Source organism: Poecile atricapillus, chromosome 7 (assembly GCF_030490865.1).
Source record: "Poecile atricapillus isolate bPoeAtr1 chromosome 7, bPoeAtr1.hap1, whole genome shotgun sequence".
In the NCBI taxonomy this organism is placed as follows: domain Eukaryota; kingdom Metazoa; phylum Chordata; class Aves; order Passeriformes; family Paridae; genus Poecile; species Poecile atricapillus.
Genome location: NC_081255.1, coordinates 33,484,962 through 33,554,460, shown reverse-complemented (window position 1 = coordinate 33,554,460; position 69,499 = coordinate 33,484,962). Strand labels below are relative to the sequence as shown.

Sequence of the window (69,499 nt, the reverse complement as noted above, 5' to 3'; positions counted from 1 at the left end):
TCAGTGGGGCAGGGTTGGGCACTCAGTGGGGCAGGGTTGGGACACTCAGTGGGGCAGGGTTGGGCACTCACTGGGGCAGGGTTGGGACACTCAGTGGGGCAGGGTTGGGCACTCAGTGGGGCAGGGTTGGGACACTCAGTGGGGCAGGGTTGGGCACTCAGTGGGGCAGGGTTGGGACACTCAGTGGGGCAGGGTTGGGGCACTCAGTGGGGCAGGGTTGGGGCACTCAGTGGGGCAGGGTTGGGCACTCACTGGGGCACATTTGGAGACTCAGTGGGGCAGGGCCACCTTCCACAGCCCAATTACATTTGCACTAATTACCCTGGAGGTTTCTGACAGAGAAGAGATGCAGAAAAGCAGAGTTAAATTATTCTCCTGTCACAAGTCTGCCCAGGGGAGCAGGAACATCCTGTTTGCACTATTATGAGATAATAAAGGCATTAAACAGGACATAATTATGGCCTCGTTAGTTATGGCCCTACACATTTATTGGAGGGTTAAATCTCTCTGTTCAGACCACAGACTCGACCTGGCCTAAGAATCCCCCTGGAATGACAAAGTTTTCCCTTTCAGTAATGTCTAAGAGTTAATAAAATCCACGGGTAAGGGAACGAGCACAATTCCTGCCGGGATCTCGGCGCCAGGGCCGTGGGACACGGCTGGGACAGGGGGACACTTTTCTTCTGGCCACATGTGACAGAATCCAGGGATGCTTTGGGTGGAAGGGACCTCTCAGAGCTTCACCTGCAGTCACTCCCCTGCCATGGCATCTCTCAAATGTTATTTATGTCCTGCTCTGGCTTTTTTAAATAGAGGATGAAAACTTCCCTCCCTTCCTCCTCATTTGTTACAGGCATTAAGTTAAACATGGCTTCCTCTTAAACTCGACCTAATCCAATTAATATTAATATTGCTCTGAGCCAGGCTGATCTCATTAGTGTCGATATTTAATATCTTTTCTGCGAGTTGTGCTGAAAATGAGCTTCTTGTTCTTCAGCGGGTCTGGAGAGGAGGAACAGCGTTTTCTTCCAGCTCGGGAATGCGGGAATAAAGAACGGCCTGGGGCAGGGAGTGCGGGATCCAGCGGCTCCTCTGCTCCCGGCAGAGCTCCGGGAGCTGCGGGGCCCCGGGCACGGGAAGTTCTCGGGAAGTAACTCCGACCTGGGAGCCTCAGCCAAAGAGGGAATTACGGGGAACCACCGGGATAAAGCGCATCCCTCTCGGGGCATTCCCAGCACTCCATCCCGCGGAGAGAGGAGCGCACTGGGGACCCGACTGCGCCACCGGCCCTGGGGGCTCTCCTGCCGCTCCTCCTGCTCCGCAGGGATGCTCCGGGCACGGCTCATTAGCGGGGACACGGCTCATTAACAGAGCGCTCATTAACACGCCAAAAGTCGGGGATTCCTTTGATTCGGGATTCCTGCAGGCTGCTGTCCCCGGAGCACCAAGGGCTCGGCAGGAGCTGAAAAAGGAGTTTTAGCCCTGCTTGCTGCCATCCCCTTCCCCTTCCGCTTCCCTTCCCTCCCCGGGCTCAGGGGGACGGATCCCAGGCAGCGCCCGCACCCCAGCTCAGCAGAAGGAATCACTCCCGGGACGTGAGAAGGAGCAGCTGCCGAGCTCAGGGCCAGGGTTTGGAGCAGAATCACCCAGATTTTAACCCAGGTTGTAGCAATAGCAGCAAGGGAAACAGGATCCCTGTTCTTCAGAACAAAACTCCCTTTCTGTTTTGGCCCAGCAGCAAATAACTGGGACCCATAGAATGCCATAAAACCATAGGATGGTGTGGGTTGGGAAGGACTTTAAAGAACAAGCTGATCTTTCAGGTCCCTTTCTATCCAAACCACTCCATAAATTACAATTAATCCCCTTTCATGTGCGGAGCCCGTGGAGATGATGCAATGAAAACTGCCCAGCTGCAGCTCCAGGGCTCACTGTAGGATGGCTTCATCCTCCTCCTCCTCCTCCTCCTAAACCACAAAATGAATCTTTCCTTGCCATGACCTGCTGGTTTTAGGTCAGGCTGCTCTTGCTGCCCTCTGCCCCGTCCCAGTACATCCTGGCTGGTTCCAGAGCAGCTCTCGCAGGAGCAGCGCAGCTCCAGGCCGGCCCCAGCTCATCCGGGCAAAGCCATTTTCAGGTCATTAATGCTGAGCCTCAGCCCCCGGAGCAGGGGAGTGGGACCTGAGACCTGGGGATAATCCGGGTTTTGTTTGTGGCTTTTGATAAACGGCCCGGGTTGGATTGGGAGTGACCTCAGAACCCACCCAGAGCCACCCGTGCCATGGCAGGGACAGCTCCCACTGTCCCAGGCTGCTCCAAACCCATCCAGCCTGGCCTTGGGCACTGCCAGGGATCCAGGGACAGCCCCAGCTGCTCTGGGAATTCTATTCCAGGGCCTGCCCACCCTGCCAGGGAACAATTCCTGCCCACTATCCCATCCCGAATGGATCCCTGCCGTGTCCCAGGGCCAGCCCCAGCTCCTGGGTGTCACCTCACGCTCCCAGGGGCCACTCGGGCAGCTCGCCCGGGTCCCTGAGGTGCCAAAACAGAGCTGGCAGCGGTGGGATTCGAACCCACGCCCCCGCAGGGACTGGAGCCTTAATCCAGCGCCTTAGACCGCTCGGCCACACTACCCCAGCCCGGCATTCCTGGGATCGGGATCGGAGCCCGGGAATGGGATCGGGATCGGGAATGGGATCGGGATCGGAGCCCGGGATCGGGATCGGAGCCCGGGAATGGGATCGGGATCGGGAATGGGATCGGAGCCCGGGAATGGGATCGGAGCCCGGGAATGGGATCAGAGCTCGGGATCGGGATCGGAGCCCGGGAATCCTGGGATCGGGAATGGGATCAGAGCCCGGGAATGGGATCGGGATCGGAGCCCGGGAATGGGATCGGGATCGGGAATGGGATCGGGATCGGAGCCCAGGATCGGGATCGGAGCCCGGGAATGGGATCGGGATCGGGAATGGGATCGGAGCCCGGGAATGGGATCGGAGCCCGGGAATGGGATCAGAGCTCGGGATCGGGATCGGAGCCCGGGAATCCTGGGATCGGGAATGGGATCAGAGCCCGGGAATGGGATCGGGATCGGGAATGGGGATCGGAGCCCGGGAATGGGGTTGGAGCCCGGGTCGGGATCAGAATCCGGGAATGGGACTGGAGCCCGCGATCCGCACCCTGGGCACGGCCTGCGCTGCCCAGGAGCTCCCGGGAGGAGAGAGAGGAGCCCTGGCTGCAGCACTCCCAGAGCCCTTCCAGGGTGGAATTCCTGCTCTGCCACCTCCTCTCCTTCCCTTGCCAGCCTGGATTCAGTCCAGGATCCACCAGCTCCACCCGATCCTTCCACGCCTCCCCGCTCATCCCTCTTTTCTCGACAGCTGAGGGAGCCCCTGCATCCTGCTGGGAACGGGAGCCAGAATCCCGCTGGATTTGTGCCTTCCCTCCCGTGCCTGTGTCCCGGTGACCCACAGGGACCGGGGGCGCAGGGGGCAGTGGCTGTGTGGCCCACACAGATCCCAAAAGGACACTTTGGGATCAGGGAAGGTGCCAAAATCTGCAGGAAACCTCTTGCCAAGCGCTGGGAGCCAGACCCAGGGAAGTTCGGGAGTTACATAAATATTTTTCCTCCCCGGTTAAACACAGCCACTTTCTCCTTCCTCAGCACGGCGATAAAAGCCCATTTCAATAAACAGGGCTTCAAAGGGATGTTTGCATTTGGCTCCTCTTCCAGCCTTTTTCATTCACTGGAACAGCTCCTGGCTGCAGGAGAGACCCCCCGGCTCCCTCTGGAAACTTCTCCCAGATCCTGCCATTCCCAGACACGTTGTGATGTAAACGATAAAACAGCCATTGATAAAAAAGGAGGTGTCAGAATTCCTTGCTCCATGGGGTTTTTGATCCAATCCTTGGAGTCTCTGGCCCAGATCCCAGGATGGATCCCTGTCAGGGATCCCCCGCAGAGGTGATGAAATTCCAGCAGGAAATTGGTCATTTGAGGATAATAATTGGATTTTCATGAAGAGGACACTCACAAACTGCTGCAGATTTCTGAAAGTGGATTTCTTTCCAGCCAGCAGCTGCCAAATCATTCCCAAATTCCAGCTCCACGGAAGTTCTATGGCTCCATCTGGGGTCCCGTGGTCCTGGGGACCCTGATCTGCTGCAGGAGAGCTGGGGAAGTGCAGGACCTGAGGAAATTTTCACCTCATTGTGTGGCAGAGGTTGGGAAAGCTTCCCAACAAACATCCTGCAGGGCTGGGGCGGTTTGGAATGAAACCCCAAACCACTTTAATAAATCCAATGGGATTATTTCAATTAAAAAGTGATTACAGCAGCCCTTATTTTCTCATTAGGGCATTTAAGTAGCCCCTATTAAAAGATTAGAAGATACTGAGCCTTTGTAGGGCTCTCAAAAACACTGCTTGGAATATCCCTGATTAAAATTGTTGTGGTTTAAATACTTCTGCCTAAAGATTACATGGATAAAATTGGACATCCCAGTCCAGATTTGGGACAGCAGCTTTGAGAAGTCGAGACCTCTCCAGGGATCACCCATGGCCATGGAAGACCCACCTGGGTTTGTGGAAAATGTTTTTATTCCCCTGAAACAGAAGAAAAATCCCTTCAATATTCCCTGACCTGCTCATTCTTGTGTTCTCCAGCAAGCCCAGGCCAGGAGCTGCCAAGAGCAAATAATTCCCATTTCCATAGATCAGGAGATGAATCATGGCTGGTATTTTTAGCAGGTCATTAAGGGCTGGCAGGGATATTTGCAAACCGACTTGTGAGGGTTTGGATTGGTGTGAGCACAACCTCGGAGAGAAAACATCAACTGGGAGTCACAACAGAGGGGATGGTGGGACTGGGAATTGCATCTCCAGGTCTGAAAATGCCAGGGAGGGACGGGGTCTGTGGGAGCCTGGGCAGCACTCCACGGAAATGTGGGAGTACAAAAGATGGGATAAGGATTTGTCCCCAGCCCATGGATATTTACACACCCTGGGGAGGGGTGCTGCAGGCACTGGGAACAGCTGGGTAATGTGGGATAATGGAAAGGGATTTTTCCTGCTGTTTGTGAGCAGGGAAGTTCCTTGGCAGTTCAGAGGAGCATCTGGGCACCTCAGAGGAGCCGTGGAATGGGTTGGGAGGGACCTGAAATCCCATCCAGAACAACCCAGCCATGGCAGGGACAGCTCCCACTGCCCCAGGCTGCTCCAAACCCATCCAGCCTGGCCTTGGGCACTGCCAGGGATCCAGGGGCAGCCCCAGCTGCTCTGGGAATTCTATTCCAGGGCCTGCCCACCCTGCCAGGGATGATGGATTCCTTCCCAATCTCCCATCTCAATCTCTCCTCTTTAGTTCCAGACCATTCCCTCTTGTCCCATCTCCTTTTTCCCCTGTAGAATTCTCTCTCCTGGCACAGGGGAGGAGCTGCTCACCCATCAGTGGTGCAGAGACTCCCAGAATGAACATTTAATGAAGAAAAAATACTCCATGAATATTAATACTCATATTGAGTGGAGAATGAATATTCTCTTGTCTGTGCTATTGGGGGTACCACAGGCACCGTTCAGGGAGAAATGCAGGGAATAATCCCAGCTGGAAGGATCCCAGGGATCCCAGGGATCCCCTGGCCAGCGGGAGGGCAGCTCTCACCTCCCAACCACCCCGGGCAGCCCAGCTCTGGCACGGCCCAGGCTGCCAGGGCTGCACATTCCTTCCCAAATGTGGAGGGACTGCTTGGGAACGGGATAGCAGCGGGATCCTCAGCTGTGCTGCTGGCCTTTCCCTGGAAAACCCAAGGAACCCAAAGCATCAGCAGCACTTGTGTGGGGCAGCCCCTCCACTGGAACAGCCCCTCCATCTCAGCAGGGCCAGGGGCCAAAGGGGAGCTTTGGGATCCTCTTGGCACACAGTCCCTCACCTTTGGGAGAGTTTTGTACTTCTCATTTGGGATTTGATGGTGGAGCTGCTCCTGCTGTTGCTGTCCTGAGCCATCGTTAGGCAGCACAGCCCTTCTGTCCTCCATCATCATCCTCATCATCATCCATCATTACCCATCGTTATCAGTTACAGTCCATCATCATCATTATCCATCATCATCATTGTCCATCATCCATCATTATCCGTGATCCATCATCATCCATCGCTGTCCCTCACCCCTCCAGCCAGAGCCACCTGCTCCTGCAGTGCCAGCACGGGGAGGTGTCTCTGCCTGGGCCAGGGCCACCCGTGTCACCCCCAGGGCCACCCTGGCAGCAGGAAGGTGACCCTGGATCTGGGCTCTCCTCGGGAGCTGCTGTTGCTGGAGGGGAAAACCATCAGGAAAACGGGAACAGGCCCAGGGATCCTCACCTTGGAGGGAAGCAATGGATCACAGGGGACAGGAAAGCCCTGCCTGGCTGCCCATCCCCAGCTTCCAGCAGCTCCAAGGCACAGCTGGAAAAGGATCCTCACTCCCAGCCCGGGCTCAGCTCTGGCAGCAGCCCTGGAAGGGGAAATGCAGCTCCAGCTCCATCAGCTCCCACAGCACCTGTCAAATGAAGGGCTCTGCCTGGAGCCTCAAAGGCAGAAAGGCTCTGCAGCAGCCAGGGAAGGGAGCTCAGGGAACTGCAGGAGCTGGGATCGCACGAGAGGCACTTAATGTCTTCTCTGAGGGGGAAATTTGGTGCCACAGAGGAACACGGTGATAAAACGTGACTCAGGTGCCTGAATCCCTGAGAGGACACAGCTGGTGCCTCCTGATCTGCCACGAACAGAATTCCTTGCCAGGGTAACAGAGCTCATTCCTCACCAGGGAATGAACCAGCTCCAGCCCCCTGCACAAAATCAGGGAATGGTGGGATCAGCTCTTGGCTCTCCACACATCCCCTCAGAGCCCAGCACTTTCTTTGGAATTTCTTTGAGGAATGGATTGAATATGGAGTAAATTGAGTTGAACCTTTGCTGTAAATGCAGGCATTTGTTTCTTGGAGTCTCAGGGGAGCTTCCATTGATTATCCTGAGCCCTGTGGCCAGGCTGGAAAGGAATTTGTATCTGAGGGAAAAGGAGCAAGTCACAGACAGATGCAAGGTGGGTTTCTGATACAACAGGAGAAAGGAACTGAATTTAGGATTTGGGATCAGAAGTGAGCCGAGTTTGGCCAGCTGGAAAATGTCTCTGAACATTTCAGGCCCTCTGGGCAGGCTGGGACAGGGCCAGGCTGTTCCTGTGGGATGGCAGTGCCCAGCCTGGGCTCAATCCACTGCTGCTCACCATCCTCCCACCCCAAACCCAGCCCAGCTGCTCCTGCCAGCTCCCCTCCAGCCCAGCCCAGAGCCTGGGGCAGCAAAACTCCTCTTCTAGATTCCTCTTTTCTCCTGAGCAGCGCTGAGGCGGAGCCAAACCCCACAAATGCTCTCTGGTCCTTCACCTTCTGCTTTGCTCCATCGGGGGCTGGAGGGGAAGGAGGGCTCTGCTGGCACCAGCATGGGGGGAAGGAGAAGGCCTGGAACTCCTGGCAAGATCTCCCAGAGAATCCACGCTGGATGCAGGCAGCACTTCTGGGAATGCAGAGCTGTGGCTGCTGGCAAAGGCACGGCTCCAGCTGAAGCTCCTGGGCATTGCTGCCTGTGCCTCACGTGAGATTTGGTGTTAGGAACCAAAGTGAGTCCAGAAGAAACCTTTGGAAAAGGCAACAGCATGGACAAACACCTGGAAAAGGAGGAGAGCAGCACAGTTGTCCAAGTTCAGACATTTCTGGGAGGAAGGCAGGGAGCAGAGGCTGGGGGAGCTGGGGCTGCCCCTGGATCCCTGGCAGTGCCCAAGGCCACTGGACACTGGGGCTGGAGCAGCCTGGGACAGTGGGAGGTGTCCCTGCCATGGCAGGGCTGGGATGGCTGGGATTTAAGGTCCCTGGCTATTCCTGTCAGGGAAGGGAAGGGAAGGCGAGGGGAGCTCTCCCCCAGCACAGGCAGCGCAGAGCTCCCGGGGCAGGACACGCCCCGAGGGAAACACACCCTGAACCTGAGGAGAGCACAGCACATCCCAAAAGCAACCACAGAAACCCAAGGTCAACGAGCCAAATATCTGGGAACAAGCAGGAGCAGCTCCATGTGACAACCTGGGGCACTTCCCTCTTCAGCCAGGTGTTTGTTGTGCAATCTCAAATGGTGGCGTCCCGAGATTTTGAATACAAACTTCCCACTTTCTGATCCAAGATGCTGCAGAAATGAGTTGAGAGCTCTTTGCTTGCATGAAATCCCTCCCCAAAAGCAGCCCAGGGCTTTGACACGGAGCCTGGGAACGGAGCACACGGCTTGTGGCTGGAATGGCTCTGTTTCTGCTCTTCCCTGCGTGTCCAAGAGAGAGAATTCCTTTTACGTTCATCTGTCCTCATGGAAGCCTGGAAGAGGAAAAGAGATAAATGAATATAAATGATTAATATCATCTAAATATAATCCCTTCATTCTCAGAGCCTTTGTGACACGCTCCCTCGGGGAATATTCCCAACTGAAATGGAATTCTGCTCCACTCCTCACACATCTCCCATTGCTCTTGTGAAACACACGAGGCATTCAAAGTCAGGAGGAACAACCTTGGTGTCCTGGGGAGAACCCAACAGGCAGACAGGGAAATACTGGGAAAACCCAGCCTAAGGGTTCAACTTTCCTTCCCAAGCCCTGCAGCTGCTCTGGATCAAGATCCATCAGGGTGGGATGTGTGTGAAAATGGGGTTTGCAAGAGAAGGAGAAGGAGTTTTCAGTGGTGCTTAAAGGGTTAGAAATGATGGCTGAAAACTGGGGAGGAAACACCTTCCAGTTCCTGCCCTGCTCAGCATTGCAGGAGCCAGCTGGTGGAACACTGTGGGACAGGCTGGGATTGTTGGGCTGTGTGTGCAGGGCCAGCAGCTGGACTGGATGATCCCTGTGGATATTCCATGATTCTGTCAGGAATCTGCCAGGGTGGGAGCCACGGCTCCTACTCCATTCCCCAACATCCTTTAGCAAGACAGGAGAGAATCAATATTTCCCTACTGATTAGATGGTAAAAGGGAGATGATAAAAGGGAAGAATAAAAATTGCATTTGTCAGTCAGCTACTGCACACAGCAGCAGATAAAATAATTACAGAGCACTTCTGGGGCTCAGGCTCGTTCCAGTGATTCATGGGGATGCTGGGAAGCTGTGCTGGGACTGAAAGGGCATCTGGAGTTTGTGCCTTGGAGTCCACTCAATCCATCACTGGGTGGGCTGGGAGCTGGGATTGCCAGCCCTGCTCGGCCCTGCAGCAGCAGCACCCCCACATTCCCGTGCCCATGGCCAGTGGGACAGCGAGGGCACTGCCAAAGCTCCCAAAGTGGCCCCGGGCTGGGAACTGGGAGCTGGGCACTCCTGCATGCCCAGGGCCTCTCCCGCTGACACCGAGGAGCGCGGGGACAGAACTTTCCTGTAAATGAAAGCCGCGGTTTCTAAGAACTCTTCTGACTAATGTGGCTCAGCCTTGGCTGGAGAACACAAACCCTTCATCAAACACAGTGAGAAATGCCAGAGAAAGCTCAAATCCAGGGAATGTGAGGCTGGGAGGGAGCAGGCTGACCCCAGCACTCGGAACGCTGGGGCCGGGAGCCAGGCCCTGCCTCGGGCTTAGCTGGGCTGGATTCAAGGCTTAGTGCTGCTCCTGTTTCCCAGGGACAAAGGGATCCTGGGCCAGCACGAGGGATCTGGGCCTCAACATGGAAAAGGAATTCCTCTCAATCTGAATCCAATCTGCAACATCCAATCCAAGGAAAACCACACCCTTTGGGCTTCCAGGAGTTGGGAGATGGGAAATACAACCCAGATCTGGGAGCAGCCCAGAGCAGGGGCAGAGGGGTGAGTCCAGGGAAGTCATGAACCAGGAGATATTGAAAGATGCCAAAGGAATCTCTCCAGCTCAGAGAGATGGAATCAGGGAATGTTCCAAGCTGGACCCCACAGGAATCATCCAGTCCAAGCTCTGGCCCTGCACAGACACCCCAAGGATGCCCCCCTGTGCCTGAGCATTGTCCAAGCAGTGCCTGGGCTCGGGCAGCTCTGGGAATGTGAGAGAAACTCGGGATAATCAGGGTATGAGCAGCTGCCTTCTCCCACAAGCTCCCTAAAAAGAGCCCAGGAGCTGGCAGCTCCCAGCCCAGAGCCAGCCTCAGGCTGATATTCCATGTCAAGAAAATCCCACAACAACTCATTGAGAGTTTCCCTCTGGCAGAGCTCTCAGTGCTTTCCCCAAATGAATGGGATAAGGGAAATGCAGGGCAGCAGGAGGCTGAGGAAGCCCAGCAGCTTTTCCTATCATGGGAGACCTTCCTGTGACACAAACCAGACCCTGCTGCTCCCCACGGACCAAGCAGCAGCTCCAGGGCACAGCACGGGCCGGGCTTGCTGGAAAATCATCTGGACCTGAGAGAATCCCCATGGGTGGGCTCTGTGAGCTGAGCTGGTGGAACCAGGAGCCCACCCTCGGGAGGGACAAGGGAAAAAGGGGGAATGACTCCCAGTGCCAGAGGGCAGGGCTGGATGGGATCTTGGGATTGCAGGAATTGTTCCCTGGCAGGGTGGGCAGGCCCTGGAATAGAATTCCCAGAGCAGCTGGGGCTGTCCCTGGATCCCTGGCAGTGCCCAAGGCCAGGCTGGATGGGTTTGGAGCAGCCTGGGACAGTGGGAGCTGTCCCTGCCATGGCTGGGATGGGAATGGGGGGGAGTTGAGGTTTCTCCCGACCCAAACCAGTCTGGGATTCTCTGGAATGAGGAGGTTTGGGTGGGAACACCCCCACTCTGGTTCTGTCAGGATTTAATCCCTCGCTGCAATGAAGGTTATTGTGCCTGTGGCCAATACAGAATTGTCCTTCCTCTCTCCATCACCCCTCTCCCCTCAGCTCCATCCCCCCCCTCTCCCCTCAGCTGCGTCCCCCCTCTCCCCTCAGCTCCATCTCCCCCCTCTCCCCTCAGCTCCATCTCCCCCCTCTCCCCTCAGCTCCATCTCCCCCTCTCCCCTCAGCTCCAGCCCTCCTGCCTTCCCCCAGGAAAATTCCCACAGCTCCAGGGTCTCTCCATCCCGTGATTTTGAACACAAGGAGCATGTGCACATGGGAATATATGCAAGGAAAGGAAAAGAGTGTTTTAATTAAAATTATTCCAATCATTCCCACAGCACATCATTTTTTCAAATGACAAAGATTCATCTTTAGAAAGTTGTTATTTGCCAGGTGTTGGATTTCACTTCATTTTCAATGCTTCATAAAGAATCAAGAGAAGAAAAAAGCTCTTCAGGAAATTTCCAACTTAATTAAAATAAATCTGATCTCAATCAAGTTTTTGAGCTGAGCTGATGGGTGAGAAGAGAATGACCTGAGAGCAGCAGCACAAACCAGCCCTTGTGCCCCAAACCTGCAGCAGCAGGAGAAACACTGAGCTCTGCTGGCAAAGCAAAGGTAAAGCAAGAGAGGTTTGGTTTTCCGTGTCCTTGTCCACAGCCATGTCCAGTTCCAAGTTCCTTTTTGACCCCCAAGGTTTATTTAAACTGCAGGAAGAAAAGGGAGGGATCATTGTGCTCTGCCCCTCTATCAGCCACACATTTTTATTTTCCTTCCCATATATAAAAGTCACATTTTAGCATTAGATTTTGTTTTCATGCTGGCAAAGAGAAATATGTGGAGTTACTGATGATAATTTTCCCTCTCATAAGAAAACCCCAACATTCCCCCCAATAAAAAACAACCACACACAAAAAGAGAAAATACAGGAACAAACCTTTCCTACCCTCTCTGAAACTCCTCCCTGACAAACCTGAAACTCACCCTGAGCCCTGAGTGAGTCTCCCTCAGCCTGACCTGAGCAGGGAAATTCCCATCACTGCAACCCCTGGGACATCCCAGCTCCTCCTGAATCCATGGGGAACTGTGCCTGGGACATCCCAACTGCTCCTGAATCCATGGGAACTGTGCCTGGGACATCCCAACTGCTCCTGAATCCATGGGGAACTATGCCTGGGACATCCCAGCTCCTCCTGAATCCATGGGGAACTGTGCCTGGGACATCCCAACTGCTCCTCAATCCATGGGGAACTGCCTGGGACATCCCAACTGCTCCTCAATCCATGGGAACTGTGCCTGGGACATCCCAACTGCTCCTCCTGAATCCATGGGAACTGTGCCTGGGACATCCCAACTGCTCCTGAATCCATGGGAACTGTGCCTGGGACATCCCAACTGCTCCTCAATCCATGGGGAACTGCCTGGGACATCCCAACTGCTCCTCAATCCATGGGAACTGTGCCTGGGACATCCCAGCTCCTCCTGAATCCATGGGGAACTGTGCCTGGGCAGAGGGAAACTCTAAATCCACAGCCCAGGGTCCATCTGGGAGGAGCTGAAGGTTGGTTGGGGATTATTTCTGGAGGGGAACTCCTCACTCACCGCAGCCTCCAGGGCCTGGTCCAGGTCTTTGATCAAATCCTCCTCATCCTCCAGCCCCACTGAGAGGCGGATCAAGGTGTCAGTGATTCCCAGAGCTTTCCTTTCCTCCTCAGGCACTGAGGCGTGGGTCATGGTGGCCCTGCAGGGACAAAAACCATCATTTGTCTCAAGAATTTGGGAGTTTTATTGGCAGAAGCAGCCAGGCTGGTTCCCTGCCAGCACCCCTGCAATGGCAGCAGGATCTGACACCTCCTCTGTGCCACTCCTGTGACCCCACAGGTGCAAAGAGCTCCTGGCAGCACGTCCTGGAAATGATGGGAATGATCACAAGGCAGGGAACTGCATCTCCAGGGCACAAATGATTAATGAGAACTGGATACAGAAACATCTGGACCTGAGGAAGGAGAAAATCCTATTCCTCTTCCTTGCTGAGCTGTTTTTTATTCTACAGGAGCGCTGTAAGCTCTGCATGTGGGCAATGTGCAAGCTGCAGTATAAAATCTCCTGGTTTCCCTTCTGGTTTCTCAGATCCCTCCTCAAGCTGTCCCAATGACTCTGCAGGGTTTATTCTCTCCAGCTACAGAGGACACAGCAAGAAGGCATTTCCCCAAGTGCTCAGTCACTGGCACCAGCTCCTTTCAGCTGCTGCAGGGGTTCAGGATTTGCTGTTACCCTGAAGTCAGTAAGTGAAATGATTCAGCATTTCCATACACTCACTCATTTCCATGCACCTTTTCAAAAAGCAAATTGGCTTTGAGGAAAACCATGCAATCCCATGAAAATCCTGTTTTGAGCAGTTCAAAAGGCCCCCAGGAGGCCCTGCCAGGGAGCCAGAGGCAGCTGGGTGCACACAGTGACCGTGCCCTCTGTGGGAGCAGAGAGCAGGGCATTCCTCAATCCCAGCTGCTCCTGATCCCAGCACTCAGCAGCTCCTGGGATTGTCTTCATGGACACCAAGTGTGCTCAGCCCTGCAGGCACAATTCCTCTGTCTCTGCACTCCCACACAATTCCCTCCCTCTGGAACCCCCCGGCTTTGTGCTGCACAACAGCCCCGAGTTTCACTGCAGCCAAAACAGCTTTGGGGGCTGGAAAACCGTGGGGATGTTGTGGTGCTCTGCAGCTTTTGAGGCTCTGAGGATGGAAGGATGAACTCACGGATGCTCTGCCAGGCTCTCGTAGCTACCCAGACTAAAAGCCAGGGTAAACACCTGTGGGAGAAAGGGAAGGAGCTCATGGATTCACTGAAAGAGAGCTGATGGAATCAGGGAATATCCTGAGTTGCCCACAGGGATCATTGATCCAGCCCCTGGCCCTGCACAGACACCCCAACAATCCCACCCTGAGCATCCCTGGCAGCGCTGTCCAAACCCTCCTGGAGCTCCGGCAGCCCCGGGGCTGGGACCTCTTCAAGGACTTTGAGGGAAAAGGAAAGTTGAGGGACTCCTTTTCCCCAAGCTTTTCTATAATAACTTTTATATTCTAAAGTGTAATAGGTGTAATTAGGGAATAAAGTTCACATCTGGCAGGTAAGAGCCAAGACTGAAAACAGACTCATCCTGCCCCTGGGTCCCTGGGAGGGTTCTTGGATGGACCCAAGCAGGCACTCGCAGAGCCAGGGGCTCCCTCTCTGCCCCACGAGTCAGGGCTTTCCTCAGTGGCTCTCCCTCCCTCCTGAGGGCCCTTTGCAACAGCCCAGCAGAGCTGCCCAGGCTGCAGAAATCCCTTTGTCAGCAGCAGCTCCTGGGCTCAGCTGGCCATCCTCACCCTGGGAGCAAACAAACACTTCCAAGGGGCTGAGGTGTCCCTTTGTTCCCTCTCATTAACCCCCATGGACAAATTATCCATGGTTTGAGTGGGGCATACACACAGCACTTGGCAGGAAAAGCCACTTCCAGCCTCCCCTCAGCAGGGCATGTTCAGCTCCCTCTGAGGGTGATTTTATTCCTTTACCTTCAGGTTCTTGAGGAAGGCAACAGCATTTTCTTTTTCCCCTTTGATGTAGAAGCTGACCATGCCAGAAACACCAGTGCACTGCTTCAGCACCACAGAGTACTGGGGGTGGGAAGACAACCCTGGAATGGGGAGAGTTGGGAGAATTCCCAGTGAATTCCAGTCCAGAGCTGGGCACCCAGCCCCAGGAACGGGGCACCACAGATCCGACATCCCTGCCCTGGGATGCTCCCAGATCCCTGCCCTGGGATGCTCCCAGATCCCTGCCCTGGGATGCTCCCAGATCCCTGCCCACTCACCTGGGTAAATGACCTTCTCCACCCTGGGATGGGTTTCCAGGAACTTGGCCACAGCCAGGCCGTTGTGGAAGTGCAGCTTCATCCGGATGTGCAGAGTCTTGAGCCCCCGGTTACACATGTAACAGTCAAAGGGAGAGGGAACAGCTCCCAGGCCTGTGGGAACAGGAACAGAATTCCACAGCAATGTTGGTGTTTTGCATTCAGCAAAGCCAAACACACCCTCATCTCCAGCATTCCTGAGCTTAGAACAAGTGGGAAGACACCCGAGGCAATCTCTGTTCCTCATCTCCCACATTGGGGAGACAATTAATGAGGCCAATTAACGAGCTCAGGCCTCAAGGATTACATTTATTTGGCACAATGACATTCCCTGCTGAGGGCACAGCCCTGGAGAGGAATTTATTCCTGACAAGAGGGAGGAAAATTCCTGGAATCAACAGAGATCAGAAAATCCTGCATTAGGCACACCCTGATGGGTGAGTGAGTTTCAAACCCCCCAAACTGCAGCTGGGCACCTCAAGGGTTTCAGGATAGACCTCAGTGCTCCCCTGAAGTGCCTGGGAAGTGGAGACCAATGTCTCTCCTTTCATTGGAGTTTTTATTGGAGGATTTTTAATTGCACTTTACTCAGTTCTGCCCATTCAAGTCACATTCCCAGGCAGATTTCCCACTTGTGTGCATGCACACCCTCCCCAGCAGGAGCTGTGGATGTGAACAGGATTCCTGTCAGGAATTCCTTGTCTGGACTTACGGATCTGCAGGAATTTGAGCCTCTCATAGAGATCATCCCGGTTTACAGAGACCAGGCCCAAGAGAACATCGCTGTGCCCTACAAATGACAGGGGACAAGAATGGGATCAGCCACTCCAGCTGCTCCAGGCTCCTGCCACAAACCCCCAGGGACACCTCCCACCAGCCCAGGCTGCTCCAAGCCCTGCCCAGCCTGGCCTTGGACATTCCAGGCATCCAGGGGCAGCCACAGCTGCTCTGGGCACCTGTGCCAGGGTCTGCCCACCCTCCTGGCCAGGAATTCCTTCCCAATCTCCCATCTAACCCTGCCCTAAGGATGTGCTCAACTCTCAGACTCACCATTCATGTACTTGGTTGCAGAAGACATACAAATATCAGCCCCCAGGGACAAAGGACGCTGAGAGAAAAGGAAAATAACATCTGAACTCAAGTTTGGGTGCACTCAGGTTCATTCCCAGCCATTCAAAGGGCTGGGAGCTTACACAGGAAAAATAAGTGTTGGAACAAACACAGAAACCTGAGGATGACAAGAGAACATGTGCTAAAAGCAGCAGCACAGGGAGGCACCCTGAATTCAAGGTAAGCACAGGAAAATGGGATTTAAAAGCACTGCTCCAGCTCCCACAGGCTCCAGGGAGAGAAGAGAGTGAGCACATCCACAGACAGTGCACAGCTGGGAAAAACCAGTTCTATTGCTCAGCTGAGGCAGGGACAAATCATGGCATTCACCCAGAAAGTGCATTTCCATGGGAAATGAAGGACTCTACTGCAAAGCAAAAGAACTGCTTTGTTTTCCAGGTGTTGGAGAGCCTGCCCTGCAGGAGCTGAGGACAGGAGGAAAGGAGGTTCCCTTGGCAGCTCTCTCCCCTCAGCTCCCAGCTCTGCCCAGCAGCCCCTGAAGTGGCACAAACCAGGATGTGGATGGGCAAGAGCTGCTGAGCAGTGCTAGATTTTTAATCAATCACTAATTAAGGGACTTTGCACATGACATCAACACATTCTAAAGAGTGAGGGGCAGCACTGTTAAAATGGAACAAAGCAGGCAGACTCTAGCCCACATGAAGATCAACATTGCCTGGGAGTTCATTATTCTGAAGCATTTGCAAAACTTAAAAAATCTCTTGGCTTCATGTCTTCCAGTTATCAATACAGGAAAGTTCTGGCAGTTGTTATAAACAAAGTTATAAACTTATATGACAAATAGTCACCAGAATTTTGAAGGAAAAGGGAAACTGGATGTCTCAAAGAAAGACTGCACAAAGGTTGCTTGGTTTTTCTTCCACTCAGAACAGCCCATGAACAGCATCTACAGAAGGATTGCTATGGAAAGGCCAAAGTGAGGGAACAGTTTTTAACTGTTCCTGTTTCCAGCAGGAAGAATTGGATCCCACAATTCCTGAAGGACACACACCCCCATCCCTGGTGCACCAGCAGCAGCACCTGGGCTGGAACCAGAGCAGGTGATTTTACAGTGCAGAGACCAGAACTGCAATTCTTTGGTGGTGCTTCCCTGCCAAAAGGGAGCTCCAGCTCCACTGGGACAGGTGACAGTCCTGTCCTTTTTCCACACACCTGGAAATATGGAGACATGAAGCTGTTGTCCACTGCCACCAGCACTCCCTTCTGCTTCCTGTGCGCCACGTCTGCGCAGGCTTGGATGTCGATCACCTTCAGCGTGGGGTTGGTGGGGCTCTCGAGCCAAACCAGCTGCACAAACCCAGAAATGGCCAGGTCAGAGCTGCCAGTGCTGGGCTGAGTCCCAGGGGCTCTGGAGCCCAGAGGTGCCAGCTCCCCGGGCTTGGTGCGCTGGGGACGGGCAGCGGCCCCGCCACAGCGAGGGGAGGCTCCAGCCGGCTCCTCCGAGCTCAGGGAGGTTTCCCTTCAGCCGGGCTTGAGCCATCCCAGCACATCCCAGCTGGAGAAGGCCTCACACAGCTGGGACAGAGCCTTTTCCCAAAGCATTTCCCAGCGGAGTTCCCTTCCCCTGGGACAGGGGATCTCCCACCCAGCGCCACCGAGCAGCTCCGGCTCCGAGCTCGGCCTTCCCCTGCTCTCTCTCCCCTTTTCCCTTTTCCCTGCTCTCTCTCTCTCCCCTTTTCCCTTTCCCCTGCTCTCTCTCCCCCCTTTTCCCTTTTCCCTGCTCTCTCTCCCCTTTTCCCTTTTCCCTGCTCTCTCTCTCCGGGGTTTTTGCCCTTCTTAGGATGTTTTCCATGAGGCAGCACAGTGGGATATGCTGGGTCCAGCTGTGCCCCGAGCTGCCCCCCTCAGCTTGACACAGCCCCAAACTCAACAGGAGCAAGGATAAAACAATTTAACATCCCTTTAAAACCCATTTCCCTCTCCCTTACCTTGGTCTCTGGTGTAATTGCAGCTTCCAGCTTTTGTAGGTCTGTGCAGTCAATATAATGCACTTTCAAATTAAACTCCTCTTTTATTTTCTCAAATAATTCTCTTGCGCCTAAAAAAATAACCCAAAAATGACAAAATGAAACAACTTCTTTAACTTTCATTCCCTGCTCTCCAGCCTCTTGCATCATGCAGTCAGCAGGGCACAGCTTTATGCTGCACACCAAAAATGGCACATTTTTATTTTCTTTATTTACAAAGTTTAAAGATTGTTGTGGATTTAATGATATGAATTAGTAACAAGGTGGATATGGGATCAGAGTGATTTAGGAAATATTTGAAATCAATGTGGGGTTTATGATCAGGAAGTTAAACAGAGAAGAAGAATCCAGGGGAAGACTCCAGCTACTGCTTCCCATCATTCCATTAAAAATTATTCCTTCCTGTCTTTGAAGCCTTTCCCTGGAAGATTAAAATATTCCAGCAGCAACAGGTGATCAGTGGATGTGCAGCACTCACATTTTCCACACACAGGAAATATTGCCTGGATTAAAAAGGAATTGATGGGGTCCTTTTGCCAAGGTTATCCCCAGGGACTCAGTTCTCCATCAGAGCATGAAGGGATGGAACACAGAGGTGGATTCTGTGAGCTGAAGGAAACATCTGAGGGATGTTTGGTCTTTTGTGAGAAACCCTTTCTTTATAACAAACCAAACCAGAGGAGAAACAATGAAATTCCCCCCTGCAGAAACCAGCGCAGGCTGAGGCTTTAATGGGAATGGACTTTGCCTGACAGACCCACCCTGAGCCCCTCTGAATGAAGAACTGAGCCCCTGCTCTGCCTTAATGACTCTGATTAATTGAGTGGTGGGGGGAGGGCTGGGAGTGAGAGGAGCAGAGATTCCTGCTGGCTCCAGGATCCAGCTGCACTTTGGAGATCACCTGGCAGGGCAGAACTGTGACACGAAAAGCAAATGTGTGTTTGTATTGGATGTGCACAAGCACAGGGAACTCACTGAACAGTCACCATTCCCAGGGAGGACAAAGGGGATTCCTTTCATTTTCCAGCTATTGCTTGGGAAAAGCTGCCAGGGACTGGGCTCTGTAACCTGCCCTGCACAACACCCAGGCTGGATCTGTGTGCCAGGGCCCAGAGCAGGGCCAGCTCTGCTGGTCAGTGACACAGGTGACCCAGCCAGGACACCAGTGCCACAGCAGGGACAGCCAGGCTGTCCTGGGAATCAGAGTGAGCTCACCCTGCTGCAGGACTCTGCCAGAGCTGGCTGCACTCTGCCACTGGGGATGAGTGGAAGGGGCATTGATAAAAACAGGCTTCAAAGAACAGTGAGGTCCTACATGGGAATTCAGAGCTCCTGAGAGCCACAGACGGGTTTGATCCCTTGCACAATGAAGGCTGAAGCCACAGGGTGCTGTACCCACCTCCATAGACATCAACTGTGCAGACAATTTTGTCCCCTGTCTTCAGCAGGTGGCAGATGTTCAGAATTGCTCCCATGCCAGAGGAATAAGCCAAGCCTGAGGAGAAAGGAGTCAGTGGCAGATGGGCAGTGTTTGATGTGACACAACAAGTCAGACTTGCCTTGGCATTCCTCACTTTGCCTCTGAATAGAACCTGTTCTGTCACTGTCTCACTGGGAATGTGGAGCCAGTGAAAGCAGGAGCTCGATGTGCACAGCACAGAACCAGCACAGACACTGGCACAGACTGGAATGGGCTGGGAACAGGGGCTGCCTGCTCCCACTGCCTCCAGTGCTGCTGCACAAGGATGGATCCAGCTCAGCTCAGGCATCAGCCACTGTGAGGAAGCAGGAGCCAAACCCAGGGATGGAGCTGGACTTTCCTGAACGAGAAGTTCAGGGCTCTTCCGCACCTTGGAGCTGCTCCTGCCCATGACCAACAGCCAGAGCCGTGGTCACGGAATCATGGAATGGTTTGGGATGGAGGGACCCCAAAGCCCACCCAGTGCCACGGGCAGGGACAGCTCCCACTGTCCCAGGCTGCTCCAAGCCCCATCCCACCCATGAGGTGCTCACAGTGTTTGGCTCCATCGAGGGCAGCTGCAGCCTTTTCCAGGCAATCCTGAGTGGGGTTCCCACACCGGATGTATTTATAACGCTGGGTTGGGAATAGAAAACAAACACCAGAGAGAGCACCGGGAAAGCTTGGGATAAACCTCTCCCGACCCCCGGCCGCTGTGGAAGCACAGAACCCCAGCTGGGTCCGGCTGGAAGGGAGCACAGCGGCTCCTCCGCTCCCATCGCTGCTCAGCAGGGCCATCCCCGAGCACAGGGCACGGGATGGGGGGCGGGCGGCTCTGGGATGTCCCCAGGGAGGAGATTCCACCGCCTCCCTGGCGAGAGCCCCGCTCCCAGCGGAACGAGATGCTCGCGTTTGCCCGGGAGCTGCCACGTGGGGAAACACCGGCACCGGGAGCTGCCTCCCCTTCCCCGGACCTGCCGCCTCACGGAGGCCCGGCCGGGACACGCTGGGGCCAAAGGGGGGCTCGGTGCCCCGGTGGTGGCCGCACTCACCTTGTTCTTCTTGGGTTCCTCCTGCTTAAAGATGGTGGTGAGCGTGATGGGCGGCACCACGGCCCAGGAACTCCACTGGTCGGGCTCCTGCCCGACGTGGATGGCATGGGTGGCGAAGCGCTTGAAGGGTGGAAGGAAGCCGGGGTAACTCTCAGCTGCCATGGTCGCGGCTCCGGGAGCGGCTGTGGGACCGTCCCTCAGCCCGGCTGCATTTAACGGCACCGCGGGCTCGGCGGGGCGGGGCTTTCGCGCCTCCTCATTGGCTGCGGTGCCAGCGGGGCGGGCCCCCCGCGCCCTCCCATTGGCTGCCGCTGGGGCGGGGCCCGCCCTGCACAGGCAGCGCCTGCCCGCTGGGGGGCGCCCCGCTCCGCGCGCTGTGGGGCCGCTCCCGGGCGCCTTCCCCGGATCCGGGGGCGCCTTTCCCGAGGAATAACCGGGAATAATCCCGGGGAATAACCGGGAATAATCCCGGGGAATAACCGGGAATAATCCCGCAGCACGCGGCTGATCCACAGGGGAGCGGAGTGCTCACTGCCCGGCTGCGCTGCCTGCAGCACCTCAGCACCGGGGAATAGCTCCGGGCGCGGCACAGGCCGGGGGACACCTGCTGGGAACGCTCTGGGGAAGGACCTGCAGGTGCTGAGGGACAAGGAGCTGTCCCTGAGCAGCAGTGACCAGTGTGATCCTGAGGGACAAGGAGCTGTCCCTGAGCAGCAGTGTCCAGTGGAACCCTGAGGGACAAGGAGCTGTCCCTGAGCAGCAGTGTCCAGGGGGATCCTGAGGGACAAGGAGCTGTCCCTGAGCAGCAGTGTCCAGTGTGATCCTGAGGGACAAGGAGCTGTCCCTGAGCAGCAGTGTCCAGGGGGATCCTGAGGGACAAGGAGCTGTCCCTGAGCAGCGGTGTCCAGTGGAACCCTGAGGGACAAAGAGCTGTCCCTGAGCAGCAGTGACCAGTGGGATCCTGGGGTGCCTCGGGCAGAGCATTCCCAGCCGGTCAGGGAGGGATCCTGCCCCTGTGCCCAGCCCTGGAGGCACCTCTGGAGTGTGTGTCCAGCTCTGGATCCTCAGCACAGCAGGGACAGGAGCTCCTGAGCTGAGGAAGGGCCTGGAGCATCTCCGTGCCCAGGAGAGGCTGAGGGAGCTGGGGCTGCTCAGCCTGGAGAGGAGCCCCAGCTGAGAGGGGCCCTCAGCCCTGGCTGTCCCTGGATGTCCCTGGCTGTCCCTGGATGTCCCTGGGTGCAGGGAGGGGCAGAGCAGGACCCAGCCTCTGCTGTGGGGTCAGCAATGGCACCAGAGGATTGGGACTCAATGGGCTGGGAGGGATTTTCCAGCCTCAGGGATCCTGAGAGGAGCAGGAATTACCTGCGGCACCAGGATGGGTCCTTACTGGTCATCCAACATGTGGTGATGAAAAATAGGGCAATATTTCACATTTTACTTACATTTAAAGAATAGAGACAGTAAATTTGTGTGGATTTTACCAGACAATTCATGGATAAGTGCAGTGCTAAAATAACACCTCTGTTCCAGGTCATGTTTTATAGGTTACAGCAAACCCTCGTTACCTGTGTGAGGGTCTGGGTGTGCAGTGTGGTCAAGGGAACCAAAGCAGCGACCTCAGGGAATGAAAAACACAGCTACAGCTTTGGATGGTAGAAATTAATATTTCTGGTGTTTGCTTCTGTAATGTGAGATGTAGAAACAGAATGAAGTTCACACATATACACAAGGAGTTCACAGAGTACACAAAACTGCCTTTGTATTGTTTGTGTTGATAGGCTGGTTCACTACATGGACATTTCTGATTTTGCAACACATTTCAATGTGTTTTCTGCTGGTTGGGAATGAGATATCCAGAGATCTGTGTGGGGACATGGAGGTCGATAAAAAATACACTTTTAATGATTATTTTCAATGTGCAAATTGTAGCACTCTGCTTGGAGAAAATCAGCTGAATGTTCAATCCCAGAATGAACATTTAATAAAGAAAAAATACTCCATGAATATTAATATTCATATTGAGTGGAGAATGAATATTCTCTTGTCTGTGCTATTGGGGGTACCACAGGCACCGTTCAGGGAGAAATGCAGGGAATAATCCCAGCTGGAAGGATCCCAGGGATCCCAGGGATCCCCTGGCCAGCGGGAGGGCAGCTCTCACCTCCCAACCACCCCGGGCAGCCCAGCTCTGGCACGGCCCAGGCTGCCAGGGCTGCACATTCCTTCCCAAATGTGGAGGGACTGCTTGGGAACGGGATAGCAGCGGGATCCTCAGCTGTGCTGCTGGCCTTTCCCTGGAAAACCCAAGGAACCCAAAGCATCAGCAGCACTTGTGTGGGGCAGCCCCTCCACTGGGACAGCCCCTCCATCTCAGCAGGGCCAGGGGCCAAAGGGGAGCTTTGGGATCCTCTCTGCACACAGTCCCTCACCTTTGGGAGAGTTTTGTACTTCTCATTTGGGATTTGATGGTGGAGCTGCTCCTGCTGTTGCTGTCCTGAGCCATCGTTAGGCAGCACAGCCCTTCCGTCCTCCATCATCATCCTCATCATCATCCATCATTACCCATCGTTATCAGTTACAGTCCATCATCATCCTCTGCCCATCATCATTGTCCATCATCCATCATTATCCGTGATCCATCATCATCCATCACTGTCCATCGCTGTCCCTCACCCCTCCAGCCAGAGCCACCTGCTCCTGCAGTGCCAGCACGGGGAGGTGTCTCTGCCTGGGCCAGGGCCACCCGTGTCACCCCCAGGGCCACCCTGGCAGCAGGAAGGTGGCCCTGGATCTGGGCTCTGCAATATCCAATCCAAGGAAAACCACACCCTTTGGGCTTCAGGGAGTTGGAGATGGGAAATACAACCCAGATCTGGGAGCAGCCCAGAGCAGGGGCAGAGGGGTGAGTCCAGGGAAGTCATGAACCAGGAGATATTGAAAGATCCCAAAGGAATCTCTCCAGCTCAGAAAGATGGAATCAGGGAATGTTCCAAGCTGGACCCCACAGGAATCATCCAGTCCAAGCTCTGGCCCTGCACAGACACCCCAAGGATGCCCCCCTGTGCCTGAGCATTGTCCAAGCAGTGCCTGGGCTCTGGCAGCTCTGGGAATGTGAGAGAAACTCGGGATAATCAGGGTATGAGCAGCTGCCTTCTCCCACAAGCTCCCTAAAAAGAGCCCAGGAGCTGGCAGCTCCCAGCCCAGAGCCAGCCTCAGGCTGATATTCCATGTCAAGAAAATCCCACAACAACTCATTGAGAGTTTCCCTCTGGCAGAGCTCTCAGTGCTTTCCCCAAATGAATGGGATAAGGGAAATGCAGGGCAGCAGGAGGCTGAGGAAGCCCAGCAGCTTTTCCTATCATGGGAGACCTTCCTGTGACACAAACCAGACCCTGCTGCTCCCCACAGACCAAGCAGCAGCTCCAGGGCACAGCACGGGCCGGGCTCGCTGGAAAATCATCTGGACCTGAGAGAATCCCCATGGGTGGGCTCTGTGAGCTGAGCTGGTGGAACCAGGAGCCCACCCTCGGGAGGGACAAGGGAAAAAGGGGGAATGACTCCCAGTGCCAGAGGGCAGGGCTGGATGGGATCTTGGGATTGCAGGAATTGTTCCCTGGCAGGGTGGGCAGGCCCTGGAATAGAATTCCCAGAGCAGCTGGGGCTGTCCCTGGATCCCTGGCAGTGCCCAAGGCCAGGCTGGATGGGTTTGGAGCAGCCTGGGACAGTGGGAGCTGTCCCTGCCATGGCTGGGATGGGAATGGGGGGGAGTTGAGGTTTCTCCCGACCCAAACCAGTCTGGGATTCTGGGGAATGAGGAGGTTTGGGTGGGAACACCCCCACTCTGGTTCTGTCAGGATTTAATCCCTCGCTGCAATGAAGGTTATTGTGCCTGTGGCCAATACAGAATTGTCCTTCCTCTCTCCATCCCCCCTCTCCCCTCAGCTCCATCCCCCTCTCTCCCCTCAGCTCCATCTCCCCCTCTCCCCTCAGCTCCATCTCCCCCCTCTCCCCTCAGCTCCATCTCCCCCCTCTCCCCTCAGCTCCATCTCCCCCCTCTCCCCTCAGCTCCATCTCCCCCCTCTCCCCTCAGCTCCATCTCCCCCCTCTCCCCTCAGCTCCATCTCCCCCTCTCCCCTCAGCTCCAGCCCTCCTGCCTTCCCCCAGGAAAATTCCCACAGCTCCAGGGTCTCTCCATCCCGTGATTTTGAACACAAGGAGCATGTGCACATAGGAATATATGCAAGGAAAGGAAAAGAGTGTTTTAATTAAAATTATTCCAATCATTCCCACAGCACATCATTTTTTCAAATGACAAAGATTCATCTTTAGAAAGTTGTTATTTGCCAGGTGTTGGATTTCACTTCATTTTCAATGCTTCATAAAGAATCAAGAGAAGAAAAAAGCTCTTCAGGAAATTTCCAACTTAATTAAAATAAATCTGATCTCAATCAAGTTTTTGAGCTGAGCTGATGGGTGAGAAGAGAATGACCTGAGAGCAGCAGCAGGAACCAGCCCTTGTGCCCCAAACCTGCAGCAGCAGGAGAAACACTGAGCTCTGCTGGCAAAGCAAAGGTAAAGCAAGAGAGGTTTGGTTTTCCGTGTCCTTGTCCACAGCCATGTCCAGTTCCAAGTTCCTTTTTGACCCCCAAGGTTTATTTAAACTGCAGGAAGAAAAGGGAGGGATCATTGTGCTCTGCCCCTCTATCAGCCACACATTTTTATTTTCCTTCCCATATATAAAAGTCACATTTTAGCATTAGATTTTGTTTTCATGCTGGCAAAGAGAAATATGTGGAGTTACTGATGATAATTTTCCCTCTCATAAGAAAACCCCAACATTCCCCCCAATAAAAAACAACCACACACAAAAAGAGAAAATACAGGAACAAACCTTTCCTACCCTCTCTGAAACTCCTCCCTGACAAACCTGAAACTCACCCTGAGCCCTGAGTGAGTCTCCCTCAGCCTGACCTGAGCAGGGAAATTCCCATCACTGCAACCCCTGGGACATCCCAACTGCTCCTGAATCCATGGGAACTGTGCCTGAGACATCCCAACTGCTCCTGAATCCATGGGAACTGTGCCTGGGACATCCCAACTGCTCCTGAATCCATGGGGAACTGCCTGGGACATCCCAACTGCTCCTCAATCCATGGGAACTGTGCCTGGGACATCCCAACTGCTCCTGAATCCATGGGAACTGTGCCTGGGACATCCCAACTGCTCCTCAATCCATGGGAACTGTGCCTGGGACATCCCAGCTCCTCCTGAATCCATGGGGAACTGCCTGGGACATCCCAACTGCTCCTCAATCCATGGGAACTGTGCCTGGGACATCCCAACTGCTCCTGAATCCATGGGAACTGTGTCTGGGACATCCCAACTGCTCCTCAATCCATGGGGAACTGCCTGGGACATCCCAACTGCTCCTGAATCCATGGGAACTGTGCCTGGGACATCCCAACTGTTCCTGAATCCATGGGGAACTGTGCCTGAGCAGAGGGAAACTCTAAATCCACAGCCCAGGGTCCATCTGGGAGGAGCTGAAGGTTGGTTGGGGATTATTTTTGGGGGGGAGCTCCTCACTCACCGCAGCCTTCAGGGCCTGGTCCAGGTCTTTGATCAAATCCTCCTCATCCTCCAGCCCCACCGAGAGGCGGATCAAGGTGTCAGTGATTCCCAGCCTGTTCTTGAGATCTTGATCCATCGAGCGATGGCTCATGGTGGCCCTGCAGGGACAAAAACCATCATTGATCTCATGAATTTGGGAGTTTTATTGACAGAAGCAGCCAGGCTGGTTCCCTGCCAGCTCCCCTGCAATGGCAGCAGGATCTGACACCTCCCCTGTGCCACTCCTGTGACCCCACAGGTGCAAAGAGCTCCTGGCAGCACTTCCTGCAAATGATGGGAATGCTCACAAGGCAGGGAACTGCATCTCCAGGGCACAAATGATTAAGAAGTGGATACAGAAACATCTGGATCTGAAGAAGGAGAAAATCCTATTCCTCTTCCTTGCTGAGCTGTTTTTTATTCTACAGGAGCGCTGTAAGCTCTGCATGTGGGCAATGTGCAAGCTGCAGTATAAAATCTCCTGGTTTCCCCTCTGGTTTCTCAGATCCCCCCTCAAGCTGTCCCAGTGACTCTGGAGGGTTTATTCTCTCCAGCTACAGAGGACAGAGCAAGAAGGCATTTCCCCAAGTGCTCAGTCACTGGCACCAGCTCCTTTCAGCTGCTGCAGGGGTTCAGGATTTGCTGTTACCCTGAAGTCAGTAAGTGAAATGATTTAGCATTTCCACACACTCACTCATTTCCATGCACCTTCTCAAAAAGCAAATTGGCTTTGAGGAAAACCATGCAATCCCATGAAAATCCTGTTTTGAGCAGTTCAAAAGTCCCCCAGGAGGCCCTGCCAGGGAGCCAGAGGCAGCTGGGTGCACACAGTGACCGTGCCCTCTGTGGGAGCAGAGAGCAGGGCATTCCTCAATCCCAGCTGCTCCTGATCCCAGCACTCAGCAGCTCCTGGGATTGTCTTCATGGACACCGAGTGTGCTCAGCCCTGCAGGCACAATTCCTCTGTCTCTGCACTCCCACACAATTCCCTCCCTCTGGAACCCCCCCTGGCTTTGTGCTGCACAACAGCCCCGAGTTTCACTGCAGCCAAAACAGCTTTGGGGGCTGGAAAACCGTGGGGATGTTGTGGTGCTCTGCAGCTTTTGAGGCTCTGAGGATGGAAGGATGAACTCACGGATGCTCTGCCAGGCTCTCGTAGCTACCCAGACTAAAAGCCAGGGTAAACACCTGTGGGAGAAAGGGAAGGAGCTCATGGATTCACTGAAAGAGAGCTGATGGAATCAGGGAATATCCTGAGTTGCCCACAGGGATCATTGATCCAGCCCCTGGCCTTGCACAGACACCCCAACAATCCCACCCTGAGCATCCCTGGCAGCGCTGTCCAAACCCTCCTGGAGCTCCGGCAGCCCCGGGGCTGGGACCTCTTCAAGGACTTTGAGGAAAAAGGAAAGTTGAGGGACTCCTTTTCCCCAAGCTTTTCTATAATAACTTTCATATTCTAAAGTGTAATAGGTGTAATTAGGGAATAAAGTTCACATCTGGCAGGTAAGAGCCAAGACTGAAAACAGACTCATCCTGGCCCATCCCTGGGAGTGTTCTTGGGTGGACCCAAGCAGGCACTCGCAGAGCCAGGGGCTCCCTCTCTGCCCCACGAGTCAGGGCTTTCCTCAGTGGCTCTCCCTCCCTCCTGAGGGCACTTTGCAACAGCCCAGCAGAGCTGCCCAGGCTGCAGAAAGCCCTTGGTCAGCAGCAGCTCCTGGGCTCAGCTGGCCACCCTCACCCTGGGAGCAAACAAACACTTCCAAGGGGCTGAGGTGTCCCTTTGTTCCCTCTCATTAACCCCCATGGACAAATTATCCATGGTTTGAGAGAGACACACACACAGCACTTGGCAGGAAAAGCCACTTCCAGCCTCCCCTCAGCAGGGCAGGTTCAGCTCCCTCTGAGGGCGATTTTATTCCTTTACCTTCAGGTTCTTGAGGAAGGCAATGGCATTTTCTTTTTCCCCTTTGATGTAGAAGCTGACCATGCCAGAAACACCCGTGCACTGCTTCAGCACCACAGGGTACTGGGGGTGGGAAGACAACCCTGGAATGGAGAGAGTTGGGAGAATTCCCAGTGAATTCCAGTCCAGAGCTGGGCACCCAGCCCCAGGAACGTGGCACCACAGATCCCACATCCCTGCCCTGGGATGCTCCCAGATCCCTGCCCTGGGATGCTCCCACATCCCTGCCCTGGGATGCTCCCAGATCCCTGCCCACTCACCTGGGTAAATGACCTTCTCCACCCTGGGATGGGTTTCCAGGAACTTGGCCACAGCCAGGCCGTTGTGGAAGTGCAGCTTCATCCGGATGTGCAGAGTCTTGAGCCCCCGGTTACACATGTAACAGTCAAAGGGAGAGGGAACAGCTCCCAGGCCTGTGGGAACAGGAACAGAATTTCTCAGAATTCCACAGCAGTGTTGGTGTTTTGCATTTAGCAATGACAAACACACCCTCATCTCCAGCATTCCTGAGCTTAGAACAAGTGGGAAGACACCCGAGGCAATCTCTGTTCCTCATCTCCCACATTGGGGAGCCAATTAATGAGGCAAATTAACGAGCTCAGGCCTCAAGGATTACATTTATTTGGCACAATGACATTCCCTGCTGAGGGCACAACCCTGGAGAGGAATTTATTCCTGACAAGAGGGAGGAAAATTCCTGGAATCAACAGAGATCAGAAAATCCTGCATTAGGCACACCCTGATGGGTGAGTGAGTTTCAAACCCCCCAAACTGCAGCTGGGCACCTCAAGGGTTTCAGGATAGACCTCAGTGCTCCCCTGAAGTGCCTGGGAAGTGGAGACCAATGTCTCTCCTTTCATTGGAGTTTTTACTGGAGGATTTTTAATTGCACTTTACTCAGTTCTGCCCATTCAAGTCACATTCCCAGGCAGATTTCCCACTTGTGTGCATGCACACCCTCCCCAGCAGGAGCTGTGGATGTGAACAGGATTCCTGTCAGGAATTCCTTGTCTGGACTTACGGATCTGCAGGGATTTGAGCCTCTCATAGAGATCATCCCGGTTTACAGAGACCAGGCCCAAGAGAACATCGCTGTGCCCTACAAATGACAGGGGACAAGAATGGGATCAGCCACTCCAGCTGCTCCAGGCTCCTGCCACAAACCCCCAGGGACACCTCCCACCAGCCCAGGCTGCTCCAAGCCCTGTCCAGCCTGGCCTTGGACATTCCAGGCATCCAGGGGCAGCCACAGCTGCTCTGGGCACCTGTGCCAGGGCCTGCCCACCCTCCTGGCCAGGAATTCCTTCCCAATCTCCCATCTAACCCTGCCCTAAGGATGTGCTCAACCCTCAGACTCACCATTCATGTACTTGGTTGCAGAAGACACACAAATATCAGCCCCCAGGGACAAAGGACGCTGAAAGAAAAGGAAAATAACACCTTAACTCAAGTTTGGGTGCACTCAGGTTCATTCCCAGCCATTCAAGGGGCTGGGAGCTTACACAGGAAAAATAAGTGTTGGAACAAACACAGTAACCTGAGGATAACAAGAGAACATGTGCTAAAAGCAGCAGCACAGGGAGGCACCCTGAATTCAAGGTAAGCACAGGAAAATGGGATTTAAAAGCACTGCTGCAGCTCCCACAGGCTCCAGGGAGAGAAGAGAGTGAGCACATCCACAGACAGTGCACAGCTGGGAAAAACCAGTTCTATTGCTCAGCTGAGGCAGGGACAAATCATGGCATTCACCCACAAAGTGCATTTCCATGGGAAATGAAGGACTCTACTGCAAAGCAAAAGAACTGCTTTGTTTTCCAGGTGTTGGAGAGCCTGCCCTGCAGGAGCTGAGGACAGGAGGAAAGGAGGTTCCCTTGGCAGCTCTCTCCCCTCAGCTCCCAGCTCTCTGCCCAGCAGCCCCTGAAGTGGCACAAACCAGGATGTGGATGGGCAAGAGCTGCTGAGCAGTGACAGATTTCTAATCAATCACTAATTAAGGGACTTTGCACGTGATATCAACACATTCTAAAGAGTGAGGGGCATCACTGTTAAAATGGAACAAAGCAGGCAGACTCTAGCCCACATGAAGATCAACAATGTCTGGGAGTTCATTATTCTGAAGCATTTGCAAAACTTAAAAAATCTCTTGGCTTCATGTCTTCCAGTTATCAATACAGGAAAGTTCTGGCACTTGTTATAAACAAAGTTATAAACTTATATGACAAATATTCACCAGAATTTTGAAGGAAAAAGGATGTCTCAAAGAAAGACTGCACAAAGGTTGCTTGGCTTTTCTTCCACTCGGAACAGCCCATGAACAGCATCTACAGAAGGATTGCTATGGAAAGGCCAAAGTGAGGGAACAGTTTTTAACTGTTCCTGTTTCCAGCAGGAAGAATTGGATCCCACCATTCCTGAAGGACACACAGCCCCATCCCTGGTGCACCAGCAGCAGCACCTGGGCTGGAACCAGAGCAGGTGATTTTACAATGCAGAGACCAGAACTGTAATTCTTTAGTGGTGCTTTCCTTGCCAAAAGGGAGCTCCAGCTCCACTGGGACAGGTGACAGTCCTGTCCTTTTTCCACACACCTGGAAATATGGAGACATGAAGCTGTTGTCCACTGCCACCAGCACTCCCTTCTGCTTCCTGTGCACCACATCTGCGCAGGCTTGGATGTCGATCACCTTCAGCACGGGGTTGGTGGGGCTCTCGAGCCAAACCAGCTGCACAAACCCAGAAATGGCCAGGTCAGAGCTGCCAGTGCTGGGCTGAGTCCCAGGGACTCTGGAGCCCAGAGGTGCCAGCTCCCCGGGCTTGGTGCGCTGGGGACGGGCAGCGGCCCCGCCACAGCGAGGGGAGGCTCCAGCCGGCTCCTCCGAGCTCAGGGAGGTTTCCCTTCAGCCGGGCTTGAGCCATCCCAGCACATCCCAGCTGGAGAAGGCCTCACACAGCCAGGACAGAGCCTTTTCCCAAAGCCTTTCCCAGAGGAGTTCCCTTCCCCTGGGGCAGGGGATCTCCCACCCAGCGCCACCGAGCAGCTCCGGCTCCAAGCTCGGCCTTCCCCTGCTCTCTCTCCCCTTTTCCCTTTTCCCTGCTCTCTCTCTCCCCTTTTCCCTTTCCCCTGCTCTCTCTCTCTCCCCTTTTCCCTTTTCCCTGCTCTCTCTCTCTCCCCTTTTCCCTTTTCCCTGCTCTCTCACCCCTTTTCCCTTTTCCCTGCTCTCTCTCTCCCCTTTTCCCTTTTCCCTGCTCTCTCTCTCTCCCCTTTTCCCTTTTCCCTGCTCTCTCTCTCTCCCCTTTTCCCTTTCCCCTGCTCTCTCTCTCTCCCCTTTTCCCTTTCCCCTGCTCTCTCTCTCTCCCCTTTTCCCTTTTCCCTGCTCTCTCTCCCCTTTTCCCTGCTCTCTCTCTCCCCTTTTCCCTGCTCTCTCTCTCCAGGATTTTTGCCCTTCTTAGGATGTTTTCCATGAGGCAGCACAGTGGGATATGCTGGGTCCAGCTGTGCCCCGAGCTGCCCCCCTCAGCTTGACACAGCCCCAAACTCAACAGGAGCAAGGATAAAACAATTTAACATCCCTTTAAAACCCATTTCCCTCTCCCTTACCTTGGTCTCTGGTGTAATTGCAGCTTCCAGCTTTTGTAGGTCTGTGCAGTCAACATAAACCACTTTCAAATTAAACTCCTCTTTTATTTTCTCAAATAATTCTCTTGCGCCTAAAAAAATAACCCAAAAATGACAAAATGAAACAACTTCCTTAACTTTCATTCCCTGCTCTCCAGCCTCTTGCATCATGCAGTCAGGAGGGCACAGCTTTATGCTGCACACCAAAAATGGCACATTTTTATTTTCTTTATTTACAAAGTTTAAAGATTGTTGTGGATTTAATGATATGAATTAGTAACAAGGTGAATATGGGATCAGAGTGATTTAGGAAGTATTTGAAATCAATGTGGGGTTTATGATCAGGAAGTTAAACAGAGAAGAAGAATCAAGGGGAAGACTCCAGCTACTGCTTCCCATCATTCCATTAAAAATTATTCCTTCCTGTCTTTGAAGCCTTTCCCTGGAAGATTAAAATATTCCAGCAGCAACAGGTGATCAGTGGATGTGCAGCACTCACATTTTCCACACACAGGAAATATTGCCTGGATTAAAAAGGAATTGATGGGGTCCTTTTGCCAAGGTTATCCCCAGGGACTCAGTTCTCCATTTGAGCATGAAGGGATGGAACACAGAGGTGGATTCTGTGAGCTGAAGGAAACATCTGAGGGATGTTTGGTCTTTTGTGAGAAACCCTTTCTTTATAACAAACCAAACCAGAGGAGAAACAATGAAATTCCCCCCTGCAGAAACCAGCGCAGGCTGAGGCTTTAATGGGAATGGACTTTGCCTGACAGACCCACCCTGAGCCCCTCTGAATGAAGAACTGAGCCCCTGCTCTGCCTTAATGACTCTGATTAATTGAGTGGTGGGGGGAGGGCTGGGAGTGAGAGGAGCAGAGATTCCTGCTGGCTCCAGGATCCAGCTGCACTTTGGAGATCACCTGGCAGGGCAGAACTGTGACACGAAAAGCAAATGTGTGTTTGTATTGGATGTGCACAAGCAGAGGGAACTCACTGAACAGTCACCATTCCCAGGGAGGACAAAGGGGATTCCTTTCATTTTCCAGCTATTGCTTGGGAAAAGCTGCCAGGGGCTGGGCTCTGTAACCTGCCCTGCACAACACCCAGGCTGGATCTGTGTGCCAGGGCCCAGAGCAGGGCCAGCTCTGCTGGTCAGTGACACAGGTGACCCAGCCAGGACACCAGTGCCACAGCAGGGACAGCCAGGCTGTCCTGGGAATCAGAGTGAGCTCACCCTGCTGCAGGACTCTGCCAGAGCTGGCTGCACTCTGCCACTGGGGAGGTGAGTGGAAGGGGCACTGATAAAAACAGGCTTCAAAGAACAGTGAGGTCCTACATGGGAATTCAGAGCTCCTGAGAGCCACAGACGGGTTTGATCCCTTGCACAATGAAGGCTGAAGCCACAGGGTGCTGTACCCACCTCCATAGACATCAACCGTGCAGACAATTTTGTCCCCTGTCTTCAGCAGGTGGCAGATGTTCAGAATTGCTCCCATGCCAGAGGAAAAAGCCAAGCCTGAGGAGAAAGGAGTCAGTGGCAGATGGGCAGTGTTTGATGTGACACAACAAGTCAGACTTGCCTTGGCATTCCTCACTTTGCCTCTGAATAGAACCTGTTCTGTCACTGTCTCACTGGGAATGTGGAGCCAGTGAAAGCAGGAGCTCGATGTGCACAGCACAGAACCAGCACAGACACTGGCACAGACTGGGACAGACTGGAATGGGCTGGGAACAGGGGCTGCCTGCTCCCACTGCCTCCAGTGCTGCTGCACAAGGATGGATCCAGCTCAGCTCAGGCATCAGCCACTGTGAGGAAGCAGGAGCCAAACCCAGGGATGGAGCTGGACTTTCCTGAGCGAGAAGTTCAGGGCTCTTCCCCACCCTGGAGCTGCTCCTGCCCACAACCAACAGCCAGAGCCGTGGTCATGGAATCATGGAATGGTTTGGGATGGAGGGACCCCAAAGCCCACCCAGTGCCACGGGCAGGGACAGCTCCCACTGTCCCAGGCTGCTCCAAGCCCCATCCCACCCATGAGGTGCTCACAGTATTTGGCTCCATCGAGGGCAGCTGCAGCCTTTTCCAGGCAATCCTGAGTGGGGTTCCCACACCGGATGTATTTATAACGCTAGGTTGGGAATAGAAAACAAACATCAGAGAGAGCACCGGGAAAGCTTGGGATAAACCTCTCCCGACCCCCGGCCGCTGCGGGAGCACAGAACCCCAGCTGGGTCCGGCTGGAAGGGAGCACAGCGGCTCCTCCGCTCCCATCGCTGCTCAGCAGGGCCATCCCCGAGCACAGGGCACGGGATGGGGGACGGGCGGCTCTGGGATGTCCCCAGGGAGGAGATTCCACCGCCTCCCTGGCGAGAGCCCCGCTGCCAGCGGAACGAGATGCTCGCGTTTGCCCGGGAGCTGCCACGTGGGGAAACACCGGCACCGGGAGCTGCCTCCCCTTCCCCGGACCTGCCGCCTCACGGAACCCCGGCCGGGACACGCTGGGGCCGGAGCAGGACACGGTGCCCCGGTGGCGGCCGCACTCACCTCGTTCTTCCCGGGCGCCCGCTGCTCGAATACGGTGGTGAGCGTGATGGGCGGCACCACGGCCAAGGAACGCCACTGCTCGGGCTCCTGCCCGACGTGGATGGCATCGGTGGCGAAGCGCTCGAAGGGTGGAAGGAAGCCGGGGTAACTCTCACCTGCCATGGTCGCGGCTCCGGGAGCGGCTGTGGGACCGTCCCTCAGCCCGGCTGCATTTAACGGCACCGCGGGCTCGGCGGGGCGGGGCTTTCGCGCCTCCTCATTGGCTGCGGTGCCGGCGGGGCGGGGCCCCCCGCGCCCTCCCATTGGCTGCCGCTGGGGCGGGGCCCGCCCTGCACAGGCAGCGCCTGCCCGCTGGGGGGCGCCCCGCTCCGCGCGCTGTGGGGCCGCTCCCGGGCGCCTTCCCCGGATCCGGGGGCGCCTTTCCCGGCGAATAACCGGGAATAATCCCGGGGAATAACCGGGAATAATCCCGCAGCACGCGGCTGATCCATAGGGGAGTGGAGTGCTCACTGCCCGGCTGCGCTGCCTGCAGCACCTCAGCACCGGGGAATAGCTCCGGGCGCGGCACAGGCCGGGGGGCACCTGCTGGGAACGCTCTGGGGAAGGACCTGCAGGTGCTGAGGGACAAGGAGCTGTCCCTAAGCAGCAGTGACCAGTGGAACCCTGAGGGACAAGGAGCTGTCCCTGAGCAGCAGTGACCGGGGGACCCTGAGGGACAAGGAGCTGTCCCTGAGCAGCAGTGTCCAGTGTGATCCTGAGGGACAAGGAGCTGTCCCTGAGCAGCAGTGACCAGTGGAACCCTGAGGGACAAGGAGCTGTCCCTGAGCAGCAGTGACCGGGGGACCCTGAGGGACAAGGAGCTGTCCCTGAGCAGCAGTGTCCAGTGTGATCCTGAGGGACAAGGAGCTGTCCCTGAGCAGCAGTGACCAGTGGAACCCTGAGGGACAACGAGCTGTCCCTGAGCAGCAGTGTCCAGTGTGATCCTGAGGGACAAGGAGCTGTCCCTGAGCAGCAGTGTCCAGGGGGACCCTGAGGGACAAGGAGCTGTCCCTGAGCAGCAGTGACCAGTGGAACCCTGAGGGACAAGGAGCTGTCCCTGAGCAGCAGTGACCAGTGGAACCCTGAGGGACAAGGAGCTGTCCCTGAGCAGCAGTGACCAGGGGGATCCTGGGGTGCCTCGGGCAGAGCATTCCCAGCCGGTCAGGGAGGGATCCTGCCCCTGTGCCCAGCCCTGGAGGCACCTCTGGAGTGTGTGTCCAGCTCTGGATCCTCAGCACAGCAGGGACAGGAGCTCCTGAGCTGAGGAAGGGCCTGGAGCATCTCCGTGCCCAGGAGAGGCTGAGGGAGCTGGGGCTGCTCAGCCTGGAGAGGAGCCCCAGCTGAGAGGGACCCTCAGCCCTGGCTGTCCCTGGCTGTCCCTCTGTCCCTGGCTGTCCCTGGGTGCAGGGAGGGGCAGAGCAGGACCCAGCCTCTGCTGTGGGGTCAGCAATGGCACCAGAGGATTGGGACTCAATGGGCTGGGAGGGATTTTCCAGCCTCAGGGATCCTGAGAGGAACAGGAATTACCTGCAGCACCAGGATGGGTCCTTACTGGTCATCCAACATATGGAGATGAAAAATAGGGCAATATTTCACATTTTACTTACATATAAAGAGTAGAGACAGTAAATTTGTGTGGATTTTACCAGACAATTCATGGATAAGTGCAGTGCTAAAATAACACCTCTGTCCCAGGTCATGTTTTATAGGTTACAGCAAACCCTCGTTACCTGTGTGAGGGTCTGGGTGTGCAGTGTGGTCAAGGGAACCAAAGCAGCGACCTCAGGGAACGAAAAACACAGCTACAGCTTTGGATGGTAGAAATTAACATTTCTCGTGTTTGCTTCTGTAATGTGAGATGTAGAAACAGAATGAAGTTCACACATATACACAAGGAGTTCACAGAGTACACAAAACTGCCTTTGTATTGTTTGTGTTGATAGGCTGGTTCACTGCATGGACATTTCTGATTTTGCAACACATTTCAATGTGTTTTCTGCTGGTTGGGAATGAGATATCCAGAGATCTGTGTGGGGACATGGAGGAGGATAAAAAATACACTTTTAATGATTATTTTCAATGTGCAAATTGTAGCACTCTGCTTGGAGAAAATCAGCTGAATGTTCAATGAATGAACATTTAATAAAGAAAAAATACTCCATGAATATTAATATTCATATTGAGTGGAGAATGAATATTCTCTTGTCTGTGCTACTGGGGGTACCACAGGCACCGTTCAGGGAGAAATGCAGGGAATAATCCCAGCTGGAAGGATCCCAGGGATCCCAGGGATCCCCTGGCCAGCGGGAGGGCAGCTCTCACCTCCCAACCACCCCGGGCAGCCCAGCTCTGGCACGGCCCAGGCTGCCAGGGCTGCACATTCCTTCCCAAATGTGGAGGGACTGCTTGGGAACGGGATAGCAGCGGGATCCTCAGCTGTGCTGCTGGCCTTTCCCTGGAAAACCCAAGGAACCCAAAGCATCAGCAGCACTTGTGTGGGGCAGCCCCTCCACTGGGACAGCCCCTCCATCTCAGCAGGGCCAGGGGCCAAAGGGGAGCTTTGGGATCCTCTCTGCACACAGTCCCTCACCTTTGGGAGAGTTTTGTACTTCTCATTTGGGATTTGATGGTGGAGCTGCTCCTGCTGTTGCTGTCCTGAGCCATCGTTAGGCAGCACAGCCCTTCCGTCCTCCATCATCATCCTCATCATCATCCATCATTACCCATCGTTATCAGTTACAGTCCATCATCATCCTCTGCCCATCATCATTGTCCATCACCCATCATTATCCGTGATCCATCATCATCCATGGCTGTCCCTCACCCCTCCAGCCAGAGCCACCTGCTCCTGCAGTGCCAGCACGGGGAGGTGTCTCTGCCTGGGCCAGGGCCACCCTGGCAGCAGGAAGGTGACCCTGGATCTGGGCTCTGCAATATCCAATCCAAGGAAAACCACACCCTTTGGGCTTCCAGGAGTTGGAGATGGGAAATACAACCCAGATCTGGGAGCAGCCCAGAGCAGGGGCAGAGGGGTGAGTCCAGGGAAGTCATGAACCAGGAGATATTGAAAGATGCCAAAGGAATCTCTCCAGCTCAGAGGGATGGAATCAGGGAATGTTCCAAGCTGGACCCCACAGGAATCATCCAGTCCAAGCTCTGGCCCTGCACAGACACCCCAAGGATGCCCCCCTGTGCCTGAGCATTGTCCAAGCAGTGCCTGGGCTCTGGCAGCTCTGGGAATGTGAGAGAAACTTGGGATAATCAGGATATGAGCAGCTGCCTTCTCCCACAAGCTCCCTAAAAAGAGCCCAGGAGCTGGCAGCTCCCAGCCCAGAGCCAGCCTCAGGCTGATATTCCATGTCAAGAAAATCCCACAACAACTCATTGAGAGTTTCCCTCTGGCAGAGCTCTCAGTGCTTTCCCCAAATGAACGGGATAAGGGAAATGCAGGGCAGCAGGAGGCTGAGGAAGCCCAGCAGCTTTTCCCATCATGGGAGACCTTCCTGTGACACAAACCAGACCCTGCTGCTCCCCACGGACCAAGCAGCAGCTCTAGGGCACAGCACGGGCCGGGCTCGCTGGAAAATCATCTGGACCTGAGAGAATCCCCATGGGTGGGCTCTGTGAGCTGAGCTGGTGGAACCAGGAGCCCACCCTCAGGAGGGACAAGGGAAAAAGGGGGAATGACTCCCAGTGCCAGAGGGCAGGGCTGGATGGGATCTTGGGATTGCAGGAATTGTTCCCTGGCAGGGTGGGCAGGCCCTGGAATAGAATTCCCAGAGCAGCTGGGGCTGTCCCTGGATCCCTGGCAGTGCCCAAGGCCAGGCTGGATGGGATTTGGAGCAGCCTGGGACAGTGGGAGCTGTCCCTGCCATGGCAGGGGTGGCACTGGGTGGTGCCTCTCCCCTCAGCTCCCTCCCCCCCTCTCCCCTCAGCTCCATCCCCCCCTCTCCCCTCAGCTCCATCCCCCTTCTCTCCCCTCAGCTCCATCCCCCCTCTCCCCTCAGCTCCATCCCCCTTCTCTCCCCTCAGCTCCATCCCCCCTCTCCCCTCAGCTCCATCCCCCCCTCTCCCCTCAGCTCCATCCCCCCCTCTCCCCTCAGCTCCATCCCCCCCTCTCCCCTCAGCTCCATCCCCCCCTCTCCCCTCAGCTCCATCCCCCCCTCTCCCCTCAGCTCCATCTCCCCCTCTCCCCTCAGCTCCATCTCCCCCTCTCCCCTCAGCTCCAGCCCTCCTGCCTTCCCCGCAGGGAAATTCCCACAGTTCCAGGGTCACTCCATCCCATGATTTTGAACACAAGGAGCATGTGCACATGGGAATGAAACACAGAAAGCAAAAGAGTGTTTTAATTAAAATGATTCCAATCATTCCCACAGCACATGATTTTTTTCAAATGACAAAGATTCATCTTTAGAAAGTTATTATTTGCCAGGTGTTGGATTTCACTTCATTTTCAATGCTTCATAAAGAATCAAGAGAATTATAAGCTCTTCAGCAAATTTCCAACTTAATTAAAATAAATCTGATATCAACCAAGTTTCTGAGCTGAGCTGATGGGTGAGAAGAGAATGACCTGAGAGCAGCAGCAGGAACCAGCCCTTGTGCCCCAAACCTGCAGCAGCAGGAGAAACCCTGAGCTCTGCTGGGAGAACTGGGATCACATTCCCGGGGTGCCCACGGCTGCTCCCACACAGCTCCTGGCTCCAGACCTCGCCAGGGAGAGCCGAGGCCGTGCCCAGCACACCCTGCACAGCCAGGGAGAGCAGCCCAACAGCAGCACGGGACAGCCCCAGGAAGCCAGGCTGCAATTCCCAAAGGCAAAGCAAGAGAGGTTTGGTTTTCCGTGTCCTTGTCCACAGCCGTGTCCAGTTCCAAGTTCCTTTTTGACCCCCAAGGTTTATTCAAACTGCAGGAAGGAAAGGGAGGGATCATTGTGCTCTGCCCCTCTATCAGCCACACTTTTATTTTCCTTCCCATAAATCAAAGTCACATTTTAGCATTAGATTTTGTTTTCATGCTGGCAAAGAGAAATATGTGGAGTTACTGATGATAATTTTCCCTCTCATATGAACACCCCAACATTCCCCCCCAATAAAAAACAACCACACACAAAAAGAGAAAATACAGGAACAAACCTTTCCTACCCTCTCTGAAACTCCTCCCTGACAAACCTGAAACTCACCCTGAGCCCTGAGTGAGTCTCCCTCAGCCTGACCTGAGCAGGGAAATTCCCATCACTGCAACCCCTGGGACATCCCAGCTCCTCCTGAATCCATGGGAACTGTGCCTGGGACATCCCAACTGCTCCTCCTGAATCCATGGGAACTGTGCCTGGGACATCCTAACTGCTCCTGAATCCATGGGAACTGTGCCTGGGACATCCCAACTGCTCCTCCTGAATCCATGGGAACTGTGCCTGGGACATCCTAACTGCTCCTGAATCCATGGGGAACTGTGCCTGGGACATCCCAACTGCTCCTGAATCCATGGGAACTGTGCCTGGGACATCCCAACTGCTCCTCAATCCATGGGGAACTGCCCAGGGTCCATCTGGGAGGAGCTGAAGGTTGCTTGGGGATTATTTTTGGAGGGGAACTCCTCACTCACCGCAGCCTTCAGGGCCTGCTTTAGGTCTTCGATCAAAGCCTCCTTATCCTCCAGCCCCACCGAGAGGCGGATCAAGGTGTCAGTGATTCCCAGCCTGTTCTTGAGATCTTGATCCATCGTGCCATGGCTCATGGTGGCCCTGCAGGGACAAAAACCATCATTTGTCTCAAGAAGTTGGGAGTTTTATTGACAGAAGCAGCCAGGCTGGTTCCCTGCCAGCACCCCTGCAATGGCAGCAGGATCTGACACCTCCTCTGTGCCACTCCTGTGACCCCACAGGTGCAAAGAGCTCCTGGCAGCACTTCCTGCAAATGATGGGAATGATCACAAGGCAGGGAACTGCATCTCCAAGGCACAAATGATTAATAAGAACTGGATACAGAAACATCTGGACCTGAGGAAGGAGAAAATCCTATTCCTCTTCCTTGCTGAGCTGTTTTTTATTCTACAGGAGCGCTGTAAGCTCTGCATGTGGGCAATGTGCAAGCTGCAGTATAAAATCTCCTGGTTTCCCCTCTGGTTTCTCAGATCCCTCCTCCAGCTGTCCCAGTGACTCTGCAGGGTTTATTCTCTCCAGCTACAGAGGACACAGCAAGAAGGCATTTCCCCAAGTGCTCAGTCACTGGCACCAGCTCCTTTCAGCTGCTGCAGGGGTTCAGGATTTGCTGTTACCCTGAAGTCAGTAAGTGAAATGATTCAGCATTTCCACACACTCACTCATTTCCATGCACCTTCTCAAAAAGCAAATTGGCTTTGAGGAAAATCATGCAATCCCATGAAAATCCTGTTTTGAGCAGTTCAAAAGGCCCCCAGGAGGCCCTGCCAGGGAGCCAGAGGCAGCTGGGTGCACACAGTGACCGTGCCCTCTGTGGGAGCAGAGAGCAGGGCATTCCTCAATCCCAGCTGCTCCTGATCCCAGCACTCAGCAGCTCCTGGGATTGTCTTCATGGACACCAAGTGTGCTCAGCCCTGCAGGCACAATTCCTCTGTCTCTGCACTCCCACACAATTCCCTCCCTCTGGAACCCCCCTGGCTTTGTGCTGCACAACAGCCCCGAGTTTCCCTGCAGCCAAAACAGCTTTGGGGGCTGGAAAACCGTGGGGATGTTGTGGTGCTCTGCAGCTTTTTGAGGCTCTGAGGATGGAAGGATGAACTCACGGATGCTCTGCCAGGCTCTCGTAGCCACCCAGGCTAAAAGCCACGGTAAACACCTGTGGGAGAAAGGGAAGGAGCTCATGGATTCACTGAAAGAGAGCTGATGGAATCAGGGAATATCCTGAGTTGCCCACAGGGATCATTGATCCAGCCCCTGGCCCTGCACAGACACCCCAACAATCCCACCCTGAGCATCCCTGGCAGCGCTGTCCAAACCCTCCTGGAGCTCCGTCAGCCCCGGGGCTGGGACCTCTTCAAGGACTTTGAGGGAAAAGGAAAGTTGAGAGACTCCTTTTCCCCAAGCTTTTCTATAATAACTTTTATATTCTAAAGTGTAATAGGTGTAATTAGGGAATAAAGTTCACATCTGGCAGGTAAGAGCTAAGACTGAAAACAGACTCATCCTGCCCCTGGGTCCCTGGGAGGGTTCTTGGGTGGACCCAAGCAGGCACTCACAGAGCCAGGGGCTCCCTCTCTGCCCCACGAGTCAGGGCTTTCCTCAGTGGCTCTCCCTCCCTCCTGAGGGCACTTTGCAACAGCCCAGCAGAGCTGCCCAGGCTGCAGAAAGCCCTTTGTCAGCAGCAGCTCCTGGGCTCAGCTGGCCACCCTCACCCTGGGAGCAAACAAACACTTCCAAGGGGCTGAGGTGTCCCTTTGTTCCCTCTCATTAACCCCCATGGACAAATTATCCATGGTTTGAGAGGGGCACACACACAGCACTTGGCAGGAAAAGCCACTTCCAGCCTCCCCTCAGCAGGGCAGGTTCAGCTCCCTCTGAGGGTGATTTTATTCCTTTACCTTCAGGTTCTTGAGGAAGGCAACGGCATTTTCTTTTTCCCCTTTGATGTAGAAGCTGACCATGCCAGAAACACCAGTGCACTGCTTCAGCACCACAGGGTACTGGGGGTGGGAAGATAACCCTGGAATGGGGAGAGTTGGGAGAATTCCCAGTGAATTCCAGTCCAGAGCTGGGCACCCAGCCCCAGGAACGGGACACCACAGATCCCACATCCCTGCCCTGGGATGCTCCCAGATCCCTGCCCTGGGATGCTCCCAGATCCCTGCCCACTCACCTGGGTAAATGAGCTTCTCCACCCGGGGATGGGCTTCCAGGAACTCAGCCACAGCCAGGCCGTTGTGGAAGTGCAGCTTCATCCGGATGTGCAGAGTCTTGAGCCCCCGGTTACACATGTAACAGTCAAAGGGAGAGGGAACAGCTCCCAGGTCTGTGGGAATGGGAAGAGAATTCCACAGAATTCCACAGCAATGTTGGTGTTTTGCATTCAGCAAAGCCAAACACACCCTCATCTCCAGCATTCCTGAGCTTAGAACAAGTGGGAAGACACCCGAGGCAATCTCTATTCCTCATCTCCCACATTGGGGAGACAATTAATGAGGCAAATTAACGAGCTCAGGCCTCAAGGATTACATTTATTTGGTACAATGACCTTCCCTGCTGAGGGCACAACCCTGGAGAGGAATTTATTCCTGACAAGAGGGAGGAAAATTCCTGGAATCAACAGAGATCAGAAAATCCTGCATTAGGCACACCCTGATGGGTGAGTGAGTTTCAAACCCCACAAACTGCAGCTGGGCACCTCAAGGGTTTCAGGATAGACCTCAGTGCTCCCCTGAAGTGCCTGGGAAGTGGAGACCAATGTCTCTCCTTTCATTGGAGTTTTTATTGGAGGATTTTTAATTGCACTTTACTCAGTTCTGCCCATTCAAGTCACATTCCCAGGCAGATTTCCCACTTGTGTGCATGCACACCCTCCCCAGCAGGAGCTGTGGATGTGAACAGGATTCCTGTCAGGAATTCCTTGTCTGGACTTACGGATCTGCAGGGATTTGAGCCTATCACAGAGATCATCCCGGTTTACAGAGACCAGGCCCAAGAGAACATCGCTGTGCCCTACAAATGACAGGGGACAAGAATGGGATCAGCCACTCCAGCTGCTCCAGGCTCCTGCCACAAACCCCCAGGGACACCTCCCACCAGCCCAGGCTGCTCCAAGCCCTGCCCAGTCTGGCCTTGGACATTCCAGGCATCCAGGGGCAGCCACAGCTGCTCTGGGCACCTGTGCCAGGGCCTGCCCACCCTCCTGGCCAGGAATTCCTTCCCAATCTCCCATCTAACCCTGCCCTAAGGATGTGCTCAACCCTCAGACTCACCATTGATGTACTTGGTTGCAGAAGACACACAAATATCAGCCCCCAGGGACAAAGGACGCTGAGAGAAAAGGAAAATAACACCTTAACTCAAGTTTGGGTGCACTCAGGTTCATTCCCAGCCATTCAAAGGGCTGGGAGCTTACACAGGAAAAATAAGTGTTGGAACAAACACAGTAACCTGAGGATGACAAGAGAACATGTGCTAAAAGCAGCAGCACAGGGAGGCACCCTGAATTCAAGGTAAGCACAGGAAAATGTGATTCATCAACACATTCTAAAGAGTGAGGGCCATCACTGTTAAAATGCAACAAAGCAGGCAGACTCTAGGCCACATGAAGATCAACAATGTCTGGGAGTTCATTATTCTGAAGCATTTGCAAAACTTAAAAAATCTCTTGGCTTCATGTCTTCCAGTTATCAATACAGGAAAGTTCCGGCAGTTGTTATAAACAAAGTTATAAACTTATACGACAAATAGTCACCAGAATTTTGAAGGAAAAAGGAAACTGGATGTCTCAAAGAAAGACTGCACAAAGGTGGCTTGATTTTTCTTCCACTCAGAACAGCCCATGAACAGCATCTACAGAAGGATTGCTATGGAAAGGCCAAAGTGAGGGAACAGTTTTTAACTGTTCCTGTTTCCAGCAGGAAGAATTGGATCCCACAATTCCTGAAGGACACACACCCCCATCCCTGGTGCACCAGCAGCAGCACCTGGGCTGGAACCAGAGCAGGTGATTTTACAGTGCAGAGACCAGAACTGCAATTCTTTGGTGGTGCTTCCCTGCCAAAAGGGAGCTCCAGCTCCACTGGGACAGGTGACAGTCCTGTCCTTTTTCCACACACCTGGAAATATGGAGACATGAAGCTGTTGTCCACTGCCACCAGCACTCCCTTCTGCTTCCTGTGCACCACATCTGCGCAGGCTTGGATGTCGATCACCTTCAGCACGGGGTTGGTGGGGCTCTCGAGCCAAACCAGCTGCACAAACCCAGAAATGGCCAGGTCAGAGCTGCCAGTGCTGGGCTGAGTCCCAGGGGCTCTGGAGCCCAGAGGTGCCAGCTCCCCGGGCTTGGTGCGCTGGGGACGGGCAGCGGCCCCGCCACAGCGAGGGGAGGCTCCAGCCGGCTCCTCCGAGCTCAGGGAGGTTTCTCTTCAGCCGGGCTTGAGCCATCCCAGCACATCCCAGCTGGAGAAGGCCTCACACAGCCGGGACAGAGCCTTTTCCCAAAGCCTTTCCCAGAGGAGTTCCCTTCCCCTGGGGCAGGGGATCTCCCACCCAGCGCCACCGAGCAGCTCCAGCTCCGAGCTCGGCCTTCCCCTGCTCTCTCTCCCCTTTTCCCTTTTCCCTGCTCTCTCTCCCCTTTTCCCTTTTCCCTGCTCTCTCTCCCCTTTTCCCTTTTCCCTGCTCTCTCTCCCCTTTTCCCTGCTCTCCTTCACCTTTTCCCTGCTCTCCTTCACCTTTTCCCTGCTCTCCTTCACCTTTTCCCTGCTCTCCTTCACCTTTTCCCTGCTCTCCTTCACCTTTTCCCTTTTCCCTGCTCTCTCTCCCCTTTTCCCTTTTCCCTGCTCTCTCTCCCCTTTTCCCTGCTCTCTCTCTCCAGGGTTTTTGCCCTTCTTAGGATGTTTTCCATGAGGCAGCACAGTGGGATATGCTGGGTCCAGCTGTGCCCCGAGCTGTCCCCCTCAGCTTGACACAGCCCCAAACTCAACAGGAGCAAGGATAAAACAATTTAACACCCCTTTAAAACCCATTTCCCTCTCCCTTACCTTGGTCTCTGGTGTAATTGCAGCTTCCAGCTTTTGTAGGTCTGTGCAGTCAACATAAACCACTTTCAAATTAAACTCCTCTTTTATTTTCTCAAATAATTCTCTTGTCCCTAAAAAAATAACGCAAAAATGACAAAATTAAACAGCTTCCTTAACTTTCATTCCCTGCTCTCCAGCCTCTTGCATCATGCAGTCAGCAGGGCACAGCTTTATGCTGCACACCAAAAATGGCACATTTTTATTTTCTTTATTTACAAAGTTTAAAGATTGTTGTGGATTTAATTATATGAATTAGTAACAAGGTGAATATGGGATCAGAGTGATTTAGGAAATATTTGAAATCAATGTGGGGTTTATGATCAGGAAGTTAAACAGAGAAGAAGAATCAAGGGGAAGACTCCAGCTACTGCTTCCCATCATTCCATTAAAAATGATTCCTTCCTGTCTTTGAAGCCTTTCCCTGGAAGATTAAAATATTCCAGCAGCAACAGGTGATCAGTGGATGTGCAGCACTCACATTTTCCACACACAGGAAATATTGCCTGGATTAAATAGGAATTGATGGGGTCCTTTTGCCAAGGTTATCCCCAGGGACTCAGTTCTCCATCAGAGCATGAAGGGATGGAACACAGAGGTGGATTCTGTGAGCTGAAGGAAACATCTGAGGGATGTTCGGTCTTTTGTGAGAAACCCTTTCTTTATAACAAACCAAACCAGAGGAGAAACAATGAAATTTCCCCCTGCAGAAACCAGCCCAGGCTGAGGCTTTAATGAGCAGGGGAATGTCCCTGGGAATCGGAGTGAGCTCACCCTGCTGCAGGACTCTGCCAGAGCTGGCTGCACTCTGCCACTGGGGAGGTGAGTGGAAGGGGCATTGATAAAAACAGGCTTCAAAGAACAGTGAGGTCCTACATGGGAATTCAGAGCTCCTGAGAGCCACAGACGGGTTTGATCCCTTGCACAATGAAGGCTGAAGCCACAGGGTGCTGTACCCACCTTCATAGACCTCATCCATGCTGACAATTTTGTCCCCTGTCTTCAGCAGGTGACAGACGTTCAGAATTGCTCCCATGCCAGAGGAAAAAGCCAAGCCTGAGGAGAGTCAGTGGCAGATGGGCAGTGTTTGATGTGACACAACAAGTCAGACTTGCCTTGGCATTCCTCACTTTGCCTCTGAATAGAACCTGTTCTGTCACTGTCTCACTGGGAACGTGGAGCCAGTGAAAGCAGGAGCTCGATGTGCACAGCACAGAACCAGCACAGACACTGGCACAGACTGGGACAGACTGGAATGGGCTGGGAACAGGGGCTGCCTGCTCCCACTGCCTCCAGTGCTGCTGCACAAGGATGGATCCAGCTCAGCTCAGGCATCAGCCACTGTGAGGAAGCAGGAGACAAACCCAGGGATGGAGCTGGACTTTCCTGAACGAGAAGTTCAGGGCTCTTCCCCACCTTGGAGCTGCTCCTACCCATGACCAACAGCCAGAGCCGTGGTCACGGAATCATGGAAGGGTTTGGGATGGAGGGACCCCAAAGCCCACCCAGTGCCACGGGCAGGGACAGCTCCCACTGTCCCAGGCTGCTCCAAGCCCCATCCCACCCATGAGGTGCTCACAGTGTTTGGCTCCATCGAGGGCAGCCGCAACCGTTTCCAGGACATGACGGTTCGGATTCCCAAACCGGGTGTATTCATAACCCTGCGGAGGAAATAGAAAACAAACATCAGAGAGAGCACCGGGAAAGCTTGGGATAAACCTCTCCCGACCCCCGGCCGCTGCGGGAGCACAGAACCCCAGCTGGGTCCGGCTGGAAGGGAGCACAGCGGCTCCTCCGCTCCCATCGCTGCTCAGCAGGGCCATCCCCGAGCACAGGGCACGGGATGGGGGGCGGGCGGCTCTGGGATGTCCCCAGGGAGGAGATTCCACCGCCTCCCTGGCGAGAGCCCCGCTCCCAGCGGAACGAGATGCTCGCGTTTGCCCGGGAGCTGCCACGTGGGGAAACACCGGCACCGGGAGCTGCCTCCCCTTCCCCGGACCTGCCGCCTCACGGAGGCCCGGCCGGGACACGCTGGGGCCAAAGGGGGGCTCGGTGCCCCGGTGGTGGCCGCACTCACCTTGTTCTTCTCGGGTTCCTCCTGCTTGAAGATGGTGGAGAGCGTGATGGGCGGCACCACGGCCCAGGAACTCCACTGGTCGGGCTCCTGCCCGACGTGGATGGCATGGGTGGCGAAGCGCTTGAAGGGTGGAAGGAAGCCGGGGTAACTCTCACCTGCCATGGTCGCGGCTCCGGGAGCGGCTGTGGGACCGTCCCTCAGCCCGGCTGCATTTAACGGCACCGCGGGCTCGGCGGGGCGGGGCTTTCGCGCCTCCTCATTGGCTGCGGTGCCGGCGGGGCGGGGCCCCCGCGCCCTCCCATTGGCTGCCGCTGGGGCGGGGCCCGCCCTGCACAGGCAGCGCCTGCCCGCTGGGGGGCGCCCCGCTCCGCGCGCTGTGGGGCCGCTCCCGGGCGCCTTCCCCGGATCCGGGGGCGCCTTTCCCGGGGAATAATAACCGGGAATAATCCCGGGGAATAACCGGGAATAATCCCGGGGAATAACCGGGAATAATCCCGCAGCACGCGGCTGATCCACAGGGGAGCGGAGTGCTCACTGCCCGGCTGCGCTGCCTGCAGCACCTCAGCACCGGGGAATAGCTCCGGGCGCGGCACAGGCCGGGGGGCACCTGCTGGGAACGCTCTGGGGAAGGACCTGCAGGTGCTGAGGGACAAGGAGCTGTCCCTGAGCAGCAGTGACCAGGGGGATCCTGAGGGACAAGGAGCTGTCCCTGAGCAGCGGTGTCCAGTGTGATCCTGAGGGACAAAGAGCTGTCCCTGAGCAGCAGTGTCCAGTGTGACCCTGAGGGACAAGGAGCTGTCCCTGAGCAGCAGTGTCCAGTGTGACCCTGAGGGACAAGGAGCTGTCCCTGAGCAGCAGTGACCAGGGGGATCCTGAGGGACAAAGAGCTGTCCCAGAGCAGCAGTGACCAGTGGAACCCTGAGGGACAAGGAGCTGTCCCTGAGCAGCAGTGTCCAGGGGGATCCTGAGGGACAAGGAGCTGTCCCTGAGCAGCGGTGTCCAGGGGGATCCTGGGGTGCCTCGGGCAGAGCATTCCCAGCCGGTCAGGGAGGGATCCTGCCCCTGTTCCCAGCCCTGGAGGCACCTCTGGAGTGTGTGTCCAGCTCTGGATCCTCAGCACAGCAGGGACAGGAGCTCCTGAGCTGAGGAAGGGCCTGGAGCATCTCCGTGCCCAGGAGAGGCTGAGGGAGCTGGGGCTGCTCAGCCTGGAGAGGAGCCCCAGCTGAGAGGGGCCCTCAGCCCTGGCTGTCCCTGGCTGTCCCTCTGTCCCTGGATGTCCCTGGCTGTCCCTCTGTCCCTCTGTCCCTGGCTGTCCCTCTGTCCCTGGATGTCCCTGGCTGTCCCTCTGTCCCTGTCCCTCTGTCCCTGGATGTCCCTGGGTGTAGGGAGGGGCAGAGCAGGACCCAGGCTCTGCTCTGGGGACAGTGATGGATCCAGAGGATTTGGACTCCATGGGCTGGGAAGGATTTTCCAACCTCAGGGATCCTGAGAGGAGCAGGAATTACCTGCAGCACCAGGATGGGTCCTCACTGGTCATCCAACATGTGGAGATGAAATATAGGGCAATATTTCACATTTTACTTACATATAGAGACAGTAAATTTGTGTGGATTTTACCAGACAATTCATGGATAAGTGCAGTGCTAAAATAACACCTCTGTTCCAGGTCATGTTTTATAGGTTACAGCAAACCCTCGTTACCTGTGTGAGGGTCTGGGTGTGCAGTGTGGTCAAGGGAACCAAAGCAGCGACCTCAGGGAATGAAAAACACAGCTACAGCTTTGGATGGTAGAAATTAATATTTCTGGTGTCTGCTTCTGTAATGTGAGGTGTAGAAACAGAATGAAGTTCACACATATACACAAGGAGTTCACAGAGTACACAAAACTGCCTTTGTATTGTTTGTGTTGATAGGCTGGTTCACTACATGGACATTTCTGATTTTGCAACACATTTCAATGTGTTTTCTGCTGGTTGGGAATGAGATATCCAGAGATCTGTGTGGGGACATGGAGGTCGATAAAAAAATACACTTTTAATGATTATTTTCAATGTGCAAATTGTAGCTCTCTGCTCAGCCAAAATCAGCTGACTTCAAGCACTTTATCTTATTAAAGAAAACATCTGCCAGAGAAATGTGAGTGTGAGGAGGGTGAGGTGTATGGAATGGGATCAGGGCTGTGCTCCCCAGTCCTGCTCCTGCTGGAGAGATCCAGGTTGGGAGGGGTCTGGCAGGGAAGGGCAGTGGGGAATGGCCTTAAACTGTCAGAGGGCAGAATTTGCAATGAGCCATTCCTGGTGTTTAAGGCATTATTGGCCACCGGATGCAATCCTGGGGCAGGAGTTCCTGCTGAGAATACCCACGCCGGTATTTATCAATGTTTCAGTGGTACAGGGCATTGAAGAGCAAAGAAAAGCTCATTGCTGCCAATCCTCCACGCATCAACCACAAATCCAGGACATGGCACTTTGGAATTTAGGTCTTTAAGAACTGAGGTCATTTTGGAATTGAGTTGTTGGGAATTTGAGAGAAACAGAGAATACAGAGAGAAAGCGACGCCTTGAGAGTATCTCACCCGGAGAGTCGGTGGGAAGGAAGGAGAAGTGTGGTAGGGAGGAGTCAGATTGATTATCAGATAATGACAGGAATTAAAAAAATCAGAATCATTCCCAGACAGGAAAAGGAACTTTGGAAGACAGATTAATCACCAGGTAGTTACAGGAATTAAGCAAGTCAGGTAATGAATTAGTTAAGAGGGTCATTTGTTGCCAGGTAGTTAATATTACCTGGTAGTTAAATGAATTAAGAAACCCTCTTTGGCACAGGAAGGGGTCTGAGGGATGGAACAGATTATCAGATTATCAGGTGTGAGGGCCAGTTGTGCCAAGGACTGGAGCTGGGATCAGGACATGGGCTGTGAGAATTGGGGAACACAACGTGGTGGGAATCCCGGAGAGCTCGGAGCTGGCAGTGCCAGCCCAGCGTGGCCAGTCGCAGTCAGAGCTCAGCTTTGTGACTCTGGCTTGTTCCCCTGGGTTTGTCACTTGTGCTGTCTGGGCCACCCCGGGAGCTCTGGCTGTTCCCTTCTCACTGCCATGGGCTGTGCAGGGCACGGGACCTGCTCCAGTCCTTGGCAGGTCGCACTGTGCCACGCTAAGGAACATTTAATTGTTCCCACGTTGCAATTTTTCAAACCTCAGACCCCTGCAGAAATTAAAAATTCTGCTGTTGATGGTGTGTCAGGCCATTAATCGAGGATGTCTCCTCCACTTCACACCTGTGCAGGCTGTTGGCTGAATGGAACCAGGTTGTGTCAGAACCACTTCTTACTTGACCCAATTTGATGTTGTCCTTCCTTGCTGCCTCCCTGATAAAAACAAGCCTAAAACTACTCAATACTCTGGTGCTTCCCAAAAGTTCCCTGAACTTCTCATGGAAGACTAAAACACAAAGTATGTTCTTTGACAATTATGACTTTGATAGTATGTCTGACACCAGGAAAACAAATTCTGAACTTGGAAAATTGCAATGACCGAGACTCTCACTCAGATGGGACCTGAAATTTTCTTCATATGGACTCAGAAAATGTTGTCCTTTGAATCCAATTCACGTTTTCTGCAATTCCCATAAAATACACATTTAAGGATTACTTTCAGTGTACAAATTGTATCTCCCTGCTCAGCCAAAATCAGCTGACCTCAAGCACTTTATCTTATTAAAGGAAACATCTGCCAGAGAAATGTGAGTGTGAGGAGGGTGAGGTGTAAGGAACGGGATCAGGGCTGTGCTCCCCGGTCCTGCTCCTGCCCGGCCGTGGCAGCAGCTCCGGGGCAGGAGCTGCAGGGCCCCTCTGCTCCCGGCTGCATCGGTCACTGCAGGGACAGGGACAGCTGGCACCTGGGTGTCACCTCTCCAGACAGCCCCTGACAGCACAAGCCACCGCAGGGGACCCCAGTGCCTCCCAGTGTGTGTCAGCCACCCAGCTGGGGCAGCCCCATGCTGGGCTGAACTGGGGCTGCTGGTCTGGGAGAAGGAGCAAACCCTTCCTGCGCTGCCCTCCCAGCAGGATCCTGTAACCCACCCCATAAAGGCACAGGGTGTTTGGGAATGCAGCCCCCAGCCCTGGCAGCACCCAAACTGGTCCTGCCCTCCCACAAACTCCCCGGCTGTGTCCCAATCTGGCTTCACTGGGAGCCAGAATCCACGTCCTGTGTGGGGGAACAGGGAACTGGAGAGATCCAGGTTGGGAGGGGTCTGGCAGGGAAGGGCAGTGGGGAATGGCCTTAAACTGTCAGAGGGCAGAATTTGCAATGAGCCATTCCTGGTGTTTAAGACATTATTGGCCACCGGATGCAATCCTGGGGCAGCAGTTCCTGCTGAGAATACCCACGCAGGTATTTATCAATATTTCAGTGGTACAGGGCATTGAAGAGCAAAGAAAAGCTCATTGCTGCCAATCCTCCACGCATCAACCACAAATCCAGGACCTGGCACTTTGGAATTTAGGTCTTTAAGAACTGAGGTCATTTTGGAATTGAGTTGTTGGGAATTTGAGAGAAACAGAGAATACAGAGAGAAAGCGACGCCTTGAGAGTATCTCACCCGGAGAGTCGGTGGGAAGGAAGGAGAAGTGTGGTAGGGAGGAGTCAGATTGATTATCAGATAATGACAGGAATTAAAAAAATCAGAATCATTCCCAGACAGGAAAAGGAACTTTGGAAGACAGATTAATCACCAGGTAGTTACAGGAATTAAGCAAGTCAGGTAATGAATTAGTTAAGAGGGTCATTTGTTGCCAGGTAGTTAATATTACCTGGTAGTTAAATGAATTAAGAAACCCTCTTTGGCACAGGAAGGGGTCTGAGGGATGGAACAGATTATCAGATTATCAGGTGTGAGGGCCAGTTGTGCCAAGGACTGGAGCTGGGATCAGGACATGGGCTGTGAGAATTGGGGAACACAACGTGGTGGGAATCCCGGAGAGCTCGGAGCTGGCAGTGCCAGCCCAGCGTGGCCAGTCGCAGTCAGAGCTCAGCTTTGTGACTCTGGCTTGTTCCCCTGGGTTTGTCACTTGTGCTGTCTGGGCCACCCCGGGAGCTCTGGCTGTTCCCTTCTCACTGCCATGGGCTGTGCAGGGCACGGGACCTGCTCCAGTCCTTGGCAGGTCGCACTGTGCCACGCTAAGGAACATTTAATTGTTCCCACGTTGCAATTTTTCAAACCTCAGACCCCTGCAGAAATTAAAAATTCTGCTGTTGATGGTGTGTCAGGCCATTAATTGAGGATGTCTCCTCCACTTCACGCGTGTGCAGGATGTTGGCTGAATGGAACCAGGTTGTGTCAGAACCACTTCTTACTTGACCCAATTTGATGTTGTCCTTCCTTGCTGCCTCCCTGATAAAAACAATCCTAAAACTACTCAATACTCTGGTGCTTCCCAAAAGTCCCCTGAACTTCTCATGGAAGACTAAAACACAAAGTATGTTCTTTGACAATTATGACTTTGATAGTATGTCTGACACCAGGAAAACAAATTCTGAACATGGAAAATTGCAGTGACCGAGACTCTCACTCAAATGGGACCTGAAATTTTCTTCATATGGACTCAGAAAATGTTGTCCTTTGAATCCAGGACCTGTTCTGTAGCGTTCCAGGGCTGCAGGATCATGTCCAGGGAGGCTGCAGTTCCCAGGGACCAACACAGGACTCCAAGGAGACGGCTCTGCTCAGGAAACCATTTATTCACCTTTGATCAGAGACAGAGAACCCCGAACAGAGGCTCGGTGATGGGTTTTGTGGGACAGAACCCGGGTGGAGTTCAAGGTCAGTCACTAATAGGGACAGAGCAAGGGAGAAACCCCAGGGGCTCAAACCCCATCAGAAGTCCCTGGGCTGCCACCCCATGAGGAGTCTGGGGTGGGGCAACTCTTGTTGGGCTCACAGGGCACATCCTGTATGTGGCAGAGGAATGGAATCCACTCTTGCCAGGCTCTAAAGCTGCGCCTCTCATTTTAACAATGTTTATCTGAAACTAAATCTTTGCCTCCCTGGGTGGGGGCACCTCACAACTGCCCCTTTTTTAAATTAAATTTTGATTAGGAGCTTAGAATATTTCTAAAGTTACACCATAGGAACCCCTCTACAAAGCACCCGCCTTGCTCTGTGGGACACCAAGAACACTAGCACCCAACAACAAAAGACATTAAGTAAACAAACACAAACCACACAAAACTAAGAACGAACATTTAAAACTGGGACAGCAGCTGGGAAAATTAAGCAGTGGTGGTAGTTAATAAAAAGAGAAAGTTTTTTTAGTTCAGTCTCTTCCACGTTTCATCTTAGGAAAGGTGCAGTTCTTTGATCTCCTCTTACAACAGGCAGAGCTCTTAGGAAAGGTGCAGTTCATTGATAACCTCTTACAACAGGCAGAGTTCTTAGGAAAGGTGCAGTTCTTTCATCTCCTCCTACGAGGGGCAGAGCTCTCAGTGTTCATCCTCAGTTCCTGTCCCAAAGATACAGGCGTTGTCACCACTTCAGGGGTGATGATGAAACACCAGCCTTGGCCTTTGGAGCTCAGGTTACAGTTTGGACATTACCAGAGGGGCTGTTACCCCCCATGGAAAAGCCACAGCCCCCGAGGTGGAGCAGCTGGAGAAAGGGATGGAACCAGAGCAGGAGTTACTGGGGAAGGCTTAGGGGCGGAAAAAGAAGGAGTAAGGGCAGGAAAAAGTGATCTCAGACAGCATGGCCAGTGCCACCTTGGGAAGGGAGGAGGTCCAGGACAGACTTTCCCAGACAGGGAACAGGGAATATGGAAAGCCAAGGGATGAAGGAGGACACGGGACGGAGGGCAGAGACACACATGGGTGACGGGGAGTCAGCAGCAGCCCTGAGCCATCCAGTCATTTCTCACTCTTTGTCCTGCCCTTAGAACAAAGGAGAGGGGAAGATAGGAGGAGGTATACACAAAAATGAGAGACTTCACAGAAGCCAAAAAACAGTTCACAGGGGGAGCAATACCATCCATATAGCCCACACTGTTCCTATTGTCCATAAAGATCCTTCCCATGTATAAAAAAAAAACAAACATCCATAATAGGTCTCGTTTGGTGGTAGGTGTTTGTCCCAGTGCCTGGGCTCAGCACCCCTGCCCCGCAAACCCTTTTCCCCCATGCCTCTGAGGCACTTTCATCCCATCCCTCCTGCCACCATGGGGTACCATGGGGTACCTCACACCATTCTCTGCAATTCCCATAAAATACACGTTTAAGGATTATTTTCAGTGTACAAATTGTATCTCCCTGCTCAGCCAAAATCAGCTGACTTCAAGCACTTTATCTTATTAAAGAAAACATCTGCCAGAGAAATGTGAGTGTGAGGAGGGTGAGGTGTAAGGAACGGGATCAGGGCTGTGCTCCCCAGTCCTGCTCCTGCCCGGCCGTGGCAGCAGCTCCGGGGCAGGAGCTGCAGGGCCCCTCTGCTCCCGGCTGCATCGGTCACTGCAGGGACAGGGACAGCTGGCACCTGGGTGTCACCTCTCCAGACAAGTGCAGCAGCTCCACACGGGCACCTCCCTGCTCTGCATAGGCACAGCTTCTGCTTTTACAAAGCTTGCTTTCGGTATTTATAACATAACCAATGAAACTCAAGTGTGAGTAATGATAATTAAGCTGGAGAAAAATATCTAGCCCTGTGACAGAGATATTGCACTAAGCATGAAAAGCAGGATTTATCAATGTGGAATATATTGGATGTGTTTACAGTTGTGTGGGGACACGGTGAAATCCCAGGTGGAATCCCAGGTGAAATCCCAGGTGGAATCCCAGGAGGAATCCCAGGTGGAATCCCAGGTGGAATCCCAGGTGGAATTCCGTGTTGCAGTGGAGTTTCCCATGTGTCAGGCTGGGTTCCTGCCTGCAGCTGCCTGGGTGAGCTGATGGATTTAACCAAGACAAATCTCACCTTGAGGAGAGCAGTGCCAGCCTGCAGCTCCCCGAGGAGTTTTGCTCCAGCTGCCCTTGTCCCTCACACACCAGCACAGGCTCGGGCAGCTCAGGGCTGCTGTGGGGCTCTGCTGGATCCTGGGGGACACAAACCCCTCCTGCTGCTGCTCCTGGGGGACAAAAACCCCTCCTGCTGCTGCTCCTGGGGGACACAAACCCCTCCTGCTGCTGCTCCTGGGGGACACAAACCCCTCCTGCTGCTGCTCCAGGGGGACACAAACCCCTCCTGCTGCTGTTCCTGGGGGACACAAACTCTCCTGCTGCTCCTGGGGGACACAAACCCCTCCTGCTGCTGCTCCTGGGGGACACAAACCCCTCCTGCTGCTCCTGGGGGACACAAACCCCTCCTGCTGCTCCAGGACAGGGCTTTCCTCTGTTCCTGACAGGGCTTTCCTTTGCCTGCTGCCTTCTCCTCTGAGGCCTGACATGGGAACATCCTGGCCCAGAATTCATCTTTTCCCTGTCCTCTCATTGCCAAATCCATTCCTCCCCTCAGACCTGAGTGCTGGTCACTGCCTGGCAGCGTGGATATTGTCTTGGAACTTCAGAGATGGGAAATGTGTTGGCTCCAGGTCCAGGAAATCCTTGGGAAAACTTGGAAGGTGCTTGTCTGAGAAATTAAAGTCATCACCTGGAAAGGACAATATTTACAGTATCTCTCTGGATCTATTTCACAGCTTCGGTGTAAATCCTTACTTCCACACAAATTTATTATTTACCTTTGTCACTGGAGACCTTGTCTGGTGTTATAAATGCAAAGGCAATTTTGGGATAAAATCAAAGAGAAATTTATTAATAAACAATAATAAACAGAAACAGCGATAAAAACCCACAATAAAAAGAACAGCGCAGCGCTGGGTGGACAGGGGTCTACACCGGAGGTATAGGTTTCCCAAATCCACGTCTGAGCAGCCTCAGGATTGGGGTTTTATAGGATTTTTAAGTCCTCAGGCCAAAATTCCAGGCAAGTTCCATTCACCAAGTGTCCTTGATTGTCCAGTGAATGGATTTCCTGCCCTAGAATGATGATATTATTTTTGTGTCCGGCCAGAGTCTCCTCTCATGCAAAGGAGACTCTGTGTGTTGCAAAGTTAAGTTTTTCATGACAGGGTGGTGGAATCCGGGTTGGTGCCGATGAATATCTTGGCCGGGTTTCCTCCTTTGTTTTCCCTGATTGCTTCTTCGACACAGAGATGTTTGAGTCTGGCGAAGCTTTTCTTTTGGAACTTGTCTTTTTCGATTGATCAGTTTCTCTACCCACTGGAATCCGCAGGGCGTTGCTTGGATCCGGAGGTAGATAATTTCCCGAGCCAGTGTCATTGTTTTCCTGATGGTCTGTGTCCTGTGTGTTTGTTTGGGTTGATGGGCCGGTTTTGGTTAGTTATCTTGGGCGTTGCTGGTAATCAGCAACCCCTCGGCAGAAAGCCTCATCCCACTTGGGGGGAGAGGCTTTTCCATGCTTTATATTTTGTTTTGTTTCTACAAAACATATCTTTCTTATATACTCCGAATTTTTAATACAACCATAATTTATTACAGTCCCCCACCTAATAATTTATCACATTTAAAAATTCGTTATTTTACACTCCTTTTAAAGAAAAGTATCCTTTTCTTATTCTTTTTCCATCATCATTTTTCTTTGTCTAATTGTCAATTTTGGTGGTCAGCATATGTTCGTTTTCAAATTTTTCTAAGGCCCTTAATGCCTTATTACTTTCTTTCTCTTCTTCTAAAACCAGCAATTTAGAAAGAAGGGCACTTTTATCTTGTGATTTTTCTGGATCTATTGGGAGGGCGGCAATTTGCATTCCTTGCACTACAGATTGTATTAGCCTAATCAGGCAAGGAATTAAACAAGGTAAAAAGATGATTCCGGCTATTGAACATCCTATAAAGAACACTAGCTTTTTCCACCAAGCCCCTTGACCGAAAATTTGATCCCACCAAGAGGCTTGTAGAATAGAATTCCATTTTTGAACGGGCACATGCGCCACTTTCTTGATTTCTGCAGCTAGTTCCTTTATAGTTTCGCCATAATCATCTATTTCCATGCAACACTCCGATTCATTGAATCTCCCGCACACCCCTCCCTCCTCAGCTAGCAAGTAATCGAGGGCTAGTCTGTTCTGGTAAACAAAGGCCCTCATTTGAGAATGTTGCCTTGCTAGGAGTTCCAGGGCTTCTGAGGTGTGATTGGAAACTACCTCCATTACCGCTTGCAGTCGAATGAGCCGATTCAGAAGATAAATGGGGGTTTTATAACCCCAACTGCCATCATTCGCCCAGGTGGCCGGACCATAGTATTGTATGATTCTCTCGGCCGGCCATTCTTCCTCGTTCCATTTCTGGCTCCCTCCTGCTATCGGTAATATCTTTTTTAGGTCCCTCTTTTGTCGAGCTAAAGTTTCAAAGAGGGGAGCCCCTAGGGATTTACTCTCATCTTTTGGTAGGGTGAAGAAAAACGGCCGAATTAGTCCCAGTGTGCATGACCCTTTCCACTTCCGAGGTAATTCACTGTATGCCTTTTTCCCGCATATCCAGTAAATTCCATCGGGAGCTTCCCAGTTTTTATTAGTTTTTGCCGGATCCTCCCAATAATCCCTCAGGCCTATGAAAACATGGAAGGGATTGGCCCCCGGTTTCTTGTTCCAACACAATCCAATAGTCTCTACCCATTCACAATTGTTTTCCCGATAGGAGATCCAATATCCTTCGGGCGATTCCGGGTGCCAGATTTTTGTTTTCTTTTCTGAGTTTACCGTGAGTGTATTTACACACGGAGTGTATCCTACCAAATCGGTAAACTCTTTTCCCTCCCGGCTAATGCAAAACGTTCCAATTATTCGGTCATCTATGACCCATCCCTCTGGCCTCCGGGTAGTTTTTGAGAATTTTAATTCTGTCCCTTTTAATATTTGTTCCGGGGTCAATCCCTCTCCTTTCCATGGCCACCTCTCTGCTGATTTTAAACCACCGCATATCCAGCAGTTGGATATACCTAATTCAGTGGCTATTTCCTGCATTAAGTCAACAAACAAGTTTTGGTTAGGGCTGGGTAATTTCCAATTATCGTATTGTTTCTCTAATAATTCATATTGTTCGCTGAGAGAGTTTAACCTCTCTTGCTCCAGCCTTTTCTTTTTATTTTCCATTTCTTTCCGTTTTAAATCTATAGCTATTTGCTTTATTTTACTTTCTGGATCCAATCCCTTTTCATCCTTTGAAAAGCAAAACACTGGGTCGAATTGAAGACACGAGTTCTCATCGTCTGACTTCAATAATTCCAAAATTATAGGTTCATTATTGAATGTCAGCCTTGTCTCGTGTTTTACATTTTTCCCTTCCCAGTACAGCTTTCCCCCCATCATGCACGGTTTTAAGCTTGCTTCATTGTAGCAGGTAGGGTTAACTCGGTGGTATGCCAAAAACGTCGAATGCTTCTTTCCCCCAATCCAGACAGTCTTATTACACTGTCCACAGACCTCGATTGGGGGAATTCCCTTTATTTCTCTTTTGTTTCGGAAGTGGGTCTCAGCAGCCCCTATTCCTTCCAAGTTCCGAATAGGTTTTTCCTTGATACTTGCTCCCGAGTTTGAGCACCAGATTTTCCTTTCTGATTTACATAATTCAAGCTGAGTGCCGTTTAACCAACAAATACCTGCCTGTAGTTCCGAAGGGCACTTGGTCATGAGCTCGCTTTCTGGGGCAGTCTGACACTGCTCACACTTCCCCTGGGGAGCCTCCCCTAGGGGGGCCTCGGCCTCTATTTTCTTGATCGAGTACATGACTAGGCTCAGGGACATCAGGATTCCCCACAATTGCATCCCTCTGCCATTCCCTCCGCCCGTACAAAAGTATACGGCGGGGATAACCATCTTCCCGGCAGCAAGGACTGTCTTCAGGGGCCCTTGATGTCCTGATGGCAAACCTCCGCTTGAAGGTTGCCCACCGAGAGGCTTTAACTGGTTCAAATCTACAAGGTACTTTTATGGTCCTTCGGCACTCAATTTCCAAGGGGTCTGCTTTGCAATCAAGCTGACCCCTTAATCCTTTTTGGTAAAACAGGAACCACTCCGGAGAGTCAAGTTCCAAAAGGCCCGCTCGAGTCGCAAGTATCAGGAATCGATTGGTCTGGTCTAGCTCTTTTTCGTAGCACCTAGTGCACAATCCCCTTGGTTTATAACCCCTTATGCAATGAGTTACCCAAATCTGCTTACAATAAGCGCACTTAAAATGTATAAACGGGAAACAATAACAATCGCGGATATTACAACTTATCTTCTCGCTATTGTTCATTTGTTGTGCCTTCGGAGCTTGATTTTCAAATCTCCTGGCGGGGTGGTGATCTTCCACTCGGGGGCTTGGCAATCCGGAATCTTCTTGGCCCGAGAAAAGTGTGTCCACCCTTTCTCGGCCGTTCGTACAGCAGTGTCCGTGGTCAGGAGAACGAGGAAGGGACCTTCCCAATGCGGACTGAGGGGAAGTTCCCTCCACACTTTAATCAATACTTTGTCGCCCGGCTGGATTTTGTGAACTGGAAATCCCAATGTTGTGCTCTGAGGAATCAATCCCTTTTTCCGGAGTTCCTGTAGATTTTTATTTATAGAAATGAGATAAGGTTGTAATTGCACATCCTCTATTTGAGGGTGTGCCACCGGCATCCCATGCCTATATGGCATTCCATATAGCATTTCAAAAGGGGATAAACCGGTTTCAGAATGAGGCATGGTCCGGATGTTTAACAAAGCTAAAGGAAGACATCGGATCCAAGTCATTTTTGTTTCGATTATTAATTTGGATAATTGTGACTTTAAGGTTTGATTCATCCTCTCCACTTGTCCCGAGCTTTGAGGGTGCCAGGGGGTGTGATATTGCCATCTGATTCCCAATGCATCTGACAGTTGTTTGATGATTTTGGAAGTGAAGTGAGTCCCTTGATCAGAATCGATATGGTCTACTATCCCATATCTAGGAATTATTTCCTCTAGTAGAATTTTAGATACGGTTTGGGCCGTAGCCTTTGCTCTGGGAAATGCCTCGACCCAATGTGTCAGTTTATCCACTATCACTAATAAATATCTATTTCTCCCAATCTTCGGTAGTTCCGTGAAATCTACCTGGATTCTCTCGAATGGCCTATACGAAAGTGGCCGGCCACCCCAATTTGTTTGTTTTGAATTGGCACGATTTACTTTCTGGCATATCACGCACCCCTGTACCTCTTGCTTGGCAAGTTCAAAAATTCCTTTACATCCGAAAAATTTTAAAAATTGTTCAGCCAGTGCCCGGGTTCCCCAGTGGGTTTGTTCATGCAATCTCCTGAGTATTCCTCTCGCTATACTTTTTGGAACCAGCTCCCTCCCGTCTGGCAACCACCATTTATTTTCTTTAAAATATCCACCTACCTTCTGGAAATCTTCTTGCTCCTTCTCTGAAGGAAGCACGGACACTTCTGGGGTTTCTTTGGGACTGATCTCGGGAATACTTACCGCCAGTAACGCAGCTCGTTTCGCCTCTTTGTCCGCTAGATTGTTTCCCCTGGTGTGAAACCGCCACCCAGTTTGGTGTCCTTTTACATGGACTACTGATATCTCCTGGGGCTCCCTGATAGCTTCTAAGATTTGTTTAATTATTTCTCCATGTATTAATCTTTTTCCCTTGGTGTTTATTAAACCTCTTTCTTCCCATATTTTTCCAAAAGTATGCACTACCCCAAATGCATACTTCGAATCGGTGAAAATAGTTCCCCTTTTTCCCTTCAGGCCTTTGAGGGCTCTTAAGAGTGCAAACAGTTCACAGGCTTGAGCCGACCAACATGCTTGCAAAGGACCTGATTCTATGATTTGTTCGGTCTTACCATTTATGATGGCATAACCTGACTTTCTTTTTCCTTCTACCACTTTTGATGAACCATCAATAAACCATTTTTCTCCCCCCTCTAACTCTTGATCTTCCAGATCTGGTCTTACCTTAGTTTGCAATTCCACTGCTTCAATGCAATTATGCAACAGCTCACCTGTTGGTTCCCCAAACAAAAACTGCGCCGGGTTTTGGACAGTAGTTGTCCTCAACTCGAGGCCCGGCGAACTAATTAGCATGGCTTCATATTTCAGAAGCCTCGAATCAGTTAGCCATTTCTCGGCTTTTTGTTGTAAGATAGTTCTTACATCGTGTGGGGTGTAGACTGTCAAAGAGGCTCCAAAAGTTATCTTTTTTGCTTCCCCGACTAACAGAGCTACTGCAACAATTGCTTGCAAGCAAGTGGGCCACCCTCGACTGACTGGATCTAGGATTTTTGATAAAAATCCTATGGGCTTCTTCTTTTCTGCCCACTCCTGGGTCAGAACTCCTTGGGCTGTTTGTCCACTTACATCAACAAATAGCTGGAATTCTTTATTTGTGTCTGGCAAGGTTAGAACAGGAGCAGTTATAAGTGCAGTTTTCAATTCCTGAAACTTGCTTTCATCCTGTGTGGTCCATTTTACTCTATCTGTGTTTAATCTCTCATACAAAAATTTTACTTTTTCACTGTATCCTTCAATCCACTGTCTGCAATATCCCAGGAGCCCTAAAAATTGCCTGATTTGTCTTTTCGTTTTTGGGGCTGGGAGCACCAGAATCCCGGCCACTCTGTCAGGATCTAGCATCTTTTTCCCCTGAGAAATCCAATGTCCCAGATATTTTACCTCGGGCTCCGTGAACTGCAGTTTGGATTTTGATACTTTCAACCCCTTTTTCCCCAGAAAATTCAATAATGAAATTGTACTTTTTCTGACCTTTTCCTCCATGGTTCCAGCAATTAATAAATCATCTACATATTGTAAGAGCTTTGTCCCTTCTTCTGGAATGAATTCAGTAAGTAATTGTTCCAATGCCTGTCCAAATAAATTGGGTGATTCCACAAACCCCTGTGGGAGGACCGTCCACCTTAACTGTTGATTTCTGTTTGTGTCCGGATCCTCCCATTGAAAGGCAAAGAAGTTCCTACTCCCTTCATCCAAAGGACAAGTCCAAAATGCGTCTTTTAAATCAATTACACTGTACCATACATCCTCGGGTGAGAGTCTGTTAAGTAAAGTATAAGGATTTGCCACTACCGGAAACCTGGTTCGGGTTCTAGCATTTACTGCCCTGAGATCCTGCACCAGTCGGAAGCTCCCATCCGCTTTTTTTCACTGCCAGGATGGGGGTGTTATGTTGAGACATGCAGGGTTCGAGGGTACCTCCTCTAAGGAGGTCATCAATTACTAGTTTCAGACCCCTTTTCCCTTCTATCGGGATGGGGTATTGTTTTACCCTTATCGGGTCCTCTGGGTTTTCTATTTCAATTTTGATGGGGGTAATATCTAATTTCCCCACCTCCCCTTTTGAATGCCACACTTTGGGATCGATTTCCTTTTCATCTTTTGGAGTCAAATGGAATATCTTTATTACTAATTCAGAATTCTTTACGACAATGTTTATACCCAATGAGACAATCATATCTCTACCTAACAAATTGTAATCGGCTTCTTCTACTAATAACAAATTTCCTAGGCATATTTTATTTTCAGACTCTATTTCCACATTTTTAATTACAGAAACTTTGAAGGGATCTCCCTTCGCACCGATTACCACTACCTTTTCCTTACTTACCACGCATCCCCGTGGTAATTTCTGCAGGGTGCTTCTCTCAGCTCCCGTGTCAACCAAAAATTCTATTTCCTCGCGATGGGGACCTACTTTTAATTTTATCAAGGGCTCTTTTGCTGTTATCATCCCCATCTGAAAGAGCCCAAGACCTCCCTAATCTTCTTGAAATACCTTTTCATCTTTTATTTTCTGGTGGCAATTCCTTTGTATGTGTCCTACTTTCTTACAGTAAAAACATTCTGGGGGATCTCTCCGCGGGGCGGAGCCATTCTTCTGTGGCTCCTGCGGCTTTTTCGGCGCTGTTTTAAACTTGCCGTGTGCCTGTTCTTGTTTCTGAGCTTCTTTTACTGCGGCCACCAGTATTTTGGCCTGAAGTTTCTGTTTCTCGTCTTCTCTCCTCATGTAAATCTTTTGAGCTTCCCTCAGAAGCTCTTGGAGACCTTTCTCCTGCCACCCTTCAATCTTTTCCAATTTCTTTCTAATATCCTCCCATGATTTCGCCACGAACTGTGTTTTAAGTAACACTTCTCCTACCGGAGAACTAGGGTCCGTCCCAGAATAGATCTGCAGACTTCGCCGTAATCTTTCCAACCACTCGGTGGGGGATTCCTCTTTCCCTTGACATTCCCCAAACACCTTACTAATATTTTGGCCCCGGGGAACCGCTTCCCTTATTCCTTGCACAATTATATTCCTTAAATCATTCATGCTCCTTCTACCATCCTCTGTTTGGGCGTTCCAACTCGGGCTTACGCTCGGCCACTTTTGAGTGCCTGGCGTTCCCTGAGGGTTTCGCCGCTCCCACTCCCTGATACCAGCTTGTTTAATCATTTCTCTTTCCTCTTGACTAAACAGAGATCTCAAGATAGCCATGAGATCTTCATAGGTATAAATGCTACTGCCTAAAAATTCATCCAACCTTTCTGCCACTCCAAACGGATCATCCAACAATCTTCCCATCTCTTTCTTAAATGCCCGCACATCCCCTGAATTTAGGGGTACATTCACAAATCCAATCACTCCTGGAGCAGTAGGCACTTCCCTGAGAGGGAACATTCTGTGCCTACTCTCATTCTCTTCCCATTCCTCACTCATCTGTCTAGACTTAAACCGAGTCCTGCTTGAGGGGGGGGAATAGGGGTTTTTGAGAGTTTGTTCCTTTATTGCTGATGAAAAATCAGTTGCCGCTAGGTTATTATGAAGGATCCCCCTTTCCAAAGTTGGGGGATCTGGCTGGGGCAACGGGACGGGCAATGGGGGATACGGAGATCCCCTATTTTGCGCTACCATGGTTTCTTGGGAAACCGTGGCGGTCGCGGTTCCCACAGGAGGAGCCAGGGGAGGGGCCACCGGAACCACTGCTGGCGCCGGTTCCCCTGTTCGCGATGTGTGTGCTTCACTTGGTTGTGCCAGCTGGCTCGTGGGAGCTGATGGCACCACTTGGTCCACCACGGGAGACCCTGCAGGCCCGTGGTATGGAGGAGGTAAATGATCCAGGGGCTCCCAGGTTTCTGTTTTTGTTTCATCTTTTAGTTTGATCGGAAATAGTCCTACTCTGGCCTTTAGCCAGAGTCGGGCATATTCCGGTTCCTCGGAGTCCGAGGGAACCTTGCTCTCTACATACGAGAGTAACTCATTGCACGTCCACTTTTCAAATGTTCCTAATATTGGCCAAGTGAGATGGGGCCTCAGTTTCTGTCCACCCCAAACCTCGGCACAATAGTAGATCATTTTTGCCTTGGACTTCCTTTTCCTTTCAGGGCAATTTTCCCACTCTTTTAACAACCAACCCAAAGGACTTTCTGGTGGGATGTCTAACAATTCCTTCGTTTCTATGGAAGGGTTTCTCGTGTCTACTGGTTTTTGCACTTTACTCTTTTTCTGTCCCATGGTGAAGGAAAAAAACAAAAGTCTTACCTAGTATTCTGCGTTGTGTTTGTAGTTTGAGAGTCAAAAAGTCTGCTAATACTCACCTTCTCGGATTGCTGTTCCGGGGTTTTTCTTAGCGCTTTGATCTCTCCTCCGGACCTCTCCTGGGTCCTGATTGCTAGAAGAGTTTACTCATTCCCGAGCTCTACTGGACGTCCTCTTCCTCTTCCAGCCCTTCGTGACCAGTCCCCCAGAGCACCCCTTTGGCCCCAGGCTTTACAAACGTGTAGAGAGAGTCCTCTCACCCCGACTCGCTTCCTCCGTGGCCGGCCAATTCCCTCGCGGGAGGATGGAACCGCGGCTTTGGAGTCCGCTCTCGCTCCGTGATCAGATCACGTCTCACACACGCTTGCCCAATCACTCCGCTCAACCTTGCAGTACTTACAGCAATTTTCCTGCGAGGATGTCTTCGTGCACAACTGACTTTTTATGAGCTACCAAGCCGCGGCTTCTTTTCCCGAGCTCTTCCTGGATCCGTATTTCTCTTTTATTGTGGTTTTTACCTCAGCCTAAATTTGGTTCGGGTGTCGGAGTGAACTGCGGAGGTTCTCGGCTTCCCAGGCCGCTGAAATCAGCGGGGGTACCCCCCTGGATAGCGAGGTTCTCCCACAGTTTTTCCGATCCGAGTCACGGCACCAATCTGTTATAAATGCAAAGGCAATTTTGGGATAAAATCAAAGAGAAATTTATTAATAAACAATAATAAACAGAAACAGCGATAAAAACCCACAATAAAAAGAACAGCGCAGCGCTGGGTGGACAGGGGTCTACACCGGAGGTATAGGTTTCCCAAATCCACGTCTGAGCAGCCTCAGGATTGGGGTTTTATAGGATTTTTAAGTCCTCAGGCCAAAATTCCAGGCAAGTTCCATTCACCAAGTGTCCTTGATTGTCCAGTGAATGGATTTCCTGCCCTAGAATGATGATATTATTTTTGTGTCCGGCCAGAGTCTCCTCTCATGCAAAGGAGACTCTGTGTGTTGCAAAGTTAAGTTTTTCATGACAGGGTGGTGGAATCCGGGTTGGTGCCGATGAATATCTTGGCCGGGTTTCCTCCTTTGTTTTCCCTGATTGCTTCTTCGACACAGAGATGTTTGAGTCTGGCGAAGCTTTTCTTTTGGAACTTGTCTTTTTCGATTGATCAGTTTCTCTACCCACTGGAATCCGCAGGGCGTTGCTTGGATCCGGAGGTAGATAATTTCCCGAGCCAGTGTCATTGTTTTCCTGATGGTCTGTGTCCTGTGTGTTTGTTTGGGTTGATGGGCCGGTTTTGGTTAGTTATCTTGGGCGTTGCTGGTAATCAGCAACCCCTCGGCAGAAAGCCTCATCCCACTTGGGGGGAGAGGCTTTTCCATGCTTTATATTTTGTTTTGTTTCTACAAAACATATCTTTCTTATATACTCCGAATTTTTAATACAACCATAATTTATTACATCTGGCGTTATTTATCATATATATTGTGTGTGATTATATTTCAACTTCAAATTATTACTGGCAGACACGACTATGCCTTGGCATCTCTTGGCAAGAGAGGGAGGCAGGGACACCTCCCACTATCCTAGGATTCTCCAAGCCCCATCCAACCTGGCCTGGAATTCTTCATGCAGATAATTACAAACCTGACGAGATACATTTATGTAATTATGTCATTTATAAGGCTGATGAGAGAAATTTACTTAATTCAGCCTGTGACACAATCAAGGAAATTCTTTGTCAGAGGAAGATTTTATTCCCTCTCAAAGTGTTTCATAATTCCGATTTCATCTGTGCACGTAGAGCCAAACTGCCTGACTTGTGCCTTCAGTGAGAACGTGTCACCAAGCTAATGGCTCATGGCAGGGTTTCTGCCATGTCTCATCAAAAAGCTGATTGAGTTTTCTCCAGGGGCTTTCTGTCACTTGTCCCTGATGCCAGGGTGGGGTTTTTTCAGGACAGGGGCTGACTTTATGCAACAAAAGACAAGAATCAGTTTTGCAGTGAAGATTCTCGAGCATCCCAGGCTGCAGTAGCTGTGTAAGGATTTTGGTGTTTGGGTTCCATGGAGAATGAAAGGATGGGGACAAGGTGATCCTTTAGGTCCCGAGCCTTCATTCTGTGATTTAGGTGAAGTTCTCTCTTCAAAACTGCATAACAGTAATGTTAATTATTGTCATCCACGCAGTCTGGCAAAGAGCAAAGAGCATTTCCAGCCAGTTTTGTGTCTCTGTGCAGCAGTGGCTGCCCAGGGGCTGCTCCCACTTTGGGATTCATTTCTGTGGGGTCCCGTCCTGGCCATGGGGTTGGGGTCTGGGGAGGGGTTTGTGCTGAGCCTCAGCCCTTCCCAGCACTCTTTGGCCTTGGGGCACTGCAGGCTCCCCTCACATCTGGGGAAATGGGCTCAGATGCAGATTTGGGGCTCATTTCTGCTGGAAAATCGCACCCAAAAATTGCATTTTCCACCAGGCAGTAAATGTGTTTGGTCCCTTTTGGGGGACAGCATTCTGTGTGTAACAAGGGGGTCCCGGCGAGGTTTAGGTCAGATATTGGGAAAATTTCCTCATGGGAAGAGTGGTCACACGTTGGAACAGGAGCCCCTACCCCCGGAGGATTGAAAATCTCTGTGGATGTGGCACCTGGGGCAGTGCTGGGAATGGTTGGAAGGGCTCAGAGGGCTTTTCCAACCTAAACAATTCCTTATCCTCATTTTCCTGTAAGCAGCATGATCCTGCTGCAGCCTCGAGGCTTTTAGGGAATTTCCAAGAGGACAAGAACTGGAATTCTCTCTGCTGTTACAGCTGAATTTCAAGTCTCCTCCTGCTCTTTCCCAGCTTTAAGGAAATAACTCCAGGGGCAGGAGTTGTGGATTTTTATCGCTGTAGAGCCATGAAGAGATGCAACCAACAAGAAGCATAGGCAGCCTTAAAAATGGCTGAGAGCACCCCAAAAATACTCTTAGAGCCAGTTTTTCTGGCTGTACAGTGGGTTCTCCTTGTGCTCCAGACTTTCTCCCATCTGTTCTCGGTGTACAAACAGCAGCCCAGGTATCCACCCATGCTGGGGCACCGCTCACAAAGCTCCTTCGTGCTCATCTCTTTAAATTGGGATTTTTTGGGCAGCAGCTTCTCCACTCGCAGGCAAAGCAAATTGTCTGATATGGAGTGAGATGAAACAAGCAGCTCCAGAATGTGCAGGAGCTGAAAGATGAGAGTCCTCAACTCACAGCTCTGCTTGTGGTGCTGAGAGAGCGAGGGAAGAGCTCAGCTGTGCATTTCAACAATCCCTTCCCCAAACAACATTATGCATCATTATTTTTTTTTTTTTTTCAGGGTGTTAAAGAGTAAGGGCTGGATTTTAGGTTTTTTTATGTTTGCTGCAGGCTTCAGAAGAGCAACATTTTGTAGCCAAAGAACCCAATCCGGGCTGGATGTGCCTGGGTGGGGGAAATGCACACTGGAGCCAAACTGCAGCAATCACAAGCACTTCATTACAATAAAGAGGGTTTTTTTTTTCCTTAGCAAAACAATTCTGTGGAATTTACCAGCTCGAACCGTTTCAGCTGATTCGGTGCTTTCTGGAGCTGGAGGGACTGTGGCAGTGACAGATTTTGGGAGGGTTGGTGTGGCAGGGGCAGCTGAGAACTCCTCAAAGGAATTCTGCACCTCTCCCCCTCCAGCTGAGTTATTCCCTTTCCCTGGCGTGGGGATTGTTAGAAATAAAATCAATCCAATTTTATCAATAATAATTTTCAATCCAACTTTATCAAAAATAAATTTTTATTAATAAATTTTTAAATTTTTTTTTTTTTTTTTCTGGACAGCCACAACTAAAGGCAAACTCCGAGCCTGGGGTTGGGGCTGGGTGAACCCTGATCCAGTCTCTGCTGCACTGATTCCCCCAAGTTCACCCACTGTCTGTTGGGTTTTTTACATTTTTTTATACATTTTTTTTCGGCCTGAGGCCATGCAGTCTCATTTTTTTCTCCGTGATGTGTTGTTACATATTCAGAATTTAGATGTTGAACTGCTGATGAGGTTTTCTGGGGAGGGGATTAGGTCTGAGTGGATTTTCGGGAAGCGGTCCTTGAAATTTAGAATTTTTCTGGGATTTTGCCAGGAAGGGATGGAGTCTGAGTGGTTTCTGGGTGTTTTTTTTTCCCTTTCGGGAGGCCGATATTAAGATGCACGGTCAACACAATGGGTATCACGAGCTGATCACAGAACCATTCGTGCCTCGTCTCTTCTGGGTGGATCTGTTTCTCTCCTGGCGCCCCCTTTGTCCTTTTTCAAACACTCCTGAGCTCTCTCTCGTCCTTGTGGCAATCCTTCGCTTGCTCAAGGTTTTTCTGCATTGTGCTCGAGTTAGCTTTTGTGCATTACACACGCGAATTCTATCAGAAAGTGCATATTGCAGGGATGGAGCCGCTCCTTGTTCCACTTACACCTGACTCCTTTTCCCATTTGCACCTGATTCCTTTTCCCACTTACACCTGACTCCTTTTCCCATCTACACCTGATTCCTTTTCCCATTTACACCTGATTCCTGTTCCCATCTACACCTGACTCCTTTTCCCATTTCCACCTGACTCCTTTTCCCATCTACACCTGACTCCTTTTCCCATTTCCACCTGACTCCTTTTCCCATCTACACCTGATTCCTTTTCCTACTTACACCTGATTCCTTTTCCCATTTCCACCTGACTCCTTTTCCCATCTACACCTGACTCCTTTTCCCATTTCCACCTGACTCCTTTTCCCATCTACACCTGATTCCTTTTCCTACTTACACCTGATTCCTGTTCCCATTTACACCTGATTCCTTTTCCCATCTACACCTGATTCCTTTTCCCACTTACACCTGACTCCTTTTCCCATCTACACCTGATTCCTTTTCCCATTTCCACCTGACTCCTTTTCCCATTTCCACCTGACTCCTTTTCCTACTTGCACCTGATTCCTTTTCCCATTTCCACCTGATTCCTTTTCCCATTTACACCTGATTCCTTTTCCTACTTACACCTGATTCCTTTTCCCA

The 69,499-nt window shown here is 52.2% G+C and overlaps 2 protein-coding genes and 1 non-coding gene across 4 annotated transcripts; all 3 read right to left on the bottom strand.

The window, feature by feature from the left end:
* Positions 1-2,552: 2,552 nt before the first annotated feature.
* On the bottom strand, positions 2,553-2,634 carry TRNAL-AAG (transfer RNA leucine (anticodon AAG)). Its single transcript has one exon. It is a non-coding gene; the product is annotated as a tRNA-Leu (tRNA).
* A 9,519-nt stretch (positions 2,635-12,153) lies between these two features.
* LOC131580855 (cystathionine gamma-lyase-like) lies at positions 12,154-47,090 on the bottom strand. Its single transcript, XM_058842549.1, has 12 exons — positions 46,924-47,090; positions 46,426-46,507; positions 19,220-19,315; positions 17,782-17,891; positions 17,006-17,140; positions 15,773-15,830; positions 15,435-15,512; positions 14,684-14,836; positions 14,385-14,506; positions 13,590-13,642; positions 12,331-12,572; positions 12,154-12,248 (listed from the first exon to the last, which is right to left on the bottom strand). The coding sequence occupies exons 1-11, from the start codon at positions 47,083-47,085 to the stop codon at positions 12,353-12,355; spliced, it is 1,269 nt and encodes a 422-aa protein (XP_058698532.1). The 5' UTR covers positions 47,086-47,090; the 3' UTR covers positions 12,154-12,248; positions 12,331-12,352.
* On the bottom strand, positions 24,579-34,278 carry LOC131580854 (cystathionine gamma-lyase-like). Of its 2 annotated transcripts, none has more exons than XM_058842548.1 (12): positions 34,068-34,278; positions 33,570-33,651; positions 32,946-33,041; positions 31,506-31,615; positions 30,496-30,630; positions 29,267-29,324; positions 28,929-29,006; positions 28,168-28,320; positions 27,869-27,990; positions 27,077-27,129; positions 25,922-26,060; positions 24,579-24,992 (listed from the first exon to the last, which is right to left on the bottom strand). In XM_058842548.1, the coding sequence occupies exons 1-12, from the start codon at positions 34,227-34,229 to the stop codon at positions 24,984-24,986; spliced, it is 1,197 nt and encodes a 398-aa protein (XP_058698531.1). In that variant the 5' UTR covers positions 34,230-34,278; the 3' UTR covers positions 24,579-24,983. The 2 variants fall into 2 exon arrangements, with proteins under 2 accessions (XP_058698531.1, XP_058698530.1); XM_058842547.1 differs by lacking the exon at positions 24,579-24,992 and adding an exon at positions 25,000-25,451 and having other exon boundaries at positions 25,819-26,060.
* Positions 47,091-69,499: the final 22,409 nt, after the last annotated feature.

Excerpts from the sequence above, each read along its gene's own strand:
- LOC131580855 (XM_058842549.1), bottom strand. The coding sequence starts at position 47,085 with ATGGCAGGTGAGAGTTACCCCGGCTTCCTTCCACCCTTCAAGCGCTTC. Across the intron at positions 15,831-17,005 it reads TCATGTCTCCATATTTCCAG|CGTCCTTTGTCCCTGGGGGC; the intron begins GTGTGTGGAAAA and ends CTTTTCTCTCAG. Across the intron at positions 14,837-15,434 it reads GCTCAAATTCCTGCAGATCC|GCCTGGGAGCTGTTCCCTCT; the intron begins GTAAGTCCAGAC and ends CTGTTCCCACAG.
- LOC131580854 (XM_058842547.1), bottom strand. The coding sequence starts at position 34,229 with ATGGCAGGTGAGAGTTACCCCGGCTTCCTTCCACCCTTCGAGCGCTTC. Across the intron at positions 30,631-31,505 it reads CAATTACACCAGAGACCAAG|CTGGTTTGGCTCGAGAGCCC; the intron begins GTAAGGGAGAGG and ends GGGTTTGTGCAG. Across the intron at positions 29,007-29,266 it reads TGCAACCAAGTACATGAATG|GGCACAGCGATGTTCTCTTG; the intron begins GTGAGTCTGAGG and ends TGTCATTTGTAG.